Genomic DNA, 61,291 nt, shown 5'->3' with positions numbered 1-61,291 from the left:
CTCTGTTCTATGCTGTTGTGTTTGTTTGCGAGACTTGTCTCTAGTCAACCCTTTCTCTTAGTTGCCCACATGTCCTTTATTAAGATTAGAATGGACAGACTGCATGTGTAGTAAACTCTTGCATATTGTGTCATTCTTAATCCCTCTTTATATCATGGCTCAGGATATGACCCAGATGCAGACACAGGAGGCGGATAGTTATTAACAAAGGGGCAGGCAAAGGGCAGGAGACACAGGGCTGTGAGACAGAGGTTTAATCCTAGGCACATGGAAAGTGGGATGTATGCGGAGGGTGCGGGGCAACAGAAGGCGAACAGCAGTGGGGCTAAGGATTTTAGAGATGGGGAAAGGGCCGATAAAGCGGGGGGAAAGTTTCCGGGACTCCACCCGGAGGGGCAGACCCGAGTGGAGAGCCATGCCCTCTGCCCGAGACGATAGCGGGGAGCCGGGGTCCGGTGGCGGTCCGCCTGTCGCCGATACCTGGAGGTGGTCTTAAGAAGAGCGGACCGGGCTCTCTTCCAGGTACGCCGAGGGTATGCTGACTTCTTCCCCTTGCTCAGGGAAGAGCGGGGGCTGGTAACCAAAAGAACGCTCAAAGGGTGAGAGACCAGTGGCCGAGCAGGGAAGGGTGTTGCGGGTGTACTCCACCCACACGAGTTGCTGGCTCCAAGTGGTGGGGTTGGCAGAGACGAGGCAACGAAGAGTCGTCTCCAAGTCCTGATTGGCTCGCTCCGACTGGCCGTTAGATTGGGGATGAAACCTGGAGGACAGGCTGGCCGATGACCCAATGAGGTTGCAGAACGCCTTCCAGAATCGGAACGAGAACTGAGGACCACGATCGGAGACCATGTCGACCAGAAGTCCATGGATCCGGAAGACGTGCTGTACCATGGACTGGGCCGTCTCCTTGGCTGAGGGTAACTTGAGAAGGGAAATGAAATGGGCAGCTTTGGAAAACCTATCCGCTACCATAAGGATGGTGGTGTTGCCATCGGACGGAGACCAGTGACAAAGTCCAGGGATATATGGGACCAGGGCCGGTGAGGAACAGGGAGTGGTTGAAGGAGGCCTGCCACAGCTTGCTGCAGAGTCTTATTCTGCGCACACACAGTACAGGCGGCGACAAATGTGGAGACATCAGGAACCATGGTCGGAGGAAAGCCAGGGTCCGGCGGGAGCCGGAATGGCAGGTAAGGTTAGAGGAATGAGCCCAGGCAGAATCTGGGACAAACAACCAGTTAGCCCCCGGGGTTTGGCTGGGAACGCTGCGCCTTGCGGACCAGGCTCTCAATACCCCAGACGAGTGTAGCTGCCAGACAGGAGGTAGGGAGGATGGTCTCTGGGTCAAATGGTGTAGCTGCGGAGCTATGCAAGCGAGAGAGGGCATCAGGCTTCACATTCTTGGACCCAGTGTGGTCTTGAGACAATGTGCGTGACAGAACGGGCTCCAACACAGGATAGAACCCGTAGCCCAGTCGATCAGGGGGTTGTGCCTCTGGAGCCATGACAATCCCAAAACCATGGGTAAATGAGGAGACTCAATTAGCAGAAACCTCATGGACTCCCTGTGGTTATCTGACACTCACAGGTTGATGGGAACCGTATGTGAGTGACCCTGCCAATAGAGCGTCCGTCCAATGTTCTGGCGTCCATGGGAATGGAGAGGGGTTATGTGGAGATGCCCAGCTCCGACACCAGGGTAGGGTTCATAAAGCTCCCGTTGGCCCCAGAGTCCATGGGCACCAGGAGAGATTTCCACTGGTCACCCCACAGCAGGATAGCATGGAGAGGAGTACAAGGAATGGGAGATGGGAGACTCCCTGTATGGCCCACCAGCGTACTCGTACCTACTGATGAGCCTGATCTTTTACTGGACAGGTGGATATGTAATAACCTGAAGTACCATAATACAGACAACTTTTGGAGCTCAGTCTGCACCAGGACAACCCACAGTTGAGTTCAGCTCAACGCTGATTGGCTAATTATTTTATAATTTTTATATCAAGGGAGGCCAAATGCTTGCTGGCATCAATCAATCAAATGCTACGGCGGCAACATGTTATACTCTTTTGGTCCAGACAGCATCAGATACATGGGCTACACATACTGCAGCACTCCATCACTCTCCTTCTTGGTAAAATAGCCCTTCTACAGCCTGGAGGTGTGTTGGGTCATTGTCCTGTTGAATTACGAACCTCTGCTTGCCCTCGACCTGCCCTTTGCCTGCCCTTTTCTTAATCAATATTTGGAGAATCGAACTATCCGCCTCCTGTATCTGCATCTGAGTCATATCTAGTCGTGATAGTACGAACTGGCCATGACTGACCCAGCAGACTCGGACCAGCTCTGCAACACTGTCTCCCTCCAAGGAACCACCATTGGAAGACACAAGGAGTTACTGCATAATCTTTTTACGCAGACTAAAGGGGCCTCATCTCATTCATGATTACCATGCACTAAATACCCACTGGGAAAAAACTGGTTGAATCAACATTGCTTCCAGGTTATTTCAACCAAAGAAATCAATGTGATGAACGTGGAAAACTGATTGGATTTGCAAAAAGTAATCAACGTAAGGGCATTTAGTATATTTATCACCCAGCTTTTAACCTATATCCAATGACATGGTGACCTTTTTTGTTGATTTCACATTGAATTCACTTTAGTTGAAAACTCAACCAAATGTAAATCAAAACTAGACGTTGAACTGACGTCTATGCTCGGTGGGTATCTGCTCAGAGCACATGGAAAATACAGCCTTTTAAAATAAAATACCACCCCTTATACTCACCATTGTATTTGAAAGTTATTTACTTGGGACCAGATTCGGACATTTGTCATTTATAGAAGCATGGCGACATCCCGTGCAAAGGCTACACAAAAATCAACAGAACTTTCTGTTCATGTTCGCTAGTACCATTTACTACTCACGATTTTCCAAGCTTTGTTTTTTAAATCTTGTACACTTCATTGTGCTAGATTAGAGCAACTGAGAACATGAGCTGGATAGTGGTTGCTGATCAAAGGAGAGTATATTTTTCATGTTCTTAGGCTGCATCTACACAGGCAGCCCAATTATTGGCAAAATATCTGACCTTATTGGTCAGACCAATAAGTGGGCAAAAGATCAGAATTAGGCTGCCTGTGTAAACGCAGCCCTAGTGTGTGTTGCGGTGAGTTATCTGAATGTTCAGAGTCTGCAGCTGTACATACAGTGAGTTCCAAAAGTTTTGGGACAGTGACACATGTTTTGTTGTTTTGGCTCTGTACTCCATCACTTTGGATTTGAAATGATACAATGACTATACGGCTTTAATTTGAGGGTATTTTCATCCATATCGGGTTTACCGTTTAGAAATTACAGCACTTATTGTACATAGTCTCCCCATTTTAGTGGACCAAAAGTATTGGGACAAATTCACTTATGTGTATTAAAGTAGTCAAAAGTTGAGTATTTGGTCCCATATTCCTAGCACCCAATGACTACATCAAGCATGTGACTCTACAAACTTGTTGGATCCATTTGCTTTGTTTTCATTGTGTGGCATATCAGGAAGCTGATTAAACAGCAGGATCATTACACAGGTGTACCTTGTGCTGGGGAAAATAAAAGGCCAATCTAAAATGTGCAGTTTTGTCACACAACACAATGCCACAGATGTCTCAAGCTTTGAGGGAGCGTGCAATTGGCATGCTGACTGCAGGAATGTCCACCAGAGCTGTTGCCATAGAATTGAATGTTCATTTCTCTACCATAAGCCACCTCCAACGTTGTTTTAGAGAATTTGGCAGTACGTCCAACCGGCCTCACAACCGCAGACCATGTGTATGGCATCGTGTGGGCGAGCGGTTTGCTGATGTCAATGTTGTGAACAGAGTGCCCCATGGTGGCGGTGGGGTTGTGGTATGGCCAGGCATAAGCTACGGACAACTAACCCAATTGCATTTTATCGATGGCAATTTGAATGGACAAACATACCATGACGAGATCCTGAGGCCCAATGTGAGGCCCAATTTTTTAAAGGTATCTGTGCCGAACAGATGCATATCTGTATTCCCAGTCATGTGAAATCCATAGATTAGGGCCTAATTTATTTATTTCAATTGATTGATTTCCTCATATGAACTGTAACTCAGTAAAATCAATGAAATTGTTGCATGTTGCATTTATATTTTTGTTGTAGTCTGATGCTAGCTCCCGAAATGGATTAGGTAAAGTTATTTTGCAAGCTATTTTTAAGCTAGCTAGCTTGATTCTGCATGGAGCCATAGCTAGCATAATCATTATAAAAGGAATCATTCACCTGCTGAGACCTAGCAACTGACGTAAATCCCATGACTTATTGATCACCCAGTTAGATCTGGAGTTTTAGTGGAAGCACTACTGAAGGTCGAAAATAATTTGTTTAGCTTTGACATTAGGCTGCATTTTGTGAATCTGTACTGCCCTTTGACAAATGTTAAACCCTGTCTAAACCATTTACAATTGTCTGTCCCCACTCTCCAGGCTGCAATCCACTCCCATTTAGACGGGTCCATCCAGGACTCCGTCAGCTCCACAATGCCCTGGGGGACTTGAAGGACATCCAAAAAAAATGTAGATTCAGGTATTGCTGTGCGTGCTTGTGTAGGTACATTGTTGTGTGTGAATGTCCATACATACATGTTCTCTCATTTATATATCTGACTGTGATTGTGTTCCAGTGTGGAGATGATGAGTCACCCAGAGCTATTATTATTATAGTTATTTAAGACAAACAAGTTTGAGTTGTGCAGAATGACCAGCTTGCACTCTCTCACCCTTCCACAGTTCAACATCACAGAAGGGCTGCACAAGGCTCTGCTGACGGACAAGACAGACGGGCAGAAAGGTCCTGTATGCCTCAGTTGGTAGAGCATGGCGCTTGCACAACCAGCGTTGTGGATTCCCTTGGCCACCCATATATAAAATGTATGCACGCATGACTGTAAATCGCTTTGGATTAAAGCATCTGCTAAATGGCATTTATTATATATTATTATAAGGAGCCAGAGGCTGATTAAGATGGGCACCACCAGACCACCGTCCCAGCCATAGTCTTCCAGGTATCATATAGATATACTGTATCCCAGTTTGTCGCATCAGCCTCAATTTCTTTAACCAACAACTCTGGGAAACTAAGTGGTCTAGAGATGCTACAGTAAGGTTACTTTCAGATGTGGTCCTCTGTAGCTCAGCTGGTAGAGCACGGCGCTTGTAATGCCAAGGTAGTGGGTTCGATCCCCGGGACCACCCATACACAAACAAATGTATGCACGCATGACTGTAAGTCGCTTTGGATAAAAGCGTCTGCTAAATGGCATATTATTATTATAGTGATGGAACTTCAGGATTTTGGGCACTGGCCAGCTGGGCTAGTAGACCACAATGTGTACTAGCCCGGGTCCAAAATTGGTGCCGAAAAGTACTAACCTCAGGCTAGCGGGCTTAATTTCAATTTCTGCTTACTTCACCGTACCTGACAACTTCACCGTACCCAAGTTCCTTGGTGTCCACATCACCAACAAACAAACATGGTCCAAGCACACCAGGACAGTCGTGAAGAGGGCACGACAAAACCTATTCCCCCTAAGGAGACTGGGCATGGGTCCTCAGATCCTCAAAAGGTTCTACAGCTGCACCATCGAGAGCATCCTGACTGGTTGCATCACTGCCTGGTATGGCAACTGCTCGGCCTCCGACCGCAAGGCACTACAGAGGGTAGTGTGTACGGCCCAGTACGTCATCCAGGACCTCTATACCTGGCGGTGTCAGAGGAAGGCCCTAAAAAATTGTCAAAGACTCCAGCCACCCTAGTCATAGACTGTTCTCTCTGCTACCGCACGGCAAGCGGTACCGGAGCGCCAAGTCTAGGTCCAAGAGGCTTCTAAACAGCTTCTACCCCCCAAGCCATAAGATTCCTGAACATCTAATCAAATGGCTACCCAGACTATTTGCATTGCCCCCCACCCCTCTTTTACGCTGCTGCTACTCTCTGTTTATTATCTATGCATAGTCACTTTAATAACTCTACCTACATGTACATATTACCCCAATTACCTCGACTAACCGGTCCCCCCGCACATTGACTTGGTACCGGTACCCCCTGTATATAGCCTCGCTATTGTTATTTTTACTGCCTCTCTTTAATTATTTGTTACTTTTATTTTGTATTATTTTATATTGTATTTTTTTGTGATTCAAACTGCATTGTTGGTTAAGGGCTTGTAAGTAAGCATTTCACTGTAAGGTCTACACCTGTTGTATTCGGCGCATGTGACAAATACAATTTGATTTGATTTGTACTAAAGACAGTCAACCAATAAAAAATAAATAAATAGGGGTATACACTATTGGACTTATCATCAGCATGCGCTAGAGTGTCAGTTGGCTGGGATTGCAACATGTATACAGTTAATAAGCACATTTTTGAAAGGGGGAATCTCCAGAGGAGCACCATCCTGTCCGAGGGGAGCTTGGGGGCCAAATAAGTCAGTTCCCACTGACCCAATAATGGCACGACCTGGGGGCCTAGGAGGGCCAGGCAGCCCCTCAGTAAAGTAAGTAGTCTTTCACAAGTCTTGGCTTGTGTGAGCTGGGACAGCATCTCCTTAATTAACATTAAGAGTCTTTTGTCGCACCCATGATTAAAAACAATCCCTATCAAATCTGTCAGTTTGAGCTAGAAATATCTGTTTTGCATGGGCTGCATCTCAATCCACCTCATCCGCCGATGTCGGCCTTACGCATCTGCGGTTGAAAGTGGCAGAGCTACAGTGCTGTTTGTCAGACCAAGAGACATCCCGAAAATCTGTCTTCTCACAAAAACGTCTGTAGCATCCGAACAATTTGGCCTACTAACTATAGTAATATGACCCATATATCACTGATGCGACATGACCTGACGGCCAACAAGATTGTGTCCCTCCTCACCTGGGTCCTTACAAAAGTAAGCCTGTACTGTCCTCTCTGTGACTGATGTATAGTGCCCTGTCTTTTGGTTAATCATGTCACATGACCTGGATTTTAACCTTTATTTTAAGCCTTTTCCAGAAATTAGAATTAGACCAAAAATGAAAGCAATTGAATGAAGATGGTGCTGGACCATCTGACATACAAATAAAGGGGGACAGTTTGATGAAAAAGGTTTAAAGGTAGACTCAGCGATATGAAGAGATGCAGAAAGTAAACAGCTGAGTGGGTCAATTTCTGCAACTACTAACAAGGCTCAACTTCTCAGCTGTCTCAGTCCCTTATCTACCACGTTGTCCCTTATCTACAACTGTGTGAAGTGAACTTGTGCACATGCGCAGATACGGTGTGTGACTGTGTGAGTGCAAAGTCTTGCATCTCGCTCGTCGCAATATCTGTGGTGCTGCTCGTGCAACTTCGCTGAGTATACCTTTAAATAAAGGTTAAAATCCAGGTCATGTGACATGATTAACCAAAACACAGGGCCCTATACATGAGTCACAGAGTGCAGTACAGACTTACTTTTGTAAGTATTATTTGAGGACCCAGGTGAGAAGGGACACAATCTTGTTGGCCGTCAGGTCCTCTGCAGCCAGTTCCTGCACTCTCGTGGACACAGTGTTGTGGTAGAGCTTGAAGAACCTGTCAAGGTATTGTAATGTGTTGGGAAGCACTGCACCAACTTCACTGCTCACTGTGGCCTCCAGCCTTGCCCATGGCGCGCTGCAGCACTATCCACAGTTGCTTGGCCAGGTTGTCCGTCAGGCCCTGTACCTTGCTAAAGTAGTTTCGACTGACGTTCATGTTGTGCGTGTTCTTGCTCCACATGCAGTACTGATCGTACATGAGGTCATTCCATGAGCCCTCCAGGTTCCATCAGCTTGTGGTGGCTCTACAGCAGCTCTGCCACCATCTCAGGCACTGCACAGGAAGGAGAAATATTAATACACAAATACATTGTTACTGTACAGTGTCACATCAAATGCAATGCAAGCCAACAATAATAGTTCCCAATCAAGTGGCATGTAACTGGTGGAGCTGAAAATATATTCTTCAGGTTCTCCACGGCTGAGGCAAGCTGACGGTGTTGTATGATGCATCCCAGCATATTTGACGTCCTTCATGTTTGATTTGATGTATTAGGATCCCCATTAACTGACGCCAATGGCGATAGCTAGTCTTACTGGGGTCCGACACATAACAAAAAATACATTACAGACAAAAGACTTTACAATTGACATACATTTAAAAACATTAACATGTAGGGTGTGTGCATCTATCAGTTACACAGACATCTCAGTACATACACACAATTAGATCACATGGGGGAGAGGCGTTGTGCTTTGAGGTGTTGCTTTATTTGTTTTTTGAAACCAGCTTTGCTGATCACTTGCACTATATGAGATAGAATGGAGTTCCATGCACTCATGGCTCTGTATAATACTGTACGCTTCCTTGAATTTGTTCTGGACCTGGGGACTGTGAAAACACCCCTTGTGGCATGTCTGATTGGGTAAGTGTGTGTGTCAGTGCTGTGTGTAAGTTGACTATGCAAACAACACATGTTTCTTATAAAAACAAGAAGTGACGCCCTCTGATTACAATGCAGAGCAAGATGTGCCTCTCTGTTCCAGGCCAACTGCAGTTTATCTAGGTCTTTCTTTGCAACACTTGACCATATGACAATAATCAAGATAAGATAAAACTAGAGCCTGTAGGACTTTGTGGTGTGTGAGGTCAAAAAAACTAAGCATATCTTTATTCCGGGCAGACCTCTCCCCATCTTTACAACCATTGAATCTACTAAATAATATGACATCATATTTTAAGAAGATAAATTGTAGAAGTAGGCGGGGTTTAGGACTTTGTGGCTGTGGTAACTAGTTACGACCACTCGGAAGAGGCTAGGACTACGTGGAGGGGGGAACGATAGAGTTAACTCCTCATCCTCGTGCTCCGCAGACCTTAAAGAGTCGGAGTGCACATCCTTTTCTTGTATTTTAGTTGTTGGAAAGGAGAAACCAGAGTGGTCAGATCAGTGTGTGAAGGGTTGGTCGACATGGTGGGAGACTACAGATGATGAAACATTTGGAGAACGGAACACTACACCGACCACAGTTCCTAAAACGGACCGCAAGGCGAACACGGTGATTATGCCCAGCGCCGACTCAGCAGTGAGAAGTTTATCAGAAGTCGAAAAATACCTCAACAGCCGGAACGACATGGTAAATGACGACTTTTAAATTATTTTTCCTTTCTTCTACTTTACATAGAATATAGGCTACGCTGCTCAAACATTGGAGGCATTGGACTGTATTAGAGGCATTGAACTGTATCGTCATCATAATGCATCGAAATCCTCCATATGTGAACATCTGTTGTGTCCTACTTCTCGTTCAAATCTGATCATTCAATGGGTTATGGGCTATTCGATTATTGTCCTTAAAATGGTTTAGTTGCGTTTTATGTACGCTATTGCGCGCATGAATTGGTCAGTTTTATCAGTTTATTGAGGCTCTGCTCTATTATGTATGCTACACTGTGTACACTCTTGTTTGTGTTTCATAAACATTTTGAGGGGTGCTTGGAGGGGTTGACGTCATTTTCTTTTAAGCCATCTATTCTTTATAGCCTTGTTCATATTTTCAACTGATTTTAATAACACAATCATGCCATTAAGTATTGCCTAATATAAGTTTGGTTTATTATTTGAGCATTTCAAAAAACAAAATTGTATTTAATTGGGATTTCATTTTTTTAAACCATTTTTAAAAGTCTAAAGAACACAGTAGAATAGAAAGGGTTAGTAGCTCACCACGATAACCACTCACTTGGTTTTGGTCCAATATTATGTTCTCTTCCAAGTGTCCAAAGCAATGTTCTGTTCTGTTCTCTGTTCTCTCTTCTCTGTTATTTTCTCTTACTGTTGTTGTTGTTCCAACTGACAGCTGGATAGACCTGTTATGACTCAGATACATTTATAAAATATGGCTCACAGCGGGATACAGTTAGCTATTCCATGTTATTACAATGTTTCAGCTGGACAAGCATTATCGAAACCCCAAGGTACTATTGAATAACATGGACTTGTGCACATCATGTAAATGACTTGAGTATTGATAGTTTACCCCTTATTTCCAATTAGAGGATAAAACAACCTTATGTTTCGCCTATGATGGGGTTAGACAGTTTACAAGGATGTAAATATCACAGAGTGGCCCATTAAGGAAGTAATTGTGTCACTGTTGAAAAATGTCCCTAATACTAGTCCACCATACAAATTAAAAACAGAAATTGGTCTTCTCGTAGGCCTAATGACACACACACACAGAGAGAGTACTAGTACAGTGACACACACACATTGGAATGCCCGTTTCCTCGAGCCTGGAGCACGGTGTGTCCCGTGGTTGTGTTTGAACACTCAGTGAAAACCAAAAAAATCACTCAACTGTCAAAGAGAGAGAATGTTATTTCTCTTTCTCCTGGAGCTATCATGCCTGCAGGCCAAATAACCACAAACCTTTGAGGATTAGCCAGTTTGTCTGTTGACTGACTGTTTGACTGACTGATTATTTCCAGGCTGTATATCATGTTTGAACCTAAGGAGGATGTCATCTTGAGCCGGTTGTTAAAGTGTCAAGCACAAGTTACTTGATTACTGCACTCAATGCCTCACCTCTCCTTCACAATATATGAGTTATAGATTAACATCTACAAGGTTCTTCTTGTTAGTTTTGACATCACTCACCTCAATTCTACATATCTCAGAACCCACCTCTACAGTGCCTTCAGAAAGTATTCACTCCCCTTGACTTTTCTTTCCTCACATTTTGTTTTGTTATAGCCTGAATTTAAAATGGATGAAATTGAGATTTTTTTTGTCACTGGCCTAAACAGAATACCCCATAATGTGAAAGTGGAGTTATGTTTTTCGAAATTATTACAAATTCATAAAAAATGAAAAGCTGTCTTTAGTCAATAAGTATTCAGCCCCTTTGTTATGCCAAGCCTAAATAATTTCAGGAGTAAGAAATTGCTTAACAAGTCACATAATAAGTTGCATGGACTCACTCTGTGTACAATAATAGTGTTTAACATGATTTTTGAATGATTACCAATCTCTATACCCCACACATACAATGATCTGTAAGGTCCCTCAGTCTAGCAGTGAATTTCAAACACAGATTCAACCACAAAGACCAGTGAGGTGTTCCAATGCCTCGCAAAGAAGGGCACCTATTGGTAGATGGGTAAAAAAAACAAACATAGAATATCCCTTTGAGCATGGTGAAGTTATTAATTACACTTTGGATGGTGTATCAATACAACCAGTCACTACAAAGATACACGCGCCCCTCCTAACTCCGTTGCCGGAGAGGAAGGAAACCGCACAGGGATTTCACCATGAGGCCAATGGTGACTTTAAAACAGTTACAGAGTTTAATGGCTGTGATAGGAGAAAACTGAGGATGGATCAACAACATTGTAGTTACTGACTTAATTAACAGATTGAAAAGAAGGAAGCCTTTACAGAATAAAAATATTCTAAAAAATCTATCCTGTTTGCAACAAGGTACATTTTTGTCCTGAAAACAAAGTGTTATGTATGGGGAAAATCCAATGCAACACATTACTGAGTACCACTCTCCATATTTTCAGGTATTGTAGTGGCTGCATCATGTTATGGGTATGTTTGTAATCGTTAAGGACTGGGGAGTTTTTCAGAATAAAAAAGGAACGGAATGGAGTTAAGCACAGGCAAACTCCTAGAAGAAAATCTGGTTCAGTGTGCTTTCCATCAGACAATGGTAGATGAATTCACCTTTCAGCAGGACAATAACCTAAAAGACAAGGCCAAATCTACACTGGATTTGCCAAGAAGACAGTGAATGTTCTGGAGTGGCCGAGTTATAGTTTTGACTTAAATCTACTTGAAAATCTATGGCAAGAATTGAAAATGCTTGTCTAACAATGATCAACAACCAAGCTTCAAGAATTTAGAAAAGAATAATGGGCAAATGTTGCACAATCCAGGTGTGGAAAGCTCTTAGAGACCTACCCAGAAAGACTCACAGCTATAATCACTGCCAAAGGTGCTTCTACAAAGTATTTACTATTTCCACATTTGTTACGTTACAGCCTTATTCTAAAATGGATTAAATAGTTTTTTACACCCTCATCAATCTACACACAATACCCCATAATGACGAAGCAAAAACAGGTTTTTAGAAGATTTTGCAAATGTATTCAAATTAAAAAACTGAAATATTACATTTACATAAGTATTCATACCCTTTACTCAGTCCTTTGTTAAAGCACCTTTGGCAGCGATTACATCCCTCAAGTCTTCTTGGGTCTGACGCTACAAGCTTGGCACACATGTATTTGGGGAGTTTCTCCCATTCTTCTTTTCAGATCCTCTCAAGTTCTGTCAGGTTTGATGGGGAGGGTTGCTGCACAGCTATTCTCAGGTCTCTCCAGAGATGTTAGATCGGGTTCAAGTCCGGGCTCTGGCTGGGCCACTCAAGAACATTCAGAGACTTGTCCTGAAGCCACTCCTGCGTTGTCTTGGCTGTGTGCTTAGGGTCGTTGTCCTGTTGGATGGTGAACCTTTGCCCCAGTCAGACCAGAGAATCTTGTTTCTCATGGTCTGAGAGTCCATTAGGTGCCTTTTGGCAAACTCCAAGCGGGCTGTCATGTGCCTTTTACTGAGGAGTGGCTTCCGTCTGGCCACTCCACCATAAAGGCCTGATCCATTTTAGAATAAGGCTGTAATGTAACAAAATGTGGAAAAAGTGAAGGGGTCTGAATACTTTCCGAATACATTGTAAATGAGCTATTTCTGTATTTCAGAAATATCTCCAAATGCTTATTTTCTAAAACATGTTTTCACTTTGTCATTATGGGGTATTGTGTGAAGATGGGTAAGATATATATATATATTTTTATCCATTTTTAATTTTGGCTGTAACACAACAAAATGTGGAATAAATTAAGGATTATGAATACATTCTGAAGGCATTGTAACACCAATGTCCTTAATGCATTGCACTGGGATGCAATCAGATAGTCTAACTGTAGGCCTATATACTTTTTAGGCCAATTTATCTGCATTGATATACACGTTTTAATACATACTTATCTTTCATGTTCTTGCCAATCTGACAACTTTTAATCAGGGTGCAATACGGCTGAACATTGTGAAAGGTTTAGGCTTTAACTCACACTGTGGTTATGCCACTTGATAATGCACCTTGATAATCCCCCACTGATTTAAGAGTTTCACATTCACAAGCTGTCGGACCTTTTCATACTTCTTCCTTACACTGCATTGTGTAACATTTTAAAAGTTACAACTCTACTAGCAGTTATAATAATGCCACTGATTAAGAGGTTCACATTCGTAAGCTGTCTGACTGGTTCATCTTTCTTCATCTTACGTCCTTCATCTTACGTTACTTCTTTACCCTCCATTCATGCTTTCCTTACTTCTTTCTGCAGCTAATGAATTGACTGCACGAAACCTCCAATAATCAGGGTTACACAACACTTTATAATGCACTAGGCCTAGGCTATACCTCACTGGTCAAGGTTTGTCTGTCTGATTGGTTCTCTGACTGGTAATGCTTCTTCCTTACCCTGCATTCATGCTTTCCTTCTTTCCATTCCCCCCCCCCCTCCCCTTTCCTTCTTTTTGCAGATAATGACTGTGCACTTTTCCCTGAAACCCCATTGTGAACAAACTAGATGCATAAGGGGGATCAGGGCCCCTCTGTTATGCAACACTTCTCTAGCTGTGGCCCTAGTCTTGAACAGATTTAGGTCTACAGTACATACTAGGCTTGGGCGGTATACCGGGGTATTTGGAAATAGCCATGGGATGGTTTTTCAATACCATCAATACCGTTGAAACTATTCCTTTGAAGTTTTTCAATACATTTTTATATTTGTAGCAACTTTTGAAGTAAATACCTGCAGTTAACTTGTGCAATATGTTAGGAGATAAAGCAGATTGCGTTCTTCATCTCACCTGTCACATTATTTTACATGATGAAGCTAACCGTAGTTCCCCAGAACAGTTGAGCGAGTCACATGTTTGTTTGTAAATAGTACAACAGGAGAAAGTGGGAGCAGGTGAGTCCAGCTGTGTATTGACAGGGGTCACGTTTTATATTGAAAGTGTTTTTTTGCTTCAATAGAGTGATCAGGGGCGTGCAACTATAGTTTTCCTTCACAGAAAATACATTAATGCAACACATTCGGCAGAAAATAGCTTCATCGTCATCAGATGACAACAGAAGTGCAACGCTATTTGGCTGGCAGCCACACAAATAAATGAGCATCGTTTTTGTTGTTGTTGCAAAAACGAAGCATGGCCATCATATTTCTAATGTTTATCATAGAAAGAATGTAGCCAGCTACATTTCCTTATGTTTTGCTTAAAGTCAATCTTGCATTTTACCTGAGAAAAATAGGCTGGCTACTCCAAGAAAAGTACCAGAGAGAAGTAGCCACACATCAGTCAGAGTGCAGTCTGCTGATAGAATGCCCATTCGTGGAGAAGTAAACCTGAAGCACAAAATTAGTTTGATGCCGAGCAGACATTACAACAAGAAGCATTTTAGATCTGTGCAAGATTAACTTCAAACAAAACATTAGGAACTGTAGCTGGCTACATTCTTTCTATGATAAACTTTTAAAATATGATGGCCATGCATCGTTTTTGCAAAAAATACCTTGCTTTTTCAGTGTGAGCTCATTTATTTGTGTGGCTGCGTTTTGTCTTTTTTTCCTGCATGAAAAACAAAGAATTCTGCATTAACGCGACCCCTAAGTTTAGCTTGCTAGTTATATAAGTAAGTGGCTGAATGAATAAGGTGACGAGGCATCATATTGTGTTAGCTTTCTGCCGTGTTTGAGAAGTCAAAGCCTTTTGGATGAGTTATCTGTACAGCAGCCACCATCTTGATTTCCTTGCATACTTTTCTCCTCTCTGTTCTCGGCCCGTCTGCTCCTCCGTCATCTTCTCCTAGCAGAGCAGGTAGGCCCGTTCCCCTAGCAACTCCAGACTCCACACAGACACAGCGTGTACACAGTACTGTTCTTCCTTCAGACAAGCATGCATCAAAACTTTGTTCATTTGCACAATGTCTCTCGTTCACATTCGCTTGAACATGTCCATACTCTGCAAAAATGTGATTCGGTAGCGCCTACCTATATATGTATGACTTTATGAGCTGGATTGCCTGTCTTTGCAATTCGTTTATTTTCATTTGCACTCGTTAGCATATTTAGCTAGCAGCCTCCATGGAAATGTGCTATTACTTGTGCTAATCTTGTTAGCATTCTGGTAATCGACACCCAATGGGCTTCTTTGCGTTTTTTGGCACCCCCTTGTGTACTAAGCCTATAATACCATAAATCCCGGGATGAGAGAAGGACGGTATGACAATATAAAAAAATCTGGATACCGCCCAGCCCTAGTACATACCTTTCTCAGATGATTTATGTAGGTTACTTTGTACTGTAGCTATACTTACTTGAACTCAGATTTTTATGACGTTTTGTAGCATTCACTCACCATATTTTGATTATTTGACACTGTACACACGTAGGTTGAGAGTACCTCCTCTTCTTTCCTTAATCTGAGCGTCACACATACTTTACATGCATGTAAGCCTACATGTACATAAATCCTGTGGAAGCTCTTCGTCCCATGACATGCCCTGTTGACACATTTCTTGGAATAGACACTTGATCCTAATACAAATCTGATAGGATTAATATTCGTGCAGCAGATTGAAGTACTCCTCGTTTTGTGTTTTTCTTGTCTTTCAGGAATTCAATCAATGATCATCTGTCATTTCAAACACAAAGTCGTCAGTGTCTGTTCTCCATGTTAATCCTAGTACTTTCAATGGAGTTTGACTTTTCACTTCCGTTACTTTCCTTTTGTCCATTCAGTTTGCAGCTTGTGTGAATTTGTTTGCCATTTGCATAGTTTCATGCTTGTGCTGTCCATGCACACCTTAGCCATCGTGGTTTGATCAGAGGCTGTTTCTTTGTCCTCTGCGCCGCAGATGTCACGCCCTGGCTCTGGGGACTCTAGTATGTTGAGCCAGGGTGTGAGTTTTCATGTGTTTTCCATTCTAGTTTAGAATTTCTATGTTGGCCAGTGTGGTTCTCAATCAGAGGCAACGTGTATCAGCTGTTGCTTGTTGTCTCTGATTGAGAACCATACTTAAGCAGCCAGTTTTCCCACAGTGTTTGTGGGATCTTGTTCCAAGTAGGTTGTGTTTGATCCAAGGACGTCACGTTATCGTTTTGTTGTTTTGTTCGTGTGATCTTTATTTAATAAATATGTTCGCAAATAACGCTGCGCATTGGTCCTCTGTTCCTGACGATCGTGACAGAAGATCCCACCAAAACTGGACCAAGCAGCGTGTCCAGGAGCCATCGCCAGGGGAATCGCTAGCGGATCTCCGTGGCAACCTCGACTGGGTCAAGCCTAGTGAAGAGCGGAGAGGGTGGACTTGGGAGCAGTGGAGGAAGAGTCTCGACTGGGTCATGCCAAGTGAAGAGCAGAGAGGTTGGACATTGGAGCAGTGGAGGAAGAGTCTGGCGAGAGATAGGGAGGCTTGGTCCACGGGGAGGAGAGACACCCAGAAATTTTTTAGGGGGGGGCTCACGCCGTGGACGACTGGGCAGCAGGAGGGCGCGATAGATCGGTCCAGCGGGTTGGCAGAGGAGGCCGCCAGGTTAAGGGGGCCACTGGTCACTAAGGGGAAGGAAAGTGTAGAGGCACGGCGAGAGGTACTGGGGTGTGTTACCAGTCCGGTCCGGCCCGTTCCTGATCCCCGCGTAGGGCCAGTGGTGTGTGTCCCCAGTACGGTCCGGCCTGTTCCTGTCCCTCGCATCGAGCCTGTGGTGCGCGTCGCCAGCCCAGTCCGGCCTGTTCCTGCTCCCCGCATCGAGCCTGTGGTGCGCTTCGCCAGCCCGGTCCAGCCCGTTCCTGCTCCCCGCACCAAGTCAGTGGTGCGCTTCGTCAGCCCGGTCCGGCCCGTTCCTGCTCCCCTCACCAAGTCAGTGGTGCGCTTCGTCAGCCCGGTCCGGCCCGTTCCTGCTCCCCGCACCAAGTCAGTGGTGCGCTTCGTCAGCCCGGTCCGGCCCGCTCCTGCTCCCCACACCAAGTCAGTGGTGCGCTTCGTCAGCCCGGTCCGGCCCGCTCCTGCTCCCCGCACCAAGTCAGTGGTGCGTTTCGTCAGCCCGGTCCGGCCCGTTCCTGCTCCCCGCACCAAGTCAGTGGTGCGCTTCGTCAGCCCGGTCCGGCCCGCTCCTGCTCTCTGCACCAAGTCAGTGGTGCGCTTCGTCAGCCCGGTCCGGCCCGTTCCTGCTCCCCGCACCAAGCCTATGGTGCACGTCGCCAGCCCGGCTCGGCCTGTTCCTGCTCCCCACACCAAGCCAGTGGTGTGCGTCGTCGGTCCGGCACAGCCCGTGCCTGTTCCACCGGTGCCTGGTCCGGTACCGGTCAGCTGCTCCACGCCGGAGCTAGAGCAATCCGCTCCACCAGTGTGCAGTCCAGCTCTGGCCAGCGGGGCCAGACCGGACCAGGGGTACTTTGGGGGGTTAGAGAGGGAGTGGGGATCATGCCCGGAGCCGGATCCGCCGCCAAGGCGGAGTGCCCACCCGGTCCCTCCCTTGTGGTGTTTGGTTGGCGCGGTCGGAGTCCGCATCATTGGGGGGGGGGGGGGTACTGTCACGCCCTGGCTCTGGGGACTTTAGTATGTTGAGCCAGGGTGTGAGTTTTCATGTGTTTTCCATTCTAGTTTAGAATTTCTATGTTGGCCAGTGTGGTTCTCAATCAGAGGCAACGTGTATCAGCTGTTGCTTGTTGTCTCTGATTGAGAACCATACTTAAGCAGCCAGTTTTCCCACAGTGTTTGTGGGATCTTGTTCCAAGTAGGTTGTGTTTGATCCAAGGACGTCACGTTATCGTTTTGTTCGTGTGATCTTTATTTAATAAATATGTTCGCAAATAACGCTGCGCATTGGTCCTCTGTTCCTGATGATCGTGACAGCAGATAAGGTCATCAACATACAAGCATTCCATCAGTGACGTCACCATGTCTGTATAGACCCCATCCTACTTGTTCAGATTGTGGCTGCTAACAGGAATGGGCTTGCGGATGCTCTAAACGGAACCCTCATCATTCTAAGAGTGTACATCTTGATTTCTTCATTTAACATGGGGATGGCACTTGTCCATAAGAATCTCAATACATGTCTGTCCATTTAGTTTAGTGAGATTTGCAGAAATGATTTTGTGATGTCTGCCATTAGCGCTACTCTGTGCTGCCTGAACTTAATCAGGATACTCAACAGGTCAGGGTTTAGATTTGGTCCTGTTAGGAAGCAGTCATTTAACGAACGACTACACTACAAAAGTATGTAGACACCTGCTTGTCGAAAATCTCATTCCAAAATCCTGGGCATTAATATGGAGTTGGTCCTGCCTTTGCTGCTATAACAGCCTCCACTCTTCTGGGAAGGCTTTCCACTAGATGTTGGAACATTGCTGCGGGAACTTGCTTCCATTCAGCCGCAAGAGCATTAGTGAGGTCAGGCACTGATGTTGGGCGATTAGGCCTGGCTCGCAGTTGGCATTCCAATTCATCCCAAAGGTGTTCGATGGGGTTGAGGTCAGGTGTAAGGATTGGTGTGAGGTGTGACCCAGGTGCGGTCCAGGATATACAGTAGGCAGAGCTGGTGAAACAAGGATCTTTACTGGTGGTCCCGAAGCCAGAATACAAAATAACGGACTTATCACGATAAATGAAAGGCGGAGCAAATAAGTCTCCAAAAAACGTCTGACGAATAACGAAACAGGGGAACACTTCTCAAGTACCTGTACATAGGTCTCCAATCAGACACTGAGTAGTACTGCTGGACATAGAGAAACTAACAGAGAAAACTGAGCAAGGGAACACAGGGAAGTGAGGGCATAAATACATAGGTGAACAGGTAGACACAGGTGACACCAATAGGATACTGATTAGTCCAGTCTGTGAGTGAGGAGGTGCCTAAGGTTATCGGAGGATGACACCTAGTGGGTTGCTCTGGAACTGCAACACCCTCCTGTAACAGTGTCCCCCCACGACGAACGGCCCCAGCCGTTCACCTTGGCGCCTCCGGGTCCAGAATGGCCCTCCTGGGCCCCCAGGACTGCTCCTCCGGTCCATAACCCTCCCAGTCCACCAGAAATTGGAGACCCTTCCCCACCCACCGGCAGTCCAGTATCCGGTCCACAGTAAAAGCTGGCTGTCCTCCGACGAGGCGCAGTGGGGGAACAGGATTAGGAGGGGGAGCCAGGGGACAGGTGGCAACGGGCTTGAGGAGGGACACATGGAATGTGGGATGCACCCGCATGGTGGGGGGAAGTTGCAGGCGGTAGGCCACTGGGTTGACTCGCCGGACCACTCTGAATGGCCCGACGAACCGGGGGGACAGCTTCCAGGGCCACACCCTCTGTCCAGGGCGAAAAACAGGGGCCTGGGACGCCTGCGGTTGGCCTGATGTTGAGACCTGACCGAGGCCTGCTTAAGCGCTGCCCGTACCTGCCTCCAGGTGCGGCGACAGCGACTGATGTGGGCCTGGACCGACGGGACCGCCGCCTCCTCCTCTTGCTCAGGGAATAGGGGGGGTTGGTACACGTATTGGCATAGGAAGGGAGACAGGCCGGTGGACGAGCAGAGAAGGTTGTTGTGGGTGTACTCTGCCCACGCCAGTCGCTGACTCCACGTAGCTGGGTTGTTGGAGGCGTAGCACCTCAGCACACCCTCCAAATCCTGGTTGACGCTCTCCATCTGCCCGTTCGACTGGGGATGGAAACTGGAAGACAAGCTGACGGAGGTGCCGAGGCAGGTGGCGAACGCCTTCCAGAACCTGGAGGCGAACTGAGCGCCCCGATCTGACACCACATCTTGGGGAAGGCTGTGGACCCGGAAAACGTGCTGCACCACCAACTTCGCCGTCTCCCGGGCCGACGGGAGTTTGGGAAAGGGAATGAAGTGGGCAGCCTTCGAGAACCGGTCCACCACGACCAGGATGACTGTGTATCCATCAGAGGGGAGTAGGGCGGAAATTAAATCCAGCAAGATGTTTGACCAGTGGCACTTGGGGATAGGCAGGGGTCAGAGCAGCCCTGCCAAGGGCTGACATGAGCTCTTCGTGCCCACACACACCGGGCAAGCAGCCACAAAGGCGCGCGTATCCCCCTCAGCAGATGGCCACCAGAACCTCCTACGCAGGAACTCCAATGTCCTGGTGCCCCCCGGATGGCTGGTGAGGTCGGACGTGTGCGCCCACTGAAGCAGTCACGAGCGTGCAGCTTGGGTACGTACATCCTCCCCGATGGACCTCCGCCCAGATCGGGCTCCCGCCGTAGAGCTGCTCTGACCAGCCTATCGATTCCCCACGAAACTGGGGCAGCAATCAGGGCGTTGGGGACAATGGGGTCGTCCCTCTCCACCAGGTCCACGGGGTCGAACTGCTGGGAGAACGCGTCAAGCTTGGTGTTCTGCGACCCCGGACGGTATGAGATGGTGAACCGGAACTTGGTGAAGAACAACGCCCACCTTGCCTGCCGCGAGGTGAGCCTCTTGGCCCCCTGAATGTAGGCTACGTTCTTATGATCCGTCCATACGACGAATGGATGGGCGGCCCCCTCTAGCCAATGCCTCCACTCCCCCACCGCTAGCAACTCACAGTTCCCCACGTCGTAATTCCGCTCCGCCGGGGACAGCCGACGGGAGAAAAATGTGCAAGGGTGAGTCTTACCGTCCGTGAGGAACCGCTGGGACAGGATTGCTCCCACCGCAGCGTCTGAAGCATCCACCTCCACAATGAACGGCAGGGACGGATCAGGATGCCCTAGGACCGGGGCCGATGTAAAGCGCCGCTTAAGCGCATCAAATGCGTTCCCCGCTTCCGGGGTCCAGGCGAAGGAGCGCACGCTCGTCTGGGTGAGGGCTGTCAGGGGAGCGGCTAGGGAGCTGAAATTGCGAATAAATCAGCAACAAAAATTTGCAAACCCTAAGAAACGCTGTAGTTGCTTGAGAGATGAGGGCTGGAGCCAATCCAGTACCGCGCTGACCTTGGCTGGGTCCATCCGTAGGTCCCCCTGGGTGACGATGAACCCCAGGTAGGAGACAGTCTCTGTGTGGAACACACGCTTCTCCGCCTTTACGTAGAGCTGGTGACGGAGAAGGCGTTGGAGGACCTGCCGAACATGCTGCTGGTGTTCACTCATGTCCTTAGAAAATGTTAGGATATCATCCAAATACACAAAGACGCTGTAGTCGAGGATGTCCCGGAGCACGTCATTGACCAACGCCTGGAACACCGCAGGCGCGTTGGCTAGACCGAACGGCATGACTTGGTACTCGTAATGCCCACTGGGTGTGTTAAAAGCCGTCTTCCACTCGTCCCCCTCCCGAATCCTCACCAGGTTGTAGGCATTACGTAAGTCCAGCTTGGTGAAGACCTGGGCTCCCTGCAACGACTTGAATGATGTCGTCATCAGGGAGAGTGGGTAGCGGTAGTGAGGGCGCCCGGTAATCAATGCACGGTCGCTGCCCACCGTCCTTTTTTCCCACGAAGAAGAAGTCCGTGCCTGCAGCTAAGGTAGAGGGACGGATGTGACCCTCGACGATAGCCTCTTCGATATACTCCCTCATGGCCAGCGTCTCCGGCCAGGACAAGAAAAACAATCGCCCTCGTGTGGGCATGGCGCCTGGCAGGAGATCGATAGTGTAGTCGTATGGCCTGTGAGGAAAGAGGCCCTTGGCATGCCTCTTACTAAACACCTCCCCCAGATCCCAATACTCCCGGGGAACGCCTGCCAGGTCTGGGCCGGTGATGGAGTCTGTAGCCGCCGTCCTCCCGGTGGCAACCGCCGCTAGGGCGGTAGGCGGTTCGTAGTGTGGGACCTGGGGAAGAGATGAGGACTGGTAGGTGGTCTGGGACGGTGGTTTGGGCTGATGAGTGGTTGGTGGAGACCAGAACAGGACGGGGCGGAGCCTCCCTCCAGGATGAGCTGCTCCATGGACCAGTCTATCTGGGGTGTGTGGGCGACCAGCCAGGGGTGCCCGAGGATGAGGGGAAACTCCGGAGAGTATTTAATGAAAAACTGGATATCCTCCCATAGCCCCCCCGCCACCCGGACACGCACAGGGACAGTGCGCCGGGTGATGAAGCCCGACCTCAACGGCCGGCCGTCCAGGCCCATGACCGGAACGGGCTCTGAGAGGGAGAGTAACGGAACACTCCACCCTTGGAACAGCCCCGCGTCCATCAGGTTTCCTGCGGCCCCAGAATCCACCAGTGCATGCGCCCGACGCTCAGCGTGGCCCCACTGAACCCTGACTGGGTGAAAAGTCTGGGAGTCTCTGGAGTTGGGGTTTTGGTTCCGGCTCGCTAGCACCCCTCCCGATAGTAGCGATCAAGGCTCTGTGCAGGCCATGAAGTTCTTCCACACCAATCTCGACAAACCATCTGTATGGACCTCGCTTTGTGCACGGGGGAATTGTCATGCTGAAAGAGGAAAGGGCCTTCGCCAAACTGTTGCCACAAAGTTGTAAGCACAGAATCGTCTAGAATGTCATTGTATGCTGTAGCGTTAATATTTCCTTTCACTTGAACTAAGGGAACTAGCCCGAACCATGAAAAAAACATTATTCCTACTCCATCAAACTTTACAGTTGACACTATGCATTCCGGCAGGTAGTGTTCTCCTGGCATCCGCCAAACACAGATTAGTCTGTCGGACTGCCAGATGGTGAAGCGTGATTTACCACTCCAGAGAATGCATTTCCACTGCTCCAGAGTCCAATGGCGGCGAGCTTTACACCACTCCAGCCTACGCTTGGTATTGTGCATGGTGATCTTAGCTTGTGTGCGGCTGCGTCTTGATTCAACTGTGTTGCACTCTGCTCTTTTTCCATGTGAATACCGATAAATTTCATTTCCCAAAACGTGCGCAATTGCTCATAAAGCGCTTGCTCTTCTCCACAACTCATGTGCATTACTCCAATGTCTTGAGGTTAATATGCGACTGATAACACTGATGTTTCTGTGCCTTGCACTAGCCATCCGATTGTGCTCTCCAGAGCCATTAGTCCTTTGTTCAGTCTCAATTCTTCCCGTCACAATTTTCCAATAATGATGACCTCCTATTAGAATAGACAACTATTCTGTGTCCATACCTCTGATTGGGATGTTGGCTACATGCAGGCCTGTCTTCGAAGATTTATTCTCATCTGTTCACTTGCCACTTTCATATTTGACGTGCACACTTGGGGTGTCTCCAATAGCTTTATATCTACCCCTTGGCTATTTATCAGATTTCTCAAACGCACCCTTACTTTTCTGCAGGTTATCTTCTTGGGTTTAACTGAGCCAAACATATGCACATTCAAGACTTCCTATCCTACTACAGGTAAGTTAAGTGCTTGTGAAATGTCTTCTCTAATGCAACTTCGTTGGCTGCCCCCATCTAGAAAACACCTAGCTACTTGACTCTGTTTAGGCACTTCTATAAACACTGTAGCTGTTTGCAGTAATACTTTGCTACCTTCACTGTTACCTGGTGAAATAGAAACTACAGCATCTGATGTGTCCATGTGCTCTCCATGGCATGTCTCTGTGCGCACTGGGTACTATGGACGCCCTGGGCGCTGATTGGCTGAGTGAGTGCAGATTGTTCCGTGGTGGATGTCTTGTACCTAGACACAGAACACTTGCCTTGTCTCCTCAGCTTTTCTTTCCTCATTTCCACCGTTAACTCATTACGGTCTTTGGATTTGTGATCCATTCTGTCACAGAATATGCATTGTGACTCCTCCCTCGCACTTGTGTGAATAGTTGCTGTCGAGGATGTGTTGGGCTTTCTTCTCTCGAATGTTCTCCTCTCCCATGTCCTGTGGTGTATAATCAGGTCTTGATTCAGTGCTTGCAGTTAAATTAATCCAGGATTTTTTCCCTTTGTCTTACAATTCTAAACGTTGGGGAAAGGGGAATGGGAACACAATCAAATCATAATGGCATTCACTCGCCCTGCCAGTCATCAAACTTTCCCAGGTGTGGGTAATCACTCATTATGAGCACTGCTGGGGTGCAACACAGCTAAAGAGGGGTCGGAACTAGAGGTCTTCACGGTTTCAACAGAACCAAGATCTAACCCGGGTCCCGAGCGTGTCCTGGTCCTAAATTCTGTCTTTTGTCTCAGATCTGTGTCAGGACTGATATAATTGCCACAGGTCTCGGGTATGTGTAGTTAAAATGTATTTACCGACTGGACCCGATTGGACCTGACCTCTGTTCATTTTGTGTTGCTCACCTCACGTGCACCTGCTGCCGCTGAAGAGGGAGAGATTGAGAGAGAGATTGAGAGAGATTGAGAGAGAGAGAGAGAATTTTTATTATCAATTGTTTAGTCATTATTATTATTGTAGCGTGGAACCCTGTATTATCGGCATATTCAATAGCTTTTAATAAATATATTACCTTTAACAGTGTTATCCTGTGTTAGCTAATGGGTTAGCAATTAGCATGTTTGACATTTCAGTGGAAATACTACTATTATCAGCTTTGATAAGAAACCTTAATATTTTGTTCAATTACAAGATACAGTGCATTCGGAAAGTATTCAGACCCCTTTACTTTTTCTAAATGTTTCTAAATTTTGTTATGTTATATCCTTATTCTAGAATTGATTAAATTGTTTTTTTCCCTCATCAATCTACACACAATACCTCATAATGAAAAAGCAAAAACAGGTTTTTAGAAATGTTTGCAAATGCATTATTTAAAAAAAACAGATATCACATTGACATAAGTATTCAGACCCTTTACTCAGTACTTTGTTGAAGCACCTTTGGCAGCGATTACAGCCTAGAGTCTTCTTGGGTATGACGCTACAATCGTGGCACACCTGTATTTGGGGACTTTCTCCCATTCTTCTCTGCAGATCCTCTCAAGCTCTGTCAGGTTGGATGGGGAGCGTCACTGCACAGCTATTTTCAGGTCTCTCCAAAGATGTTTGATTGGGTTCAAGTCCGGGCTCTGGCTGGGGCACTCAGGGACATTCAGAGACTTGTTGTCCTGTTGGAGGTCCTGAGTGTTCTGGAGCAGGTTTTCATCAAGGATCACTCTGTACTTTGCTCCGTTCATCTTTCCCTCGATCCTGACTAGTCTCCCAGTCCCTGCCACTGAAAAACATCCCCACAGCATGATGCTGCCACCACCATGCTTCACCGTAGGGATGGTGCCAGGTTTCCTTCAGATGTGACGCTTGGCATTCAGGCCAAAGAGTTCAATCTTGGTTTCATCAAACTAGAGAATCTTGTTTCTCATGGTCTGAGAGTCCTTTAGGTGCCTTTTGGCAAACTCCAAGCGGGCTGTCATGTGCCTTTTACTGAGGAGTGGCTTCCGTCTGGCCACTCTACAATAATGGCCTGATTGGTGGAGTGCTGCAGAGATGGTTGTTCTTCTGGAAGGTTCTCCCATGTCCACAGAGTAACTCTGGAGCTCTGTCAGAGTGACCATCGGGTTCTTGGTCACCTCCCTGAGCAAGGCTCTTCTCCTCCGATTGCTCAGTATGGCCGGGCGGCCAGCTCTAGGAAGAGTCTTGATGGTTCCAAACTTCTAGCTGGTTCCAAACTTCTTCCATTTTAAGAATGAATGATGCCACTGTGTTCTTGGGGACCTTCAATGCTGCAGACATTTTTTGACACAATCCTGTCTCAGAGCTCTACGGACAATTCCTTTGACCTCACGGCTTGGTTTTTGCTCTGACATGCACTGTCAACTGTGGGACCTTATATAGACAGGTGTGTGCCTTTCCATATCATGTCCAATCAATTGAATTTACCTCAGGTGGACTCCCATCACGTTGTAGAAACATCTCAAAGATGATCAATGGAAACAGGATGCACCTGAGCTCAATTTCGAGTCTCATAGCAAAGGGTCTGAATACTTATGTAAATAAGATTTTTCTGTTTTTTTTACATTTGTCTAAAAACTGTCAATATTGGGGTATTGTGTGTAGATTGACAAGGATTTTTAAAAAAATGTAATCCATTTTAGAATTTTTTTACTCTGCAAGTCAGTTAAGAACAAATTCTTATTTACAATGATGGCCTACCCCAGACGACGCTGGGCCAATTGTGCGCCACAGTATGGGACTCCCAATCACGGCCGGATTGTGATACAGCCTGGAATCGAACCACGGTCTGTAGTGAAGCCTCTAGCACCCGAGATGCAGTGCATTAGACCGCTGCTCCACTTGGGAGCTATAAGGCTGTAACGTAACAAAATATGGAAAAAGGGAAGGGGTTTGAATACTTTCGGAATGCACTGTATATACATTTCATTTTGTTCATAAAAGAGACGCCAACCTCATCTCCGAAGTGTTTCCTAGATAGTTGACTAGTTGGCTAGCCTTCCGGTTGAAAAAAATGGAATTGCCCGACAACTTTTCATTGCATAGCCCGCTGCGCCCTCCTGTGGACTCTTAAAAATGGTTCTTCACCAACATCTTTTTCAGTGTTGTAACCAAATAATGTCTCATAATTTGTTTAACAGATTAATCATATGTTTTGAGAAAGTAGATAACAGTTTAATACTAAAATATAAATGAGTATGAATAATTTACATCAAATATAACTTTAATTTCAGTGAAATGCATTGACATAAACAATAAAAACACTGTGTTGGAGTTTGTGTTGCAGAGATGCACTTGGAAGGAAAAAATACGCAAGATGGGTTGAATAAATATATATATATTTTAGATGTAATATTTTTTGTTACAAATAAGGAATTGTATATGAAATCAAACAAACAATTAAATCTTGACTTCCATCCCTATATTGTCACAGAAATCACAATAAAAAAACTCTGGATCCCACTGCACACACCATGGCACCTCGGACTCACACTCCTGCGGGGAGCTTGCAGGCGGATCACGCTCCCCGCAGCGAGCTGAGCAGGTGGTGTCTTCTTTTATTTGAAAAATAAAAAAACTATCAAATTCAATAACATGGTTTGCAAATGTAGCAGTACTACAGCAACAATAGTAATTGATACAACTAAGAGAGGAAAACAAACAGATTATGAAGTACCTGAGGGTTGTGCCATGGGTGGCGTGACAGACGTGACCGGTGGAGCTTTTCTCTTCCTTTTCTGTGCTGCAGTTGAAAGAAAAAGTAGTGTTAGACAGAGCATGTTTCATGAAAACCATTTTCAACTTTTTGAGTTCTGAGGACTGCCCGATGCTCTTTCTCCTCTGCCTCGGCCCTCTCCTTCTCACCCCTCTCCTGCCACTGGCGCTTGTGGTTTCCTCCCTGGCGAGGCATGTGGCGACCACAGGGAGTCTTCTGTATCGGTCTGGCCGATACTTCAGGAAGCTAAGGATGTGCCCCAGGTTCTCCGCTATCAGCCTCCCCTCTATTAGGGGGTGCTCTTCTAGGGCGAGGACTGGAGTAGGGGCTTGTACTGGAGCAGGGGCTGAGGGTCCCCCTGTGGTTGCTGGAGAGGAGGTGCTGATGGACGGCACAGTGCTGCTGGTTCCAGGAGAGGCGGTGGTGGGACCCGGTAGGGACCGAGACGGCACTAAACGGGACCCTTCAATGGCTGAAGGGTCAAAAGGGAAGAGGCCACACTTCTTAAACCCTTCCACCACATAGTGCATGTCTTTGCAGCACTGGTACGGGTAGCGGAATACTCTGGCAAATTCTGATTTGTTTACCATATAGGAGTGGTCAAAATAGCTACCTTGGAGAACTCAGCCTTTAAAGGGCCAAAGTATGCCACGTCCAGCGGCTGCAGGACATGGGTGCAGTGTGGTGGAAGATAAAGATTTATAACATCTTCCCTTAGTGCCGCCGCGAGCACCTCCAGGTCCATGTGGCTCTTGTGCCCATCGAAGAGGAGGAGAGGGCTCTCCTTCACTGCATGCTTAATGAAGTGCAGAAACCACTTCCTGAACAGGTCCCTGTCAATGTAGCCACTGTTGGACCGTCCATACAAGGCTTGGGGAGGGGCCTCCCAGTGTGTAGTGGCCACTGGGGAAACACTTGGGGTAGATGATAAATGGGGGGACGTCCTCCCCAGCTGCGTTGAAGCAGGCCAGCACTGTGATGTGTTCCTTGGTCCCCGGAGCCTGCTGGTACACGTATTTTGCGCCCCTGGGAGCCAGCACTTTGTGCATGCTCTGGTTGCTACGAAACCCAGACTAATCGCAGTTATAGATTTGTCTGGGTTTCTCCCTCAACCCACTCTCCTCCAAGTGCTTCTTATAAGAAGTGAAGAAGGTGTCCATCATCGGACATGTGGCACACTCAGCTCTCCCTCTGTCCAGGGTGTCCGTCCTCCTGATGCTCAAGTTCTTGTGCCTCCACCTGAACATTTCCCACCACCTCTTCCACAGTGATGGGATTGTCTCCCCTGGGTGCCGAAATCTAGAATAGAATAGAATATAAATTGTCCATCCAGGATGAAAATGTTTATTTTGGCATCACCATACACATCCACATTTAGATCACACACATTGAGAACAGTCAGTCCAGCATTCTACGTACATAAACACATAGAACACCAAAGACCGGCATATTTTGTCTGCGTATTTCATCAGCCTCTGTGTGGTGAAGGGTAACCCATCGCTGGCGCAGTAGATACAGTACTGCACCAGATAATTTTAATCCTCTGGTGCAAGCAATGTGGGTGGTCCACTGCGACAACCATGGGTCACCCGGCCGCTCAGCCAGTCCGCCAGGGTCTGCCGAGGTACACCATGCACCTTGGTAGATAAGAAAAGAAAACTGTTATTTACAGATGAAATTCATATACACATGGTAATCTCGTAAAAACAAAAGATGACTAACCTTGGCAGCCTGGCAGATAGCCATCTCTGCCCCGCAGTCCTCCATGGCATGGAACATGTCCTCCTCACTCCACTTCTTCCTCTTGACTCCATGCTGTGGTGGGAAATACATGTAGCTAAATAACTTGGCATACTATACACATTTTAAAAAGATAACACCATCTGAATGTGTATAAACATGTACAATTCAAAGCTAAGGCATTGAAAGGTGATGATGAAAGGTTTCACAATGAACTGAAAGTGGACCCAGGTTTTTTGTTTGATGTTATCTGTAATGATAATGTGTGTCCCAATTTGTTTAATATTGATGCATACATTGTAACATTTGATGAAATACTGCCTCTGTATAGCTCTTGTAAGATGAAACATAGCCAACAGTGATAGGTGTCAAAAAGTTAATGGTTCAAAGTTCAAAAGGAATCTTTGCAGATTATGCAAAACGCCCCCGTCAGACGACTCCAATATTTTGATACGGTAAAGCTTGACAACATTCTGTGATATGTATTATCTAACACTTACAATTTCTTCCCTTTTTGGTTACTAAGCAGTTCTATCAACATTTAGCAACTAAGCTAGCAACATTAGCAAATCCATTAGCTATATTTCATAGGTGGAAAGTTGGATATTAAATTATGTGTGGTCAGTCTCGCAGTCAAATTTTACAATATACAGCGTGTCCCACAAAACGTGTATATATTACATTTTTTAAACTCTCATAACCTGACTTACATAAATTGTAATGAAAATCGGTGGTCAGCTAGCTAGAAGGGTGTCTTTAGTCGCAAAACTTACCGTTATTTTCCAGTCCATTAAATTGTTGAGCTCGAGGTGATTTAGTCCTCCAACCGCTAGAGAGTGTCCGAAGTTAGGAGGTGTCCAATGTTGGGGGAAAATTAGCTAGGCCTATTTAATCATCTATCCAAAAAAGTGTTTTTTGTTTAATTTTGTTGAGACATTTTTGTGCTCCATATTTAGTTAAAAGTTAAAAGTAGGCCTGTTGTAAAATAAATAGCATTAGCCTTTTGCTGTCATTTGTTGGGTAGGTCTAAGGTAGGCAATCGCCTTTGTTGGTAATTAATTTAATGCCGCAATAACCTGTTCGTATTTTTCCATGTAAACAATTACTTACTTTTGATATTACCCTAATAAAGTTAAGCAACTTTTGTGAGGGTGTGGTATGGTATGGCTATTATTAGGCTTAGCTACAGCAGGCCTATGAAGGCAATGCACACCGGAAATCCATCTGACTCCGACAGTTGAACTTGCAGTGAGGAAGAATGTTTTAGGCCTACCAGAGTTACTCCTTTAATCTAACAATATAATGCTTATCTTTATAAAACATATTCTGATCGAAAATTAACAAATGATCTAGTTCTGTACGCCTATATCTGTATAGCAGTAATAGCCAGTAAAGTATAAAGAAATCCATGTCGATGTCTGGAACATGGTGCCGGCATATCTCTATCTTTCTCTCTCTCTCTAGGGCTAGACCTAGGCTTGTCTCCTTTAACTATTGTTTTAGGAAAGTAAAAACCAATAAAACAATAGACTAAAGTTTTGAATATGCTACACAACAAATAATCTTTTTGGTAATTTGTTGGCGCTTGCAGCGCCCAGTTGGAGGTTTCTTTCTTTCTCTCAGATCTGAACAGGTCTCTCAGATCCGAACCAGCACTGGTCTGTTTTCCATGGTCCTTTTCGGAACGGGTCTGATTGTCCTCGGGTCAATTCGGAACGGGTCTCCGTTTTTATTTATTTATTAATTTATGCATATCGGGTCAGGTGGGAAAGCCACAGATCCATTTCACCACTTTTTGGACCCATGAAGACCTCTAGTCGGAACCCGGTGTAAGTCAGTGATGCCTCTCTACACGTCAAACCAATGGCACTGGTGACAAAACATTTTATAACGTTTGCAGCACCCTGGTTTTCATAGCATTTCTCTGTTTTTTCGAGATGAGCTAGATGGTTCTAGATGGAGCCAGCAGACCATTCAAACTGTTTTTGTAATACAACATTTTCCAGACCTCCAAGGAAGGCGTTACAACGACGTGGTTGTGGAGGTATGGCAATGCGAGACTAGTCTAGGCCTAGCCTATATGCCGACTCTTCATATTCTGCTCAGTCTCAATGCAGCATTCATCCCCCCATTTCCAACTTTTTTTTAAAGGCGTGGAATTAGGATTCCACTCATATTTGTATGGCAACAGAGGAGGATAAAAATGTAGAGGAGAGAATTTGAACTTTGAAGTGGCTCTCACCCCTTTTAAAAAGAGTTTCACTTTAATTGAGTCTATTAGAGATAGCAGCAGCGTATTTAACTAGCCTGAATGAAATTCCACTCTGTGCTGCTCAGTCAGTCCACAGGGGAGAGCAGGGCTGCTGGCAGGGCCATGCAGTGTTAATAGTCTATTGATTCTGGACCAGGTTGTCTGTCTGTGAGATAATCGGAAAAAGGGCTGAAGTCATTCAGAATTAGTCTGTCATTAGCTGTTAGGAAACTTCTACGTTTTAACTGATGTCTCTCTATATCTGCATTCCTTAGTTAGTCTAAGTCGAATGTGTGTTGCGCAATGTTAATTAACTACACAAGTGCAGTTTTGCTATTTTTATTGTGTGGTGTTAGTTATTCATGTTTGACCTCTACAATGAGAATGACACTGGAAAGGACAGCTGTGGGATGCAGATGAGGAAGAGAGGGAAAGGGAGGGGATGAAGGGTCACAGATGCAGCACAGATGCAGTCTGACTACATTCAGAACTGTTCTTGTGAAAGAGTTTTTGAAAATCTTGGTCACATAAAAAACTGAGGGAGATTTTAATTTAATTCTATTACAAAACGTAACATCTGCACTGTTCTTCAAGTAGGCTATGTGTTGTTGTAAAATTTTCAGTGGACATTTTTGAAAGCCAAGTGACATTTACTCCTGATGTACTGACCTGTTGCAACCTCTACAACCACTGTGATTATTAATTTAACCCTGCAGGTCATGTATGAATGTTTGAACATCTTGGAGAAAAATCTGGCCTTAATGGCCATGTACTGTTATAATCTCCACCCGGCACAGCAAGAAGGGGACTGGCCACCCCTCAGAGCCTGGTTCTCTAGGTTTCTTCCTAGGTTTCTGCCTTTCTAGGGAGTTTTTCCTAGCCACAGTGCTTCTACATCTGCATTGCTTGCTGTTTGGGGTTTTAGGCTGGGTTTCTGTATCACTTTGTGACATCTGCTGATGTAAAAAGGGCTTTATAAATACATTTGATTGATTGATTGTGCAAAGAGTTGTATGGTTTGTTTAACTTTGCAATCAATGTTTTTTGTTTGTCATACATTTTGAAAAAAAAAAAATCTGAGTCTCAGCAACATTCGGTTACCATGGAATTGCCCCTCTCTCGTTCTGCTGCTAGCCCATCTTTCTGTCTCCTCTCTCTCGTTCTCTCTTTCTCTCGCACTTCCGAGGCTAGCAAGCGGGATGGCTCTGTCTCTGGTGGGGGAGTGTGTGTGTCTGTTTCTCTCTCTCTCTCCTTCTCTCCTTCTACTGAGGCTAGCAGGATGGATCTGTCTCTGGTGGGGGAGTGTGTGTGTCTGTTTCTCTTTCTCTCTCCTTCTCTCCTTCTACTGAGGCTAGCAGGATGGATCTAGTGGCGGGTTTGGTGTGTCTGTCTCCATGAGGATCATCACTGGCCAGTTGCCTGGAAGGAATACCAATAAAGCACCACGGGATCCTTCCTCTCTCCCCCCTGTGTGTGTGTGTGTGTCTTCTTCTCCGCAGTGGTGTGAACTGAAGAGCTGTTTTGTTCTCCCTGAGAGATGGCATCCTTGTGTGTGTGTGTGTGTGTGTGTGTGTGTGTGTGTGTGTGTGTGTGTGTGTGTGTGTTTTACTGAAACGTCCCCCTGGGGAGGAGCAATGGATTCACTGTGCAGCTGCCCTAATTCTTCCCCGTCTAGCCTACTCATCATAGTCAACATCGAACCACACACTACTCAATATTTATCACACAGCTCAGTATGTTACCACCCCCCTAGTATATGGCTTATTCACACTATTTATTGCATTACTCAATATTTACTCCATAACTCAGTATTTATTACGCCCTCTGCTCAATTGACTGGTGTTTTTGCTTCAATTTATAGAATGAAGAATTGTTATGCTGCTCAACTCAATAGCTTAGTCCTTAAACACATTTTTTTGCGGTGTAGGGTTGGGAAAGCATATGAACTGCAAGTTTTGCTTCAATTCAGACAGATTCTGTGCTCTAATAGCATCAAAAGGAACAAACAGCCGATTTATGACAGTAGTATAACTGGCCCCTCTTAATGCTCCATTGTGGTGTGCATATGAGCGAAAGGTTTGTTATTGCATGAAATTGGATTATAACTCAGATCATTGATCCAAGAAGGGATTCATTGTAGCACAAGAGTATGAAAATGTATGCACTCACTAAAACTGTAAATCGCTCTGGATAAGAGCGTCTGCTAAATGACTAAAATGTAAATGTAAAATGAGATTACAGCAATATCTTCTAGCCTTTTCACACGTACCAACAAACGGGTGTGATCATTCTACAGTGGTCCCTGCAGCGTACGCTCAAACCGGTGTGATTAGAACGCTTATTTAGAACGGCCAGTTTTGATTGACGCAACAGTCAGCATTTGTGCTAGCCACGCTGTTTTTTCACAGAAACATTTTGCATAAACACAGTCCTTACAAAGTTATGTCCTGAATGTGACCAGTTTATTTTGGGATGCAATGTTCAGACATTCACAGAAGTAGCAACAGCATACACAATCATCCAAACCCGGAAAATGTAGGCTACATTAGTCCTAGCGCTAACTGAGGAAAGATTTAGAAAACTCTCGGCTGACAGAAACCACAATATGAATTAGCTAATAGCAATTACTATTTGTAATTCATCACATCACAGGCGAGCTCAACATTGATCGAAATAACTGAGTAATACACTTTCTAGAAATCGCAAGTAATCCGACGATGGGTAGTTTGTGCGTGCCGCCATGTTTGTTTTTTCTCATCAACCAAAGATAATAAGAGGAGACAAGATGAGTTTGGTCTGTTTGCAGTATGCATGTTGAAGGGGGTGTGTCGTTTACGATCATTCACTTCCCTTCATTCACTTCCGGAAGTTTACTCAAAAGATGAGTGAACCATTCCTTCACCTCATTATAACATCTTTGGTCTAACAGATGTTTACGTGACACCCAGAATGCATTGTATAATGTCAACAAACATGGCACCACACATAGCTGGCAAATAGCTTAGCATTAGCTCATTATAATCAGTACAACCTTCAAAAAAGTATTTTACACACATCATAGGTGTCCTTTACAATCTATGCAATAATCGGAATGCATGATTTGTCACCAGTACTTGAAAACATGAATAAAACTGTAAATACATTATGCTCCATACATACATACGTACATACTTCATGCTACAGTAGAAACGACAACACGATAAACAGAAAATAGGGCACTTACAATCATAGGCCTCTGACTCTGCACCGGTACCCCCCCCCCCTGTATATATAGCCTCCCTACTGTTATTTTATTTTACTTCTGCTCTTTTTTTCTCAACACTATTTTGTTGTTGTTTTATTTTACATTTTTTATAAAAAAATTAATGCATTGTTGGTTAAGGGCTATAAGTAAGCATTTCACTGTAATGTCTACACCTGTTGTATTCGGCGCATGTGGCCAATACGATTTGATTTGATAGGAACGCACACATGTCCAAAGTTATTATTTGTAAGGAAAATAACAAGGAAGGCAATGCAAGCGCCAGCCAGACAATTTGCCAATTCGTGCAAGACTGAGCAAATGTCTGCATACTTGATGTGCGGAAAAAATTGGGAAGGGCTCTCCTCGAAGAGTTTGTCCGGCTCAGTAAAGCCTCAAACATAAATTGTCCGCAAAACACTGAAATGAGCTACTTCTATGTGAATTAATGAGGAGGCGGAACACTGTTAGAAAATACAACTTGTTAGAAAATAATTGAAACATAACCTATAGATAATTAGCAGGCAGCGCACGTTAACTGTCCTGTTGCGTTACAATCACATTTTGGAACAGTGAGTGCATTCTGACATCGCGTGCATAAAAAACTCATGCTGGGGCGACCGTTAAGAGATATTTCACTCACGTGAAAAGGTTAATGCTCTACTGGCCCTGAACATGGCCGAACAAGTTGTCTGTCAATGGACTTGAGTTGTTGTTTTTCCCAGACCTCAAAAGTGGTCCCCTGATGTGGTTCAAGCATTGTTGTGGACTTAAAACATCCAGTTTTGTTGTTTTTCTATTAAAGTGTGATTTTGAGAGCTAAAACCTGAAAAAACATGGAAAATTCTCTGCGCTTTCTTTTTTTTGCCGTGGTATCGTTTTGGTATTGAGTATCGTGATACTGGTATCGGTATCGAAGTCAAAATGTTTGTATCGTGATAACACTAGTGCTAGGAAGGTTGTGCTGGGTTTGGTCTGATTGACGCTACCTTGCGTACAATCACCGGAGTCGCGCATGCTCACATTCTCCTGACCTCAGTGCACCCTGTCAGCACATAGACTTGTCTATCGCTGCTACTGACTGACACACTGAACTGAAGATTGTAGCGAGTGTGTCTGTGTGTGTTTTTGTGTACGTCTGTGTGTGTTTGTGCGTGTGTGCGTTCTGTTCAGGCAGGTTGATGTTCGTTGAACTGTGTGTGATTCAATGTGAATCACTATAATTGGTTGGTAAACACTGTGTGAAGCAGGGCCTCTTGTGCCAGAGAAGAGACTGCTAGCTAGTGGACAGAGGAGCAGGCAGATGCTCCTTTACAGCTGAGGCAGGCTCCCTCCTCTGAAAGTCCTCCATCTTGGTTACGATACCAGTATCGCGATACCATGATACTCGCTTTTCCATGGCAAAGAAGAAAACACGAGGCAGACTTACCTCTATGGTCCTTTAAAAACCTGCTGTATGTCAAATATTGTGTGATATAACAGAAGGCTGTGTGTTTGCAAAGTTTTTTCTTAAGTAATGAAGTCCGCTTACGCAATGCTGGTATTGTGACAACCCTATCGGTAAGAGTAGGGCCATGTATGACCGGCCCCAGGCTATCTCCCCCCCCCCCCTGTTTCAGCCATGATGGAAACACAAAAGTCTGAGTCTTTTTAGACCAAGCACAGGTTTAAATCCCTGCAGTGGAAATGGCCCACGAGACTCTGGACCCAGTGAGGCCCCAACATTGCTCGCCCATCGCTGTCTCCTACATTAGTAGAATCCTCTCTCCTCTCTGTCTCCTCTCTATAAGTCCTCACCCAGGGACCTCCCCACCTTCCCTCCTCTCCTTTCCCTCTGTCATATAGTATACCTCTGCGCAGCCTTAGGGAAATGCTTAAGTGAAAACGAGAGCAGCTCCAAGTCAGATTGGGAGTACAGTCAGTACACTTTCTTATTAGCTTGAATTCATTTAGAAGAGTCTCTCATCCAAAGAGAAGTACAGATTGAGAAGCAGTTTGAGAGTCAGAGTCGTGTAGAAATGCGAGATGAACGGCAGCGTAAGTTATAGTGCGACAAGGAGGAGGTGTGCAGTAAATGTGAATGCTAGTAGTTTTGTTTTTCTGATGAGTACTATTATTTCCAAGATCACCCACTCATGTCGGTCTTTGCCCCAGCTGCAGGCTGTACCGTTAGTAAATTCAAGCCAAGAGTCGTCAATATAGAAGTCATCCGAGCACCAAACCTCTCCCTTCATTTATTGATATTTCTATGTTCCACATCATGGCACCTTTCAGTACTAAAACCGCAATGGCAGCTTCAAGCTTCAATCTAAACCAGAAATAGCCTAAATGGTTTGTTTTCGAACCGAAGGCATAGAATCGAAGAGCTGTTGCCTCAAGCGTTTTCCAGTGATGCCAGAGCCAGACTAACATGCCGTGCATTCTGGGTAACTCTGGGGCAGAAACAGACAGGTCTTTGTGTCTGTCTCTGAACTCAAATACACCACTGGTAATCGGACCAGACACACACGCACACACTTGTCGCCACTTCCTCATCAAAGAGGACATGTAACCAGCTTCTCTCTCGGAGTCTGACAGAGTACCATTTTGAGTTTCTGAACGATTAAAATACAGTGTTGTATTGGGACATCATCTCTAAAATAAGATTAAACTCGTCCCACCCAGGGCCCATATGTCAGAAGACACTGACTGAGTCAGGACAGAGGATCCATATGCATTAGCTGGGCCGTTGGACCACAGTCCTGGGCAGAGGCTGGAGGCTGGACAATGAGTTGTTCTCTGCAGAGAATGAGGCCTCTGTTTAGGGAAGCTTGACACGCAGTTAGAGGGAGAGAGGCTGGAGAAAGAGACGGAGGCTGGAGAGAGAGACAGGCAGAGATGTTGTTGTGAAGAGAGCATTCTGTTCTGTCTCTACAGTATTTATACATATACAGTAGCCACATGCTACGATAGAATGACAGATAAAGCCTGAGTAGATGCATGCGTAAGAACTAAAGGCTACAGGTAGTAGTTCTTACAGTGTATCTGTAAAACCATAATGGTTCAACCCACATCCTACCAAGATCTGTGCAGACCTACGTTATAGTCTTTATGATGTTTATAACATCACACGCTTTCTCACTGTATCACACAGAAACCTAGTGTCTGGCGTCAGAAAGGAGAGGCATCAGGTGACGTGATCTGAGAAAGATCGCAGCCTAGCAGTTCCTCGTAGGCTACTATACCCCCTCGCCTCCCGAATTCATGATAGTTTGAACTACCACCAAGCTATTTGCGCTAATCGATTAACTTTCGGTTATAGCCTACAAAAACGCAACCTTCCCCATTACGCACCTGCCCCAGAAACGCTTGATTATGCTACTAAGACCCGCAGCATTGAATCGTGCAAGAAAGAGACTTTATCCAAATCTTTCGAAGCTGTATTGGAGAAACACTTCGCACGAGCCGAGGCCAACTCAGACAAGCGGTTTTCTTGCCTCAATGCCCGCCTAGATGAGCTGAAATCCGGCCTGAATGAATACAAGAAAGACATCAAAGAGCTGCGCGATGACTGTGTTTCTTTGTCCAAGCGTGTGGGAAATTCTGAGGCCACTATTACCAAACTCTTGAACCCCTAGAACCCAAGCTTGTACTTCTAGAATCCAAGCTTTTCGAGATGGAAGATCGAGCAAGGAGAGAGAACCTTCTTTTAAATCAATCTAGAAGAAGGAATTGAAAAGAACAATGCCATTTCCTACTTAACAGAGTATATCCCCAAAACTTCAGTGCGCACACCAGGAGCAGACACAAGCCCTGCTACCTGCTGATGAAAAAGGCGCGGGAGGCCGCCTACCAAGCCTTCCTCCTCTACCCAGCAACCATCGAGTTGACTCGGGGAACAGAGCAGCTAACCTTCCAGGACATTACCAAGACTGAACGCTTCATTGCATCCCGGGACTCTACTTGAATCACCTGCAACTGAGAATGGTTAGCCAGATCCCAACATGGACAACTACAAATACCATTAATTCTGACTGTTGCAGTAGAAAGTGTTTTCCTCCAATCAGCTTACTTATTGTAATATTGTTTGCAAGCTATTACGAATAGCATATCATTGTTTGTTTTCATGGCTCCGCTGTGTGTTTATAAAATAAATTTGCTTCAGGTTCTATTTTGAAAAATCTCATTAGCGTTGTTTAGTGTAGGCCTCGCCTACACCAGCGTTTCCCAAACTCGGTCCTTGGGACCCCAAGGGGTGCACGTTTTGGTTTTTGCCCTAACACTACACAGCTGATTCAAATGATCAAAGCTTGATGATTAGTTGATTATTTGAATCAGCTGTGTAATGCTAGGGCAAAAAACTAATCGGGTTTGGGAAACCCTGGCCTACACTAACACAGATCATTTTCTTTAGAGTAGGCCTACTTAAACAGGCCTAGCTTGCCTTAATTGACCAATTAAAGTCTTGAATAACTTGATCAATTTGTTTTGGTTAATCTTTTACAGTACAGTATATAGGTATTTTTCTGTTTCTCTTTTCTACATATTTTTCTATTATCAGGCCAATTATTACTGTCATGATTATAATTTTTTGAGGGGGGATTATTATCAATATTAGATTTTTTCACTTTCTTTTAAGCTTGGTTCTCTTTTTTTCAGGATTGGTGGGGGAGATGAGCTTGAGTCCACACTCCCAGTGGGCCGGGTTGTAGATCCATTTTGTCTCCGGCTCGATCCCTTGGGGTTTTCTTGGGTAGGGTTATTGGCAATATGTGTCTGTCTTTGTACGTCTTAGGGAATGGGTCAGGACCTTGCTATAGTCTAAATACTGTCAGTCAAATAATTTGGAGGTAATCTTTTGTAGATGTCCATTCATCTGCAATAAAAACAATTAACCGGAATAATGACTAATCTCAATATACTTGCTTTTAACGCACGTGGGCTCAAAATTCCACACAAAAGGACGAGCTGGCTAGATGTATTCCATCTGAAAATTTTTGATATAGCTCTCATACAGGGTCAACAACAAACACTTTAAAGTATTTTCATTTTCTTCATTCAGAAAAAAAAACGAGGGGCACAATGAGAATTGGGAAGCGGAATCTACAAATTACGATCCTGAGTTCAGGAGGGGACACTGAGTAACTTATTTAAAAATTACTATAGAGGACAAAGACATTGCATTTGTGTCAGTCTATGCCCCTAACTTATGACAAAGAGTTATTTGTTTCATTGACTAAACTTTTATTTGATTTATCAGAATTCCAACTGGTAGTAGGTGGAGATTTTAACTCCGTGTGGGATCAAGCTGTGGACAGAACGGTCCAGAATGAGGTGAGAGACCAGCAGTTATCATCCGAAGCGCTGTGTGAGTAGGCAGTGGATATTGCCATAGTAGATATGTGGCGCGTTAGAAATCCCACGGTCAGAGACTATTCATTTTACTCTTCAACACACAAATCGTTTTCCAGAATCTACTATACAGTGGGTGAAAAAAAGTATTTAGTCAGCCACCAATTGTGCAAGTTCTCCCACTTAAAAAGATGAGAGAGGCCTGTAATTTTCATCATAGGTACACGTCAACTATGACAGACAAAATGAGAAAAATAAATCCAGAAAATCACATTGTAGGATTTTTTATGAATTTATTTGCAAATTATGGTGGAAAATAAGTATTTGGTCAATAACAAAAGTTTCTCAATAGTTTGTTATATACCCTTAGTTGGCAATGACACAGGTCAAACGTTTTCTGTAAGTCTTCACAAGGTTTTCACACACTGTTGCTGGTATTTTGGCCCATTCCTCCATGCAAATTTCCTCTAGAGCAGTGATGTTTTGGGGCTGTCGCTGGGCAACACGGACTTTCAACTCCCTCCAAAGATTTTCTATGGGGTTGAGATCTGGAGACTGGCTAGGCCACTCCAGGACCTTGAAATGCTTCTTACGAAGCCACTCCTTCGTTGCCCGGGCGGTGTGTTTGGGATCATTGTCATGCTGAAAGACCCAGCCACGTTTCATCTTCAATGCCCTTGCTGATGGAAGGAGGTTTTCACTCAAAATCTCACGATACATGGCCCCATTCATTCTTTCCTTTACACGGATCAGTCGTCCTGGTCCCTTTGCAGAAAAACAGCCCCAAAGCATGATGTTTCCACCCCCATGCTTCACAGTAGGTATGGTGTTCTTTGGATGCAACTCAGCATTCTTTGTCCTCCAAACACGACGAGTTGAGTTTTTACCAAAAAGTTATATTTTGGTTTCATCTGACCATATGACATTCTCCCAATCCTCTTCTGGATCATCCAAATGCACTCTAGCAAACTTCAGACGGGCCTGGACATGTACTGGCTTAAGCAGGGGGACACGTCTGGCACTGCAGGATTTGAGTCCCTGGCGGCGTAGTGTGTTACTCATGGTAGGCTTTGTTACTTTGGTCCCAGCTCTCATAGGTCATTCACTAGGTCCCCCCGTGTGGTTCTGGGATTTTTGCTCACCGTTCTTGTGATAATTTTGACCCCACGGGGTGAGATCTTGCGTGGAGCCCCAGATCGAGGGAGATTATAAGTGGTCTTGTATGTTTTCCATTTCCTAATAATTGCTCCCACAGTTGATTTATTCGAACCAAGCTGCTTACCTATTGCAGATTCAGTCTTCCCAGCCTGGTGCAGGTCTACAATTTTGTTTCTGGTGTCCTTTGACAGCTCTTTGGTCTTGGCCATAGTGGAGTTTGGAGTGTGACTGTTTGAGGTTGTGGACAGGTGTCTTTTATACTCATAACAAGTTCAAACAGGTGCCATTAATACAGGTAACGAGTGGAGGACAGAGGAGCCTCTTAAAGAAGAAGTTACAGGTCTGTGAGAGCCAGAAATCTTGCTTGTTTGTAGGTGACCAAATACTTATTTTCCACCATAATTTGCAAATAAATTCATAAAAAATCCTACAATGTGATTTTCTGGATTTTTTTTCCTCAATTTGTCAGTCATAGTTGACGTGTACCTATGATGAAAATTACAGGCCTCTCTCATCTTTTTAAGTGGGAGAACTTGCACAATTGGTGGCTGACTAAATACTTTTTTTCCCCACTGTATATATCAATCTACACACAATACCCCACAATGACAAAGCGAAAACAGTTTTTTTCTTCCTAGAGCTGGCCGCCCGGCCAAACTGAGCAATCGGGGGAGAAGGGCCTTGGTCAGGGAGGTGACCAAGAACCCGATGGTCACTCTGACAGAGCTCCAGAGTTCCTCTGTGGAGATGGGAGAACCTTCCAGAAGGACAACCATCTCTGCAGGACTCCACCAATCAGGCCTTTATGGTAGAGTGGCCAGACGGAAGCCACTCCTCAGTAAAAGGCACATGACAGCCCGCTTGGAGTGTCACGTCTGAAGGAAACCTGGCACCATCCCTACGGTGAAGCATGGTTGTGGCAGCATCATGCTGTGGGGATGTTTTTCAGCGGCAGGGACTGGGAGACTAGTCAGGATCGTGGGAAAGATGAAGGGAGCAAAGTACAGAGAGATCCTTGATGAAAACCTGCTCCAGAGCACTCAGGGCCTCAGACTGGGGCGAAGGTTCACCTTCCAACAGGAAAACGACCCTAAGCACACAGCCAAGACAACGCAGGAGTGGCTTCGGGCCAGAGCCCGGACTTAAACCTGATCGAACATCTCTGGAGAGACCTGAAAATTGCTGTGCAGCAACGCTCCCCATCCAACCTGACAGAGCTTGAGAGGATCTGCAGAGAAGAATGGGAGAAACTCCCCAAATACAGGTGTGCCAAGCTTGTAGCGTCATACCCAAGAAGACTCGAGGCTGTAATCGCTGCCAAAGGCGCTTCAACAAAGTACTGAGTAAAGGGTCTAAATACTTATGTAAATGTAATATTTCATTTTTTTTTTTAAAGTTTTTTTGCAATCATTTCTAAAAACCTGTTTTTGCTTTTTCATTATGGGGTATTATGTGTAGATCAATGTTAGAATAAGGCTGTAACCTAACAAAATGTGGAATAAGTAAAGGGGTCTGAATACCTTCCGAAGGCACTCTATTCCTACTCAAACCAACATATCTATTCAATCTATTCAAAATGGAACAAAGATATACCAGCAGTAGATATTAACTGGAGTGCTGTCTGGTCCAAAATCACATTTCCATTACAATTTTGCCCATGAGTTATGTGAAAACTTTCCAGATGAACATATATTCAACCTCTGTCTGTATACTCTGCCCCCAGGGTAATCCTGGCACATTTATTCATATGGTCTGGAAGTGCCCAGAGGTTTTCTCCTTTCGGCAATATGTGGCTTCATCATTTTCAGGCATTTTGTCTAAACCCATCCCATGTCTGCCCAATGTGCTACTGCTTAATGATGACTCTTCACTGAACTTAACATACAATCAGAGAAAGATTTGGCTTGCCGGCCCAACAGCAGCCAAGAGAATGGTTGCCTTACGATGGCAAGCCCCACACACTCTGCCACATCAGAAATGTATTTATTTATTAATATACATATAGCTCAACTTGAACTGTCAATCTCTCGACTTCATGGTGCAAAATCAGAGAATATTAACATATGGACTGCAACACTTGGCAGTATAAAATCATTACTTTAAGATATGTACTTAAGTAAGCAGGTACTGTGGGATAAATGTGTATTTGTGTAATGTCTGTTGGCTTGTGTTTTTTTGTTTGTCTTGCCAACAAAAAGAACAAAAAAAACTTGATTACAAAAAAAAAAATCCTAGTGTGGCAGGTTGAGTTTCACCAAGGGTAAGATCATAATAAATTAGTGCCAGTGAGAGACAAAGTGACTGTCACACCAGCCTTCGCTTTGGCTCCCCCTCCTGTCCAGCTCTTCTAGCTGCTGCCGAACCTACTGCTGGCAAACGCCCTTCACTCATCAACCCCGGACTTGTCTCGTCATCATTATACACACCTGGTTTCAATCCCCACTCTACCTCTGCCATTTGTCTTTGTCGGTCATTGTAAATGTTACTTGTTTTCCTGAGAGGAATCTCTCCTACTGTTTCCTGAGTACTTTATATTTTGCACTTTGGGTTCGTCCTGTGCCTTTTTGTTTATGAAGATATATTTTGAGCACAACAGCGTTTGGGTTTCGTCCCGCTTTGATATATGGTGCTTAAATAAATTCAGTAGTTCTAAACCTGGCATCCTGCCTACTCCTCTCTACATCAGTGACAGTGACTAAAATGTTGCAGTTTCAAAACCAAGCAGGAGTATGCATGCCTCTGTTGTGGCCTTGCAAAACACATCTAACCCTTGTGGGAGTATAAATGTTGTATGAAGACAAAGATAAGATTGTCAGCAACTTTGGTGTTACTTAATATACCAAGAGATTAATACAGTTAAAAAAAAATACCAAATAGGGCGACTGACAGTGACAGGAATGAAAAGAGGAAGCGCTGAGCTGAAAGTGTGTGTCTGAATGTGCGTGTGTTTGTGTGGTGTGTGTGTGTCTCTCTCTTTTTGTGTGTGTCAAAACAACTTAACCAGCCTGTTTCTTGACCTTCTCAATGTTTCATCTGACAGTCATGGGGCAGATAGGTAGCTTTAACACTAGATGTCAAATGTAACGCGTCATGTAGGTTAACTTATCATGCAATACATAACCTTGTGTTCTGCAACACAACATTGTTGAAATGTTAAGTAGGATTGAAAGGCTGGTAAATCTGGTTGGGTCACCACCATGATGTGTTTTTTGATTATTAGTGCTGGTCTGGTAACCAGCAAACTGTGTTACAGTTCATTAATCAAGGAATTGGCTACAGCATTCTACAGTTGTTTGTTGTTGTTTTGATAGCTGGCTTTACCCAAATAACACCCTATTCACTTTATAGTGCACTACTTTTGACCAGAGCCCATAGGGCCTTGGTCAAAAGTAGTACACTACATAAGGAATAGGGTGCCATTTGGGACACAAGCTGTGTCATAGTCCATTGATCAAGGGTTAGGCTACAACATTCTCCTACAGTAGTTTGTTGTTGTCCTTATGTGATTTTTCCTCTTGCATTGCGTTGGTGGTATTCAGTGTTATAAATCGTTAACAGTAAGTGCTGTTGGGAACCTATATTGATCAAGGATTAGGCTACAGCATTCTGAAGTAGTTTGTTATGTTTTTTCTTTCCTTGTATGTTTTAGAAATTATATATTTAAGCCTTTTTATCTCACATGGCTTTGATATTCAGTCAGTAAATAAATGGTTAACACTATGACTTCAGAAGTGTGAATTATTCAATTTTCTCGTAATGATTAACTTCTCACATACTTAATATTCACAAGGTTTTGCCAAGATGGTTCACTTAAACTCTGTGAGGAACTTGATACTGTAGTTTAGTGAAAGCTATATGAACAGGAGACTGCAAAACTGGCAACAAGCTGGCAACTACAAAAACCCTAGCCCCAATGGTTGGTTCTAGTCAGTGGTGTAGATTCTAGTCCCTACCAGAGCCCAACAGCCTGGTATGTAAACATGTTTCACCTTTATTTAACCAGGTAAGCCAGTTGAGAACAAGTTCTCATTTACAACTGCGACCTGGCCAAGATAAAGCAAAGCAGTGCGATTTAAAAACAACAACACAGAGTTACATATGGGGTAAACAAAACATAAAGTCAAAAATACAACAGAAAATCTATATACAGTGTGTGCGAATGTAGTAAGTTATGGAGGTAAGGCAACAAATAGGCCATAGTGCAAAATAGTTACAATTTCGTATTAACACTGGAATGATAGATGTGCAAAAGATGATGTGCAAATAGAGATTCTGTGGTGCAAATGAGCAAAATAAATAACAATATGGGGATGAGGTAGTTGGGTGGGCTAATTTCAGAATGGCTGTGTACAGGTGCAGTGATCGGTAAGCTGCTCTGACAACTGACGCTTAAAGTTAGTGAGGGAGATAAGAGTCTCCAGCTTCAGAGATTTTTGCAGTTCGTTCCAGTCATTGGCAGCAGAAAACTGGAAGGAATGGCGGCCAAAGGAGGTGTTGGCTTTGGGGATGACCAGTGAGATATACCTGCTGGAGCGCAGACTACGGGTGGGTGTTGCTATGGTGACCAGTGAGCTAAGATAAGACGGGGATTTACCTAGCAGTGATTTATAGATGACCTGGAGCCAATGGGTTTGGCGACGAATATATATAATATCTGATTAGTACCACCATTTTACTTATCTAAAAACACTAGTACTACTCTAACAGGATCAGCATGATAACAATGTGCTGATTCCATAGGAAAATAATAACACTGTGTCAATGCCGTAGGAAAATGGTGCATTACAGTAAAACCAGAAAGCCACTTACTAGTACTGTGAGGGAAATGCCATTGTGTTGACGCCATTGGAAAATGAAAGGGATGTTTTGACTTGATGCCATATAGACAAATAATATAACAATGAGTTGCTGTCGTAGAAAAATTGTGCATTACAGTAAAACCAATGACTAGCTACTTTCTATTACTGATTTTCGGAGTGCGGTGCAGCCATGAGAAATGTGTTGATGCCATAGGAAAGTGGTGCATCATTGCAGTAAAACCCACGGCGACTGTCTAGTACAGTAAGTGTGTCGCTGGGTCATTATCCTGTGTGTGTGTGTGTGTGTGTGTGTGGTGGGGGGGGTTGGTTCTTCCATCCTTGTGGGGACCTAAAATCCCCAAAATGTTTGGTCCCCATGAGGATAGAACAAAGTGAGTGTGTGTGTGTGTGTGTAAAGCCCTTACTTGACACCTGTTATATTTTGGGACCCAAATTCTAATTTGTTTATGCTGTAGCGTCCCAACAATTTATGTGCCATATTATGTGTTATGATTATGAGAAATAGAGCGTGTACATCTAGGTCAAAATAATGACAGAGCAACACACACACACACACACATACACACAATACAGCACCAGAAAAATAGGTAGTTGGAACACATATTTGAAAAAGCCTTTGTGTCAATAATGATAAGGTTGAGCTTTCCGGTGGCATTTGGAATATGTCTCATGTCAGTTAGGGGATTGAATGTTACATTGTAATATTGTCTGAGATTGCTGCCAGCCCTCCTCTGCAGCTCTCTGTGGATTAGTTTATTAACCCTTATGTAAAGTGTACTTATGTACCTTATCTAAAGTGTTACCAAACACTTCCATTGTGTGGTGGGGCTGGGTACTGTGACAGTAAAAATAACTACTTCCATTGTCTCTGTATAATGGATAAATAAAGATGAATTGTATAGCATTGTGTCTGTCTGACTGAAGGTTCTGTGGTTGTCTCTGGCAGGCGGAACGGAGCAGTGGCGAAGGGAACTCCCAGAACATTCCGGAGTCGATGCATCGCGGCAGCTCGGAAAACAACCTGGATCTGGACCTGAGCGACATCCCAGACTCCCAACGCTACCTCGACTCCTCCCACCGCAGCCTAGACTCCTCCTACCGCTCCCTTCCCCCCGGACTCAACAGCCTGCAGCAGAAGATCCTCAGGGTTTGTTGTTTAATGGTTATAAAGATCTCCTAGAGTTTAGAATGGTGGGCTAGCAACAGGAGGGATCCAAAGGCCGATTGGAAAATCTTGTGGGGAGTGGCCCGCAAGAAGGTTCCTGGCATAAGTATCCTAGATGCAATCTCTTGCCATTATACCCTGCCATTATACAATGTGTTTGTGTGCCTAGCAGGTTTGGGTTAAAATAAAACAAATTCTGTGGACTATAAGGATCATGGTAAAGAACAAGAAGGCCCGTTTATGCTCCCAATTCACCACTTTATTGACAACGTACCGATCCAAAACAGATTTTCGTCAGGTCAAACGGACTGAGTGCTCACATTGCAAAATATACACATTTCACCTCGCATGACCATTAAGGCATCCGCATGCTTCCCAGCCTGAACAGTTCGGAAGAGTTAGTGTATATATTATGATGACATTTTGTGACGTTTTTCTTCGTTTTGGACATACCATTTTTTCTCACAGCAAGCCTAAGTTGGTAGCCAAAGTCTACGCCCCTTCATCTGTGATTGGTCAACGGTAGGGATTCTTCAATAATGTCTTTATTGTCATTCAACGAGAGATGACTAGTTTTCATGCACATTTTTTCATTGAGAAATACTGCACCAAACATCTTAGTTAGATGTCAAATTGAGCAACTAAGATCTCCTCGGCAAAAATGTCAAAATTAAATTAATTTCTTGAGTTATCTTAGATTAATTCTGACTATTTTGAGGAAGTGTATACTGGCTACGGCGTCTCAAAATGGACAAACAGTATTATCAAAGATTTGTATCACTAACCCAAGATAGACCACAGCCTGTCGTTTCCAATGGGAGCAGAGTATGTGAGTGGAGTTGCGCACTGCTCTGGCGCTCCATGTCCTTTCCTACCACTCTGCTCCACTCTCACAGGAAAAAAAACTCCCGCTCCAAATTCACTCCATTCATTAAAATCACAATTTAACCAACACCCATCTATTTTTGTGACTACCTGGACCTACTAATTGGTTTTTAAGTATCGAATCCAAACCATATGGATTTGAATGAAAAGTATTTGAATAAACATGAAAAGTTGAATGTAAGAAGCCAACATCATTTCAAATAGGCTACGTCGTATTAAACAGCATATAAACACAATAAATAGGAGCCAGACAGGAAGTTTAAGAAGGAACAAAAATCTATTATTTAAGCTATATTATTTCAATTATTTCAAGGCTATAGCCTACAAAGTACATTGTGAAAGATTTGCGAGTGCGACACAATAAAGCGCGCAGCATTTAAACAACATTTTGTTGTAAATCATTATAGTCTATAAATTGCGCATATAGGCTGTGGCTTACTTACAATTACAGTGGGGAAAAAAGTATTTAGTCAGCCACCAATTGTGCAAGTTCTCCCACTTAAAAAGATGAGAGAGGCCTGTAATTTCCATCATAGGTACACGTCAACTATGACAGACAAATTGAGAAAAAAAATCCAGAAAATCACATTGTAGGATTTTTAATGAATTTATTTGCAAATTATGTTGGAAAATAAGTATTTGGTCACCTACAAACAAGCAAGATTTCTGGCTCTCACAGACCTGTAACTTCTTCTTTAAGAGGCTCCTCTGTCCTCCACTCGTTACCTGTATTAATGGCACCTGTTTGAACTTGTTATCAGTATAAAAGACACCTGTCCACAACCTCAAACTGTCACACTCCAAACTCCACTATGGCCAAGACCAAAGAGCTGTCAAAGGACACCAGAAACAAAATTGTAGACCTGCACCAGGCTGGGAAGACTGAATCTGCAATAGGTAAGCAGCTTGGTTTGAAGAAATCAACTGTGGGAGCAATTATTAGGAAATGGAAGACATACAAGACCACTGATAATCTCCCTCGATCTGGGGCTCCACGCAAGATCTCACCCCGTGGGGTCAAAATGATCACAAGAACGGTGAGCAAAAGTCCCAGAACCACACGGTGACCTAGTGAATGACCTGCAGAGAGCTGGGACCAAAGTAACAAAGCCTACCATCAGTAACACACTACGCCGCCAGGGAATCAAATCCTGCAGTGCCAGACGTGTCCCCCTGCTTAAGCCAGTACATGTCCAGGCCCGTCTGAAGTTTGCTAGAGTGCATTTAGATGATCCAGAAGAGGATTGGGAGAATGTCATATGGTCAGATGAAACCAAAATAGAACTTTTTGGTAAAAACTCAACTCGTCGTGTTTGGAGGACAAAGAATGCTGAGTTGCATCCAAAGAACACCATACCTACTGTGAAGCATGGGGGTGGAAACATCATGCTTTGGGGCTGTTTTTCTGCAAAGGGACCAGGACGACTGATCCGTGTAAAGGAAAGAATGAATTGGGCCATGTATCGTGAGATTTTGAGTGAAAACCTCCTTCCATCAGCAAGGGCATTGAAGATGAAACGTGGCTGGGTCTTTCAGCATGACAATGATCCCAAACACACCGCCTGGGCAACGAAGGAGTGGCTTCGTAAGAAGCATTTCAAGGTCCTGTAGTGGCCTAGCCAGTCTCCAGATCTCAACCCCATAGAAAATCTTTGGAGGGAGTTGAAAGTCTGTGTTGCCCAGCGACATTCCCAAAACATCACTGTTCTAGAGGAGATCTGCATGGAGGAATGGGCCAAAATACCAGCAACAGTGTGTGAAAACCTTGTGAAGACTTACAGAAAACGTTTGACCTGTGTCATTGCCAACAAAGGGTATATAACAAAGTATTGAGAAACTTTTGTTATTGACCAAATACTTATTTTCCACCATCAGTTGCAAATAAATTCATTAAAAATCCTACAATGTGATTTTCTGGATTTTTTTTCCTCATTTTGTCTGTCATAATTGACGTGTACCTATGATGAAAATTACAGGCCTCTCTCATCTTTTTAAGTGGGAGAACTTGCACAATTGGTGGCTGACTAAATACTTTTTTCCCCCACTGTAAATAGAAATAAAAAGAAAAATGACTTATTAGGCTCAGTGCCTTTGAATTCATTTTTAGAAACACGAGTTTGGCCAGTCTGTGGCTTCAGGCTCATGCGATGGTGCCTGGAGAACAGGCCAGCGGCGGAGAATATCCTCTCCACACTTGCAGAGCCACTGGGGATGCTAAACACCCCTTTGACCACTCTTGCCAGGCTGGGCAGAGATGCAGAGTTGTTTAAAAAAAAATCGAAAGGTTTTTAGGCAAAATAACCCAATCAAAACAGAATGCTCCTTGAACGTGGGAATATGCCAGGCCTATTGGGTCAAACTCAATTATGGCCTTTTGTATAGATAATAGAACAAAAATGAAGGAAACATTTTAGAGATCTGATATTTGGCTTATAAGTACTTTGCTACAATGACACAGTTAGCTACCCACCTCGTTCCTTTATTTTAGCACGTAGTAAGTACACATCATACTTTTGGGTAAATGTATTTTCAGATTCCACAATGATTCTTTAGTTGTGGACACTACATCACTGCACTCCCTCTCTTGCTCTTGGTCCTCATCTACTGGAGCGAAATTGGAGCAGGCGAGAAGGCCGACGCGCCAACCTTTGGGAATGTGTCTCCACGCTCCAGTCAAATTGGGCACGTTCCGCTCCTCGCTCCGCTCACATACTCTGAATGGGAGTACATTTGTCATAGTGGACAGAACAAGCAAGATGTGGGCAGAGCCAAGGACGAGCTAGCGAGACCCTATTGGCTCGTTCTAGCATGTATTTGCATATTTCCATTAGGGAACGCCTACTCTGTGAAGTGCGTGTGTGCAATAACTCAATTCGCCCTTGCACTCCTTCTAAACAACACACTTTTTTGAAACTTTGGCAAAGGGTAAAGTCTACAAACCTTAGCCCACTCTATTCGTAGCAGATTCTAGTTTTGGAAACCGAGAACTGTATTGAGATCAAATGTTTCAGGACTTTTGATCAGAGAAAGCCTGTGGTCCCGCATTTAATGGAGGCTCGTCACATCAGCTCTCTGAGATACAGTACATTGGTATCGAACATGTTAAGGCTCCTAGGAGGGGGGAGATACTGATAATATATTACTGAGAAAATAATTGTATTGGATTCACAATTGATCCAACATGTCTCCTAAAGGTCTGAACCAAGAGTTTGATATCAGACCATTTCTTCTTCTTTCTGAATATGTTACGTTGATTTATTAAAAATATCACATTTACATAAGTATTCAGACCCTTTACTCAGTACTTTGTTGAAGCACCTTTGGCAGCGATTACAGCCTTGAGTCTAATTGAGTATGACGCTACAAGCTTGGCACACCTGTATTTGGAGAGTTTCTCCCATTCTTCACTGCAGATCCTCTCAAGCTCTGTCAGGTTGGATGGGGAGTGTTGCTGCACAGCTATTTTCAGGTCTCTCCAGAGATGTTCTATCGGGTTCAAGTCCGGGCTTTGGCTGGGTCACTCAAAGACATTCAGAGACTTGTCCCGAAGCCACTCCTGCGTTGTCTTGGCTGTGTGCTTAGAGTTGTTGTCCTGTTGGAAGGTGAACCTTCACCTTCACCCCATATCTCCAAATGCACTGTATGTACCTCTGTGATTAATTATGATTGACTCTGCGCAAAAGTGAATTGAATTGTGTGAAATGTGAAATGTGTATATTTTGGGATATGAGCACTCAGTCTGTTTGACCTGATGAAGATCTGTTTCGGATGGAAACGTTATCAATAAAGCGGTGAATTGGGAGCATAAACAGTGTGCGGGCCTTCCTGTTCTTTACAAGTATTCTTTATTAGTCCAGCACCTACGTTTTTAAGGATGTGCGTATGACCACATACTTTTCTGTAAGGAACATGGACCATAAAGTATCCTTCTTCTCCTTCCCAAGGTGACAGAGCAGCTGAAGATTGAGCAGGAGTTGCGAGACGACAATGTGGCAGAGTACCTGAAACTGGTGAACAGTGCTGACAAGCAGCAGGTGATTACCTTTTAACTTTTTAACGGTTGTACTTTTCTTTCTTGCACACACACTTGTATTTTCTTACTAGCATTGATTTTGCTGCAGATAGGGTTTCATTGATCGTGACATCTTTGATGAATGCACTGATTGCAAGTCACTCTGGTTAATAGCATCTGATTGCTAAATATGCCCCGTATGTAAATGTTGAAAATGCAGGTGGGGCGCATCAAGCATGTGTTTGAGAAGAAGAACCAGAAGTCAGCCCACAGCATTGCCCACATGCAGAAAAAGCTGGAACAGTATCATAAAAAGATGAAGGACAGCAGTGAAAAGGACACCAGCTCCAAACACCACAGCATCTCTAAAGAGAGCTCCAGGGACATGCTGAGCCACACCGTGAGCAATGTGAGCAGTTGTAGTGGACGACACCCCCTGGACAAGATCAAGACAGTAGGGCCTGGCGTCTCGCTCTCGCCACCCTTCTTTTTCAGCAAGCCCCGGGACTTTGCCAACCTCATCAGGTACTGATGCAGTGCTCCATGCTGACCATGTGGGTGTGTCAGTGGGTGGGTGTAGCTGTGGTGTGTGTGTGTGTGTGTGTGTGTGTGTGTGTGTGTGTGTGTGTGTGTGTGTGTGTGTACACAGTGGAGGGATTTTGGTTCTTGGACAGAAGAGACAGCTTGTCTTATCACACACCCTGGCTGCAGTGGATACGGATTGATCAGGCCACCATATATTAACAAATCTGTGTCCTATGACGATAGATAATAATAATATTTTTTCTATTTTTCTTCAGGAACAAGTTTGGCAGTGCCGACAACATCGCTCACCTGAAGACCTCCCTCGACACGCCCTCTCCCTTCCACTCTGAAGGAACTGGGCGGGCCTTGAGTGGGAGCGCCACCATAGTGGGCGGGAAGACCCCCACCCCCGCCGCCACACCCACGCCCAAGTACACCAGCGATGACGAGTGTTCCTCAGGCACGTCCCTGTCGGCGGACAGCAACGGGAACGCAATGGCTCTGGGCGTTGGGCTGGGTCTAGAAGTGGGTGTCGGGGCTGTGGTGACCCCAGGGCAGATCCTGGAGGCTGGGGACAGCCAGGGGAGGCTGGGCCTGACCACGGAGGAGGTGAGGGAGATCAGGGAGGCCCAGGGGCAACTGGAGGAGGACATGGAGGGATTCAGGACCCAGTTCAAGAAAGACTATGGCTTCATCACCCAGACGCTACAGGAGGAGAGATACAGGTCAGGTCACAGTCATATACACTATACAGTTGAAGTCGGAAGTTTACACACACCTTAGCCAAATACATTTAAACTCAGTTTTTCACAATTCCTGACATTTAATCCTAGTAAAAATTCCCTGTTTTAGGTCAGTTAGGATCACCACTTTATTTTAATAATGTGAAATGTCAGAATAATAGTAGAGAGTGATTTATTTCAGCTTTTATTTCTTTCATCACATTCCCAGTGGGTCAGAAGTTTACATACACTCAATTAGTATTTGGTAGCATTGCCTTTAAATTGTTTAACTTGGGTCAAATGTTTCGGGTAGCCTTCCACAAGCTTCCCACAATAAGTTGGGTGAATTTTGGCCCATTCCTCCTGACAGAGCTAGTGTAACTGAGTCAGGTTTGTAGGCCTCCTATAGGATTGAGGTCAGGGCTTTGTGATGGCCACTCCAATACCTTGACTTTGTTGCCCTTAAGCCATTTTGCTACAACTTTGGAAGTATGCTTGGGGTCATTGTCCATTTGGAAGACCCATTTGCGACCAAGCTTTAACTTCCTGACTGATGTCTTGAGATGTTGCTTCAATATATCTACATAATTTTCCTTCCTCATGATGCTATCTATTTTGTGAAGTGCACCAGTCCCTCCTGCAGCAAAGCACCCCCACAGCATGATGCTGTCACCCCTATTCTTCACGGTTGGGATGGTGTTCTTTGGCTTGCAAGCCACCCCCTTTTTCCTCCAAACATAATAATGGTCATTATGGCCAAACAGTTCTATTTTTGTTTCATCAGACTAGAGGACATTTCTCCAAAAAGTACGATCTTTGTCCCCATGTGCAGTTGCAAACCGTAGTCTGGCTTTTTTATGGCGGTTTTGGAGCAGTGGCTTCTTCCTTGCTGAGCGGCCTTTCAGGTTATGTTGATATAGGACTCGTTTTACTGTGGATATAGATACTTTTATACCTGTTTCTTCCAGCATCTTCACAAGGTCCTTTGCTGTTGTTCTGGGATTGATTTGCACTTTTCGCACCAAAGTACATTCATCTCTAGGAGACAGAACGCGTCTCCTTCCTGAGCGGTATGACGGCTGCGTGGTCCCATGGTGTTTATACTTGCGTACTATTGTTTGTACAGATGAACGTGGTACCTTCAGGCGTTTGGAAATTGCTCCCAAGGATGAACCAGACTTGTGGAGGTCTACAATTTATTTTCTGAGGTCTTGGCTGATTTCTTTTGATTTTCCAATGATGTCAAGCAAAGAGGCACTGAGTTTGAAGGTAGGCCTTGAAATACATTCACAGTTACACCTCCAATTGACTCAAATTATGTCAATTAGCCTATCAGAAGCTTCTAAAGCCATGACATCGTTTTCTGGAATTTTCCAAGCTATTTAAAGGCACAGTCAACTTAGTGTATGTAAACTTCTGACCCACTGGAATTGTGATACAGTGAATTATAAGTGAAATAATCTGTCTGTAAACAATTGTTGTAAAAATGACTTGTGTCATGCACAAAGTAGATGTCCTAACCAACTTGCCAAAACTATAGTTTGTTAACAAGAAATGTGTGGAGTGGTTGAAAAACGAGTTTTAATGACTCCAACCTAAGTGTATGTAAACTTCCGACTTCATTTGTGTGTGGACACCCCTTCAAATTAGTGGATTCGGCTATTTCAGCCACACCCGTTGAAAAAAAATCGAGCGCACAGCCATGCAATCTCCATAGACAAACATTGGCAGTAGAATGGCCTTACTGAAGAGCTCAGTGACTTTCAACGTGGCACCGTCATAGAATGCCACCTTTCCAACAAATCAGTTTGTCAAATTTCTGCCCTGCTAGAGCTGCCCCGGTCAACTGTAAGAGCTGTTATTGTGAAATGGAAACGTCTAGGAGCAACAACGGCTCAGCCGCAAAGTGGTAGGCCACACAAGCTCACAGAACAGGACTGCCGAGTTCTGAACGTAAAAATCGTCTATCCTCGTTTGCAACACTCACTACCGTGTTCCAAACTGCCTCTGGAAGCAACGTCAGCACAATAACTGTTCGTCGGGAGCATCATGAAATGGGTTTCCATGGCCGAGCAGCCGCACACAAGCCTAAGATCACCTTGCTCAATGTCAAGTGTCGGCTAGAGTGGAGTAAATCTCGCCGCCCTTGGACTCTGGAGCAGTGAAAACGTGTTTCTTTGGAGTGATGAATCATGCTTCACCATCTGGCAATCCGACGGACGAATCTGGGTTTGGTGGATGCCAGAAGAACGCTACCTGCCAATTGTAAAGTTTGGTGGAGGAGGAATGATGGTCTGGGGCTGTTTTTCATGGTTCGGGCTAGGTCCCTTAGTTCCAGTGAAGTGAAATCTTAACGCTACAGCATAGAATGACATTCTAGACAATCCGGTGCATCCAACTTTGTAGCAACAGTTTGGGGAAGGCCCTTTCCTCTTTCAGCATGACAATGCCCCCGTGCACAAAGCGAGGTCCATACAGAAATGGTTTGTCGAGATCGGTGTGGAAGAACTTGACTGGTCTGCACAGAGCCCTGACCTCAACCCCATCGAACACCTTTGGGATGAATTGGAATGCCGACTGCGAGCCAGCCTAATCGCCCAACATCAGTGCCCGACCTCACTAATGCTCTTGTGGCTGAATGGAAGCAAGTCCCCGCAGCAATGTTCCGACATCTAGTGGAAAGCCTTCCCAGAAGAGTGGAGGCTGTTATAGCAGCATAAGGGGGACCAACTCCATATTAATGCCCAGGATTTTGGAATGAGATGTACGACGAGCAGGTGTCCACATACGTTGATCATGTAGTGTACAAGCTCCATTTCAATAAGTTACTATTACAACTATGACAAGCTCCATTTCAGTAGGAACTACAGTAGGAACTGTTGTTGTAAAAGAGAATGTTCTTCATGAGGAGAGATACAGGTCAGATTACTTGATCAGCATTATTAAACCTCCATTACAATACAGAAGTAACTACAACAGCAGGAACATAACTAAAATGTTAGGTAATCCCTCTCACTGCACTTGCCAGTATCACTTTTTTATTAAGCTTATGCGTCGACATCATATTACACAGGTGGTGTTAGTCCCATCATCTATCGGCAATCTTCTTTTTTTGCTGTTATTTTTTGCTTGTCTCCAGCTGGTCTTGTTGCTATGTATGCTGCCAGCGAATGACCAATCCACAGAATGAAATATAACACTAGAATACTACACAATAGTATTGTATTTTATCTCTATGGATCAATCATTGTCTATAATTCAAATTCATGGTAGAATGACCAATTTGAGTGTTTTTGTCATTCTATTTCCTGGTAGGTATGACCAATCACAGTGTAAATATAATTGTATTTCCTGGTAGGTGTGAGCGGTTGGAGGACCAGCTGAATGATCTGACTGAGCTCCACCAGGCCGAGACAGCCGACCTGAAACAGGAGCTGGCCAGCATTGAGGAGAGAGTGGCCTACCAAGCCTACGAGAGGGCTAGAGACATACAGGTACTGTACTGGTGCATTGCTACTGGCGTCAGCGCAATGACAGTAGCTAGCTGTTTTCTAGACAGGGTTTATTGACCACGTTCTCCCTCCCCTCCACAGGAGGCGCTAGAGTCATGCCAGACGCGCGTCTCTAAACTAGAGCTCCAGCAGCAGCAGCAACAAACCGTCCAGCTCGAGTCCCGTGATGCCAGGGTGCTTCTGGGTAAAAGCATCAACATCATGCTCGCCATTGTCACCGTGATCCTTGTATGCGTCTCCACGGCCGCCAAGTTCGCCGCTCCCCTCCTGCGGAGCAGACGCCACGTTATGGGAACCTTCCTGGGCATGTGTCTGCTGGCGCTGTTCTGGAGGAACTGGGAGAGTCTACAGTGTGCTGTGGAGAGGGTCCTGGTGCCAGCCTGAGGGGGACAATAGTCTAATGCTGTCCATGCCATTCACTGCAACAAATGATCTACGGACTGATCTCAGAACTCCAACAAAACAGCCTATTTATAAGTGGTAAAATGCAGAAGGTGCATAGTGCAAATGAAGTCCGATGGGGGAAAATGGAGCTAGCAAAGCATGGTCACTGACTGGTTAATCTCATCACCCAGAATAACACTGAATATCACGACAATGTGGGGTGAATGAACACACAACGACAGACATTATAACAACAGCAACTACAACCACACTGCTAGAGAATGTTGCAGTCCTTGATCAGTGCTGTTTCTTGCAATGTTAAGGTTGAATCGCTGCACCCAGAAACAAGTCTCGCAGTGTTAAGTCCGTCATGAGAGACTATTGACTGTTTAAGATATAGGTTCTCCATTGGTCAGAAGGGGGGATGCTGTCCACAACACACTACAACAAATAATTTCCAGACACAGTCAGATCACGTGCATAGTGCAGAAGAATTGCAATAGAGCAAGCATGATGGGGGAAAGATGGGAGCTGGGTAAAGCATGGTTACTAACTGACTGACTGTTCATTATATAGGATCTCAATCTCCATTGTCTCTGACAGGGTTGGTGGGTTGGTCACAGCACACAATCATCAGAGGGCACGGTTGCATCACGGTTGTCTTACGGTCACAGAGGTTCATGGTTCGTGGTTCTTCACCCTATCCACGCCATCAATACACACACACACACACAACTCAGCCTTGATGCTCTGCTCTCCCAAAATTCTACTACAGAGACTATAGTTCACAAGACAGGAGTGAGGGAGGCGGACATCTTTTTAAAAATCTTTTATGTCTTAAGGTTTGTGTCTTACAGCCAATCAGCATTCCTTCTTTATTACCTTGCCTGCAGTCAGAAGTTTGTCAGCCATTTTTTAAAACTGTTGTTGACTTGGTTTGTTTACTTCTTTTATTGGATACATTTTAAAAGTGAAATATGTTCGATAGATTTTTTTAACGACCACTTGTTTGTTTGTTTTTAGGAAAGAATGTTCTCTGTTTCCCTCTAGATGGATAAGTGACGGGATGCTGTCTGAAGGTTGGGGGTTTGGGGGGTAAAAAAAAAAAAATCTATATACAAACTTAAACGAACAACAACTTACAGACACACACAAACCATGACTACATCTCCTCTGCCCAGACCAGCATGTTCACACCTCCATCCCTACTGCCTGCATTATTGTTTGCCACTTGGCCGTAAATTGTACCCATTTGTTTTTCTCAGTCGCCCATGCTATTTCAATATTTAAATAAACGGAATTCCAATAGTAATAATTAATGTGATAGAGAAAGTAGGAGGGACTGATTGGGTAATTTGCCAATTGATTGATGTGTGTTGACCTTCAAGAGGAAATTGTGGACTATCTATAACACTGTGATATGAGGCATTGGGTTCTTTTACTGTTCCTCTGAAACTCTTTTTCTGTTCCAATGGGTGATAGGCTAGCTACTCTATTACAATGAGAAGCAACTGAGCATTGAGCAGCCTTGCATACTCCACAGTGGACAGAGGACACTACAGGTTTGCAAAAGGAGTCTATTTTATGGACGTGTGTGTGTGTGTGTGTGTGTGTGGGGGGGGGGGGGGGGGCATGCATGAGGACTAGTATCTGTATGAAGACTTAACATGACAAATATGGACAATATCTAATGTTTGTTTGTTGTAATAACATTTCCTCTATTTTGTTTGTTTGTGTTGACCTAGTCAGTCACAGACAGGGTTGTTGATATTTACCTGCTGCTGACTGTATGTATACAGTATGAGATTACAGCCCAGTTTAAGATGGTGCTAGTGTTGCAATACTCAGGTAACTTTCCCAAAATGTCCATGTTTTCCAGAAATCCTGGTGGGAGGATTCCTAATTCCCTGCTTATTCACATTTTGATTCCAGGAATCTTCCAACTGGGAATTTGGGGAAAATTACCGGAATTTTGCAACCCTAGAAGGTACTTGCTTGGTTCAATGAATCGCAAACAAACCGCAACGTAATTACGACGCAATTATTACGTAATTACCGTTTTACCGTTTTAATTTCTAACTACAGTACCTGCTTAACGGGGCTACAGAAATTCTTTGTGTTCCTCTGTTTTGATACACCTGAAGAATTTACCTGAACATGGATTAGATTAATTACAGAGTCTTATTCATCTTCAGTGCATAATAATATGATTTACCTGTTCTCATGTATTATGTGCCTTCCTGTATGTGACAATTCTGTTTAAATTAAACAAAATAAAATGTTATCAACAAACCACTCCATGATATTTGAGTGAGTTTGAATATTTTGTCCTTGTCTGTCAGATATTTGCGTTTGAAAAAAAGTCAGGAATACCACCTTAGTGGTGTGGATGACAGTAATGGTCAAAATAATGAATGAACTAATGAAATAAAGTAATTAGTAGTTCATTCATGTCTGAGGTTTTTCCGTTAATAAAGTTGACCTGTCAACTGGCCAGGTCTGTACTATCACCACAAGGGGGCGTAAGTGCTTCATCATAGATCCTGACGAATAGTTACCTAAACAATTCAACAGCGGCCTCGACTGGCCATGATATTTCATGACATGACTCCTCCACTAAGCTCTCTCCTGTCTAGTTTCCATCCCACACTGCAGTGAATCGAGGTCTGTCTGTCTGTCCATCCATGGATCGATTCCAGTGTAACTATGGCTAGAATTACCCCTCTTTCTCTCTCTGTATGTGTTGTCTCCAACAGGGCTGCCATCCATGGGTTTATAGGGTAGTGTTGATGTTCATAGAAAGAGATGCTGCTTAGCCTGGCAGGGGGGAAAATAATGTCCTCTGCCTCTGCAATGTGGGTCACCTATCTGGCAGTGCCGTGTGTGTTTGTATGGTTGAGCCTGCGTGACTGACTTTGTGACTGCCTGCATGCCAGGAATAAGTGCAGAGAGAGAGAGAAGGAATGAGGAAGTTTACATACACTTAGGTTGGAGAAATTAAAACTTGTATTTCAACCACTCCACACATTTCTTGTTAACAAACAATAGTTTTGGCAAGTCGGTTAGGACATCTACTTTGTGCATGACACAAGTAATTTTTCCAACAATTGTTTACAGACAGATTATTTCACTTATAATTCACTGTATCACAATTCCAGTGGGTCAGAAGTTTACATACACTAAGTTGACTGTGCCTTTAAACAGCTTGGAAAATTCCAAAAAATGATGTCATGGCTTTAGAAGCTTCTGATAGGCTAATTGACATCATTTGAGTCAATTGGAGGTGTACCTGTGGATGTATTTCAAGGCCTACCTTCAAACTCAGTGCCTCTTTGCTTGACATCATGGGAAAATCAAAAGAAATCAGCCAAGACCTCAGAAAAAAAACCTGTAGACCTCCACAAGTCTGGTTCATCCTTGGGAGTAATTTCCAAATGCCTGAAGGTACCACGTTCATCTGTACAAACAATAGTACGCAAGTATAAACACCATGGGACCACGCAGCCGTCTTACCGCTCAGGAAGGAGACGCGTTCTGTCTCCTAGAGATAAACGTCCTCTGGTCTGATGAAACAAAAATAGAACTGTTTGGCCATAATGACCATCGTTATGTTTGGAGGAAAAAGGGGGATTCTTGCAAGCCGAAGAACACCATCCCAACCGTGAAGCACGGGGGTGGCAGCATCATGCTGTGGGGGTGCTTTGCTGAAGGAGGGACTGGTGCGCTTCACAAAATAGATGGCATCATGAGGAAGGAAAATTATGTGGATATATTGAAGCAACATCTCAAGACATCAGTCAGGAAGTTAAAGCTTGGTCGCAAATGGGTCTTCCAAATGGACAATGACCCCAAGCATACTTCCAAAGTTGTCGCAAAATGGCTTAAGGACAACAAAGTCAAGGTATTGGAGTGGCCATCACAAAGCCCTGACCTCAATCCAATAGAACATTTGTGGGCAGAACTGAAAAAGCGTGTGGAAGGCTACCCGAAACATTTGACCCAAATTAAACAATTTAAAGGCAATGCTACCAAATACTAATTGAGTGTATGTAAACTTCTGACCCACTGGGAATGTGATGAAAGAAATAAAAGCTGAAATAAATCATTCTGTCTACTATTATTCTGACATTTCACATTCTTAAAATAAAGTGGTGATCCTAACTGACCTAAGACAGGGAATTTTTACTAGGATTAAATGTCAGGAATTGTGAAAAACTGAGTTTAAATGTATTTAGCTAAGGTGTATGTAAACTTCCGACTTCAACTGTACATGCATAGAGATAAAAACATCTATGTGTACAATGTTCTATCTCTAGATTGATAGAAAGTAAAATATGA

The 61,291-nt window shown here is 44.5% G+C and overlaps 1 pseudogene across 1 annotated transcript; it reads left to right on the top strand.

Moving 5' to 3' along the window:
- The first annotated feature begins 9,067 nt into the window (after window positions 1-9,067).
- Window positions 9,068-59,261, top strand: LOC311137051 (transmembrane and coiled-coil domain protein 3-like; annotated as a pseudogene). Its single transcript, XR_014615445.1, has 7 exons — window positions 9,068-9,216; window positions 46,695-46,895; window positions 51,743-51,832; window positions 52,031-52,335; window positions 52,611-53,060; window positions 56,416-56,551; window positions 56,651-59,261. The product of XR_014615445.1 is annotated as a transmembrane and coiled-coil domain protein 3-like (transcript).
- Window positions 59,262-61,291: the final 2,030 nt, after the last annotated feature.

This window comes from Coregonus lavaretus (assembly GCF_964263955.1).
Source record: "Coregonus lavaretus genome assembly, chromosome: 11".
Classification (NCBI taxonomy): domain Eukaryota; kingdom Metazoa; phylum Chordata; class Actinopteri; order Salmoniformes; family Salmonidae; genus Coregonus; species Coregonus lavaretus.
This window is presented reverse-complemented; position numbering and strand designations above follow the sequence as displayed.